This window comes from Euphorbia lathyris, chromosome 4 (assembly GCF_963576675.1).
Source record: "Euphorbia lathyris chromosome 4, ddEupLath1.1, whole genome shotgun sequence".
In the NCBI taxonomy this organism is placed as follows: Eukaryota; Viridiplantae; Streptophyta; class Magnoliopsida; order Malpighiales; family Euphorbiaceae; genus Euphorbia; species Euphorbia lathyris.
In genome coordinates, this window is record NC_088913.1 from 10,550,065 (window position 1) to 10,621,388 (window position 71,324).

The 71,324-nt window shown below is 33.8% G+C and overlaps 5 protein-coding genes and 2 long non-coding RNA genes across 11 annotated transcripts; 5 read left to right on the forward strand and 2 right to left on the reverse strand.

The window, feature by feature from the left end:
- The first annotated feature begins 3,981 nt into the window (after positions 1–3,981).
- LOC136227700 (MATH domain and coiled-coil domain-containing protein At3g58250-like) lies at positions 3,982–7,520 on the forward strand. 3 transcript variants are annotated; one of them, XR_010688187.1, is made up of 6 exons: positions 3,982–4,209; positions 4,318–4,380; positions 4,523–4,652; positions 4,974–5,435; positions 6,882–6,987; positions 7,068–7,520. XR_010688187.1 is itself a non-coding variant. In XM_066016437.1 (5 exons), exons 1-5 carry the CDS (start codon positions 4,101–4,103, stop codon positions 6,922–6,924), a joined length of 807 nt encoding a protein of 268 aa, XP_065872509.1. In that variant the 5' UTR covers positions 3,982–4,100; the 3' UTR covers positions 6,925–7,520. The 3 variants fall into 3 exon arrangements, 2 of the variants coding, with proteins under 2 accessions (XP_065872509.1, XP_065872510.1); XM_066016437.1 differs by having other exon boundaries at positions 6,882–7,520; XM_066016438.1 differs by lacking the exons at positions 6,882–6,987; positions 7,068–7,520 and adding an exon at positions 5,614–5,640.
- Positions 7,521–16,818: 9,298 nt separating this feature from the next.
- Positions 16,819–18,745, forward strand: LOC136227576 (uncharacterized). Its single transcript, XM_066016273.1, has 6 exons — positions 16,819–16,940; positions 17,086–17,148; positions 17,291–17,420; positions 17,625–18,086; positions 18,158–18,324; positions 18,429–18,745. The coding sequence occupies exons 1-6, from the start codon at positions 16,838–16,840 to the stop codon at positions 18,599–18,601; spliced, it is 1,098 nt and encodes a 365-aa protein (XP_065872345.1). The 5' UTR covers positions 16,819–16,837; the 3' UTR covers positions 18,602–18,745.
- A 4,174-nt stretch (positions 18,746–22,919) lies between these two features.
- LOC136227892 (uncharacterized) lies at positions 22,920–25,261 on the forward strand. Of its 2 annotated transcripts, none has more exons than XM_066016679.1 (5): positions 22,920–23,147; positions 23,256–23,318; positions 23,461–23,590; positions 23,912–24,373; positions 24,831–25,261. In XM_066016679.1, exons 1-4 carry the CDS (start codon positions 23,039–23,041, stop codon positions 24,006–24,008), a joined length of 399 nt encoding a protein of 132 aa, XP_065872751.1. In that variant the 5' UTR covers positions 22,920–23,038; the 3' UTR covers positions 24,009–24,373; positions 24,831–25,261. The 2 variants fall into 2 exon arrangements, with proteins under 2 accessions (XP_065872751.1, XP_065872752.1); XM_066016680.1 differs by lacking the exon at positions 24,831–25,261 and adding an exon at positions 24,552–24,622.
- A 9,300-nt stretch (positions 25,262–34,561) lies between these two features.
- Positions 34,562–36,488, forward strand: LOC136227628 (uncharacterized). Its single transcript, XM_066016343.1, has 6 exons — positions 34,562–34,683; positions 34,829–34,891; positions 35,034–35,163; positions 35,368–35,829; positions 35,901–36,067; positions 36,172–36,488. Exons 1-6 carry the CDS (start codon positions 34,581–34,583, stop codon positions 36,342–36,344), a joined length of 1,098 nt encoding a protein of 365 aa, XP_065872415.1. The 5' UTR covers positions 34,562–34,580; the 3' UTR covers positions 36,345–36,488.
- Positions 36,489–42,415: 5,927 nt separating this feature from the next.
- On the reverse strand, positions 42,416–43,027 carry LOC136225541 (uncharacterized). Its single transcript, XR_010687149.1, has 3 exons — positions 42,853–43,027; positions 42,714–42,771; positions 42,416–42,534 (listed from the first exon to the last, which is right to left on the reverse strand). It is a non-coding gene; the product is annotated as an uncharacterized lncRNA (long non-coding RNA).
- Positions 43,028–43,152: 125 nt separating this feature from the next.
- LOC136227940 (uncharacterized) lies at positions 43,153–45,865 on the reverse strand. The gene is made up of 4 exons (XR_010688331.1): positions 45,553–45,865; positions 45,393–45,446; positions 45,011–45,104; positions 43,153–43,716 (listed from the first exon to the last, which is right to left on the reverse strand). It is a non-coding gene; the product is annotated as an uncharacterized lncRNA (long non-coding RNA).
- Positions 45,866–62,543: 16,678 nt separating this feature from the next.
- LOC136226967 (ubiquitin C-terminal hydrolase 12-like) lies at positions 62,544–65,662 on the forward strand. 2 transcript variants are annotated; one of them, XM_066015678.1, is made up of 5 exons: positions 62,544–62,678; positions 62,778–62,907; positions 62,993–63,162; positions 63,852–64,137; positions 64,231–64,585. In XM_066015678.1, the coding sequence occupies exons 1-5, from the start codon at positions 62,612–62,614 to the stop codon at positions 64,256–64,258; spliced, it is 681 nt and encodes a 226-aa protein (XP_065871750.1). In that variant the 5' UTR covers positions 62,544–62,611; the 3' UTR covers positions 64,259–64,585. The 2 variants fall into 2 exon arrangements, with proteins under 2 accessions (XP_065871750.1, XP_065871751.1); XM_066015679.1 differs by lacking the exons at positions 62,544–62,678; positions 62,778–62,907; positions 62,993–63,162 and adding exons at positions 65,036–65,245; positions 65,359–65,662 and having other exon boundaries at positions 64,063–64,137; positions 64,231–64,360; positions 64,460–64,608.
- Positions 65,663–71,324: the final 5,662 nt, after the last annotated feature.

Here is a 71,324-nt window from a genome sequence, read left to right on the forward strand (position 1 = left end):
AGAATAGCTCTCAATCTGCTGAAATCTTCCAACTTCAAAGCTTTAGTAAAAATATCAGCAACTTGATCTTTGGATGGTACATGCTTGAGTTGAATTTCTTTGCTTCTATCATGAAAGATCGGATTTTTAGCCAACGCAATAGCTGACTTATTATCAACAAAAACATCAGTTGCTCCATCTAGAGCAAACTTCAAAATTTTTAACATGTCCCTTTTTACTCTGCAATGTCTAAGTATACAGAGATTAGAAAGCATTGTTCCTTGCATAGATCAAATGATAAGAAAGTAGATGACATGTAACATATTACTTCACCATTACAAAAAGAAAATTGCAACAGCACTTCATGGAAATAAGTTTTCATGAACAATTTCAGCATTGTTTATTCTTATAACTCAACATACAGCTAACAGATAAACATAAGATACTGTTACCAAATCACTAAATCGATCCTCCAAGTCTAACATGGCAATTTCTAAGAATCAGGCCCTATGACCTCAAATTTAATTCTACGAATCAAAACATTAGGAAATAAAAACATAGATCCAAACAAAAAAAAGAAATAAATAACGAATTCAGAAGCTTGAGCAACCAATGGTGTCTGAACATTATAGCAATAGCTCTTTGATAGCACTCAGCACCATTAACTAATTACGTAAAACCTATAACTGGGACCAAGTTCTGTATCTGGCTAATTTCAGACACGAAATAGATTAATTACAAAAGAATAGGACGAACGATGGCGAAATCCAGGATCTCATACAACGAAATCAAGAATATATCAAATACAATCAAATCAAATATTGTCGCAAAATAATCATAAACAATTCTCATGTTAATTCATCGAGATAAAAATCGGAAGCGTACCTGAACCGAACGATAGTGGCTAGGATCGTCTACGATTGAAGGGAGACGTGCTCAGACGGCTAGGGTTTCGTCTACGATTGATGGGGGGCGTGCTCAGACGGCTAGGGTTTCGTGCTGATAACGTATTGTAAATGTGTGTGTCTTATTACTTATGGGTGTAACATATATATATAGATATAACAGGGGTATAATGGTCATCCATTACATTATTTATAACAGAATATAACTTTTAGATTAATAAATATGTAAAAAGTAAAAAATCATTTATAAAATTTAAACAATATTTTATTTTAGTTAAAATTGTAGAAAATAAAATTTAATTCCTAGTAGTTTGCTATCAATGGATTAATAATATGAAACTAGTTTTAAGATTTTTAGACAATAGCTAATTTAGCATATATATATATATAAAATAATACAATTTCAATCCAACATTTATCGAGTGACATAATTAAAGGTTTTACTAATTGGAATTGTTTAAAGTTAAATACTCTTATACTTTAAAACCTTCATATTTACCTCTCAACTAGCTTAGGGTTACATATTGATGGTTCTAAGTTAACATGTCATAGTAAGCTAATGTTTTGGACGAACTGAAGTGCATATTATTTTACGCAATATAAGAGCCCAAATATATTACCTTAAACAAATTAAGAGAGTCAATACTGAGTGTTTGTTAGAAGAGATATATAAGATGAGATAAGGATAAAATACGAGATAACTTATCTCATGTTTGTTTGGGAGATAGGAGGGTGAGACATGAGAGGGATTAGCCTATATCCCACTAAAGTTATACCTAGAGGGGGTGATATAAGATATGTGGATAACTTATTTAGGTGAAAAAATCTAATTTGTCCCTCAAATTTTATTATTTATTCTATTTGCCGTGTTTTGAAAATTTAGTAGAAAATCTAATAGACTATTGTAAATATTTCTGCTAATTTTAATTTTTGAACTTTTGAAAACTTAAGTTTGTTTATATATTATTGTAGTATCAATATGGAATAAAATTAATTAAATTTAGTCTACAATCTTAAATATATTTTTTATTCTATTTTTTTGTATTTTAAAAATTTAATACAGTGTTCCAAATATTTCTCAAGTTTGGATTATAGATTAAATTTAATTAATTTCATGCCACATTTATGATATAATGTTATAAGGATCTATTTAAATTTGAATAGCATTAATATAGTAAAATGAATATATCTCTATCTTTACGTAGATAATAAGTCTTCCTATCTTTTTTTAATGGGTTAGGGTGCAAAAATACACCTAACGTTTTGGGTCGGGAGAAATTTTACCCTTAACGTCTAAAATGGTGCAATTTTACCCATAATGTTGGAAGCCAAGAGCAATTTTACCCCCTAACGTTGATAAATTGGGTCAATTTGAAAAATAATTTATCAAACTGTCTTCTCGGTCATGAATCTTGTCATCTACACTTTACACATGTGTTATTTTATTAGTAACAAATCACAAACATATGTTGGGATGTGAAAAAAAATAAGAAAAAATATTAAAAATATACTGTCATTTGTACGAATTAGACAAAAAAAAATCAAAAAATTCACCGAATTTATAAATATTAATCTCCAATTTTATTATTACATTACAAAAAACATTATATCCTTATAAATATGTGTTTGAAATTGATTCAATTTATCAACGTTAGGGGTAAAATTGCTCTTGACTATAAACATTAGGGACCATTTTAAACTTTAGGGGTAAATTGCTCCTGGCCCAAAATATTAACGGTATTTTTGCACCTTAACCCTTTTTTTTATCTTTATCCGATTTTTTTTTTAGGCTTAAAGCATTATTTGGCCCATGACCTATCCAAAATTGTGTCATTTGGCCCCTGGCCTATTATTTGGTCACATTTGGCCTTTGACCTATCCCATTTGATGAAATTTCACCCAATTTGTATGAATACTTAACGGAATCGTTATCTCATCGATAAGTATCGATATTTTGACACTTAAACTTGAAACGTGATATTTCTTAAAGTTTTTTTCTCACATTATGTGGAAATAATTAATTAGATTAAAAAAAGAAAAAAAACAAAAAACAAATCCTAAACTAAAATCTATTAAGTTCAAGTGTCAAAATATCGTTACTTATCAATGAGATAATGATTCGGTTAAGTTCGAATCCAAATTGGGTGAAATTTCACCAATTTGGTATAGATCAGGGGCCAAATGTGACCAAATAATAGGTCAAGGGCCAAATGATAAAATTTTGGATAGACCAGGGACAAAATAGTGCTTTAAACCGTTTTTTTATTCTTATCCGTGTCACAACACTTATCCTTATCATTATGCTCATAGAATACCAAACTCTCCAAAGTTAATTTGAAAAAGTTTATGGAACCATTAAGTTACTTTAAGTAAGATTAAAAGTAACCGGCAACTACGTGTCAAATATTACCATTAACTCCATCAATTTTAAAAATATAGAGACAATAATCAAATTAAACTAAATAAAATTTTAAATGAAAAAATTATCATTTACTTGCATGAAAAAAAAATTATCATTTACTCTATTTTATAATAATAAAATATTACGTATAAAATCTTGATATGAGTTTTGATATAAGGTCTAATACACAAATAATCTTCTGAACTTGTCCAAATGTTACAACTGTTTCCTCCAACTTTCAATTGTAATAACTTACCTCTTAAACGTATCTAATTGTAAAACATAACCCCAAATTGGGGATTTTTTTACCCCGTACTTGAAGTAATCGTAAAAACCTTTCCCCAGATTCGTATCACGCCAAAGATCTGATTATCACACTCCATGAGCGTTGTAGCTTTTGTATTTCACGTGTTTTTTCAATTGCAGTCCATGTCAGCAATTTGGGGTAATGTTTTACAATTGAACAAATTTGAGGGGTTATGTTTTATAATTGAACAAGTTTGAGGGGTAAGTTGTTACAATTGAAAGTTCGAGGGGGTAGTTGCAACATTTGGACAAGTTCAAAGGGTTATTTATGTATTAGGCCTTGATATAATTATGCAACTTCTAATAGCAATTTTGCACTTGGTTCATATAAATATCCAAGCGGTTAGAAGATAGGAAAAGCTAAAAACATGTTTCAACCAAACTAAAACACTTCAACAGGATAGAACTCCCACTACAAAAGAGTTAGGATATGACTAGGAAATCCCACGCTTCAGCCAAGCTAGGGCTCGTAATCAGTAAGGTAATTAAGAGCAAAATAAGAAGCAATTATGTTTTGTTTTTGCTTTAATAATAGTGTTGATTCTGCCCAAAAAACAAAAGAGCAAGCAGCTATCAAACATCCAATTCCACAACTTCCTGCTCAACATAAACAAACTGGTATCAATTTCCTCCTTTCTCTTTTACTTTCGCAATCAATAAGTTAATTAAATAGAAAATTAAGAAACAACAATTAATGATTTTGTTTTTGCTTTAATGATCAACCAGATTCCGCCAAAAAAACAAAAGAGCAACAGATTCGATACCTTCCTGCTGTAGATGAACAAACTGGTATGAATTTCTTCACTTTCCTTTCTCTTTTAGAGACGGATATTTCCATTCCAAACAAAACTTAGTAAATCCGTTACGGATTAATACCTACTGACTCTCTCTCTTTTGTTATTTAATTTTCATTTATGGGTTTAATTCACAGAAGTAATACGGGAATTAAGGGATCTACCACCTGTTCATTACCTGTTTAAGATCCAAAACTTCTCCCACCTTTTGAATGCAAAGCGACAGAGCTTCCAATCAAGTGATTTTGTAGTCGCTGGATACACATGGTAAGTTGTTGTTTTTTTCCCTTAATTTTAATTGTGTGCCATTGGTAATTCATTTTATGTTATTATGCTGATACAAACACTTGTTTTTCTATGTTGCACGAGAACTTTGATCTCATAGAATTTCAGTATCTATAATTCTGTCGAGTTGATTAATTTGGAAACTCGTTTTTTTTAAAATTTTAATATAAGATATATGTTTGGATCTATCATCTTGAGTTTTTAGTGTTCAATTAGACAGGAACGCAACAAACTTACACAAATTATTACCCCTTGCAATTGGTAATTCTTTATGCTGCTACATTCACTTGCTTTTTGGTGCAGGAGATTAAGATTATCTCATTATCCTAAAGGGAACAAGAACTTGATGAATGAGAAGCAGTATCTCTCTCTATATTTACGTCTCTTGGAATCAAGTTCACTTCCTAAAGATAAGGAAATCGATGTGTTCTTTCAGCTGTTTGTTTATAATCAAGTTCAGGATAACTATTTGACAGTTCAAGGTAGGGTAAGGCGATTTCGAGGGATAAAATCAGAATGTGGTTTTGATGAATTACTTCCGCTAGATATTTTCAAGGATGAATCAAATGGATACCTGATTAAAGATAGATGTGTGTTTGGAGCTGAGATTTTTGTTCTTGATTTTAGAAACATTAGAAGAGGGGAATCTGTATCTGTTGTGAAAGAACTTGGTGACAACTCTTTCACTTGGAATATTCAGAATTTTGAAAAGATGAAAGAAGTACACTACAAATCGGAGGTTTTTGCTATTGGTGGCCATAAATGGTATGTCATTATATATACATGTTTTATCTTATAAATTCAATTTAGTTAGGCTCAGTAGCGTCGTTTTGTTTCCATTTTTCGTGTTTAAGTACTAAACCGGGGATAGAAAGTGTTTGATAAAATTCCAAAAGAGCTACTTTTTGTAGAAAAACAACAACTAATATTTACTACCTATCAGAAACAGCAAACAACTAATAGCAACGACAAACAATAAATAGGAACAACTGAGGTGGACAAAAACCCTCTACACCTCATTGGCATTTTAAGCAACGCTGAGGTGGAAAAAAAACCGTGTTAAGCAAATTGAGGTGGTAAAAATATCGTTTTAAGCAAATTTAGTTGGTTTTTTTTTTAAATTTTTGAAGGGGCGTTTGATATTCTATTTGGATAGAAATAAGGATAAATGTTGGTATAGAGATAAATATATGAAAGTCGAAAATTATTATTTAATGTTTGGAACCTGGAATATGGATAGGAATAAAATAATACATTTTACCATTTTAACCTTATTTAGGGTCCGAGGGTGAGCCTTGGCGTAACGGTAAACGTTGTTGTCGTGTGACCAAGAGGTCACGGGTTCGAGTCTTACGAGCGGCCTCTTGCCAAAATAAATTGACAGGGGAAGGCTTGCCCCCAGTACACCCTTGTGGTGGGACCCCTCCCCGAACCCTCGCTCAGCGGGGACGCATAATGCAAAATAATTGCCGTAAACCTAACATTAGAATTATTATCTCCCAATTTCATTCATAAATCTAACATGTATTCAAAATCACCAATTTCATAATTAATTATCCATTTTTTCCTTTAACACTACACCAGCAAGTGATCAATATATAAATGGTAGGAACTAGTGATATTCATTGTAAATGAAGATCACATATGTGTAATTTGTCTTTTGTAGGATTCGTCCACCCATAAATAATATCATGTGACTTTATCAATTTTCAGGGAGATGGACAAGGATATTTAAGACATAAAATAATTAAACGTAAAAGTAGTTTAAAAAAGCAATAGGCAGCTGTAAAATACTGCTGATAGAAAAGGCAGCTGTTTTGTTGTCAAAAAGCAATAGGCAGTTACAACCAAACAGTATAATATCTGCTGTTTAAGGGTGAAAGGCAAACAGCAGCTAAAACGGAGGTAAACAAACACCCTCTTAAACTATAACATTAATTTGAGGTATAAGAGTATTTTTCCATCCTATTAAAATCGAAAGAGTTTATTCCACCTCCTTGTACCACCTTCCTCTTTTGTAATAAGATTTGAGGGATAAGACTCGTATCCCTCTCTTATCTCCTTAACCTATTTCTAAAACAAACATTAGATAATTCATCTCTCAGCTTTTTTATCTCTATCCCCATATCTAACAAATACTTTGTGAGTGCAAGCTGAGCGAATATGTATTAAATCATTTAATTACTAAAGTTTTGATCTCTTGTCATTTAGGAGCTTGAAGATTTATCCAAACGGGGATCCAGGTAAAAGCTGAAAGTTAAATTCGTTATGCGTGTCATGAATCAATTCCGTGAAGAACACTATGAACTTGATCCTGGTGGGTAGAATTGAAATTTGAGCTATTTAAAAATAAAAAAAGATCTCTCTATTTCATCAGCTCTTTCTGATATTTTGCAGCTATTGATGTCAACTTTTCTGCTTCGGCCAAAGCTTTGGGCTTCAATAACCTTATACCACTCAGCAAACTCAATGATACATCAAATGGATATATAGTTAATGGTGCTGTGACTATTCAAGTGCAAATTTCTTTCTTGGCAATGCTCAAGGAGTTGGCTTGAAATTAACTCAAGTTAGAAGAATTCTGATATTCTGGAGTTGAAAAATTAACAAAATCAAGATATCAGTTCGAATTTAAAACATTGTTGTCGTGTGACTGAAGGTCACGGGTTCGAGTCTTAGGAGCGGCTTCTTGCAAAAAAAAAAATTGGCAAGGGAATGCTTGCCCTCAGTACACCCTCGTGGTGGGACCCCTCCCCGGACCCTCGCTTAGCAGGAACGCACGGGCCGTCTTTTTTTTTTTTTTGGAGTTGGCATCAAATTTCTTTGGAAAGTTAGGAGCATTTTGATATTTTGGGGTGAAAAATTAACAAAATCAAGATTTCTTGGTTGTATGGAAAATGCTAATATATATGGATATGTTGCCATATGACAGTTGCTTTAGCATGTGAGAGATAATGTTGAACCTTTTTATCAACATAACCTTAATTTTGCTATTTAACCTTTTTATCAATATAACCTTAATTTTGATATTTAATTAGTTTCAATTCTTTATTTTTTTGGGAAAGAAATAGTATGCATTAACTCAGAATCGGATTATCCTTACAAAGAGCTTCAACCAACCAACTGGAAGCTGAAAAACTAGAATTCTGACTAGCATTAAAACGGGCGTGACGTGCAATGACATGAGCGACCCCATTCACTAGTCTAGGAGATAAAGACACTTGGAAATCATGTCGGTTACTAATTAGCCCTTTACAGTCTAATATAATGGAACAAAAGTATGACAAATTAGACGTGGATGAATAAACCGCTGTAGACGAATAAACCCCTGTAACTACCTCTTCTGCATCACATTCAAAGATAAAATTAAAACAATTTAGATTAATAACCCACTGGATTTCCTCACAATTTTATTTTATGAGTTGGTACTACTTAACTTTCTTCTCTAATCCTTATCATTTTTTTTTTGGCTTCTTGCAATATAATTATTATCAGGAAATGTACTACTTAAAATCACTGTTACTATTCAATCTTAGGAAAACAGTTTCCACTGAGCTTCCATAGTAATTCTTTCAATGTCAGAATATCTTAATTGTTATGGGTTTAATTTATTATCGGTGCAAATTGCTGCAAATCACTTCTAACACTAAAATTGAACTTAACATTCATGTCATGAAACAAGATGAGGAAAATATTTTCTATTAATTGATGCAAAAAGAAAAAATGTTAAAATAAAAAAGATCCACTTTTTTTTATAGAATTTAGACTAAAAAATAAATAACATGTTTACACTATTTACAATAGATTAAGAATAAACAATTATATATTTATAGGTTCAAATTTTCTTCTATAGTTTGTGTCGTTAATAGGATAACAATAAAACTATCATAAAAAAAACTAAATAATTTATCTATAGTATTTACATTATATTTTTGTTAATGTGAATGATAAAAATAATTTTCTAATTATTTAATTAGAATTAGTATATACTCATTCGGTTTCATATTTTATGTCTTTTTAGAGATTTTGTTTTGTTTCATATTACATCTCATATTATATGATTAATGCATATTAAGTTACCTTCCGTGTGCTATAAAAAGTAAGTTTATGAAAATTAATTAAAATAATGGACTTAACATATAATAAATAAATAGTGAAATCAATAAATAAGGGACAACAAAAAATTTCTTCTAATAGGTTAAAAAAAAAAAATTCTTCTAATATTCCTAATTTTTGTACAACTCTCCAAAAAGACGTGTAATATGAAACGAATTGAGTAATATTTATAAAAACTATTACAGTTTCATTAGTAGAATAGAATATAAAAAATCATGTTATCCGTGCATTGCACGGACTAAAATCTAGTATGTATATAGGAGGGTTAAAAGTGAAGATACAAAATTAGCAAAACTGATTCACAATCACATTCGCATACACCATAATCTTACCAATTTAACATTATCAACTTCACCATCACCTCTCAACCCAATCTCTGACAAATAAGAAATAATCTATTAATTTAGCTAATATATATATCTAAAGACTCTAATACCCCTGTCTATATTACACTATTATAGACAATGGTATAACCTCTGTCTATATTACACTAATATAGACAATGGTATATATATTCTAATAGCCTCCCCTCAAGTTGAGATACTCTGAATTTCAACTTGCACAACCATAATCTGCATAAGTGTACATCTGCATCTTATCCAAAGCTGTGGCCATCAGAGGTCCTGTCAAAGGCTTTGTCAGTAAATCAGCAATTTGTTGAGAAGAACTCACATAAGGAGTACTAATAAACCATGACTCCATATGTTGTCTGACTATATGACAATCTATTTCAACATGTTTCATTTGCTCATGAAATACTGGATTAGCTGCTATGTGAATGGCCGATTGGTTATCACAATATAAGGGAATAGGCAACTGTGGTTGATACCTGAATTCAGATAATAAGTATGACAACCATTTAAGTTCGCAAGATGTTGTGGACATAGCCCTGTACTCTGCTTCAGCAGAGCTTTTGCTGACTGTTCCTTGCTTTTTGGACTTCCAAGACACCAAATTTTTCCCTATAAAAACACAGTATCCTGTTACTGACTTACGTGTGATTTTGCACCTTCCCCAATCTGAGTCACAGTATGCCTCCATGTTTCGCAAATCAGCAGCCACACCATAGAACAAACCAACATTAATTGAATTCTTCAAATATTTCACCACATGTATTGCTTTCTCCATATGTATTACTGTTGGATTGCTCATATACTGACTCAATTGTTGTGTAGCAAAGGAAATATCAGGCCTTGTGAATCCAAGGTAAAGCAACCTGCCAACCATTCTTCTGTATCTCTCTGGTTCAGTGTATAGTGGAGAACCTTCATCATCAAGTTTAACACCTGATGCAAAAGGACTGGTTACACTATGAGCTTCTGTCAATCCAGCATCCTTTATCAAATCCCTGATATACTTTGATTGAGAGATAAGCAAACCTTTATCTGATCTTGCTAGTTCTATACCCAAAAAAATACTTAGCTTCTCCCATATCTTTTATAGTGAATGACTCATCCAAAGCTCTTTTAGTTTCTGCAATCAATTCCATTGATGTACTAGTTATAAGTACATCATCAACATATACGATTAATTCAAGGAAGTGACCATCTGTTGTTCTTTTAGTAAATAGACAATAATCATGTATGGATTTCACATATCCCAATTGAATCAACTTGTTTTTGAAAGCTTTATTCCATTGCCTTCCTGCCTGCTTAAGTCCATATAAGGACTTTTTCAGTTTGCAAACCATGCCCTGACTATCATATCCTGCTGGTGCTTCCATGTATAATTCCTCCTCAATTGATCCATGCAAGTAAGCATTATTAATGTCTATCTGCTGGATTGGCCAATTGTTGGCCGTAGCAACTGCAAGAAAAACTCTCACTGTGGTTACTTTAGTAACAGGAGAGTAACTATCATGATAATCCACTCCATATGTTTGGTTATAACCACGAGCCACAAGTCTGGCTTTATATCTAGAAACAGTTCCATCAGGAGCATATTTTACTTTGAAAATCCATCTGGAAGTGATAATTGTCTTTCCTGAAGGTAGATGCACTAGCTTCCAAGTTTTGTTCCTTTCTAAGGCTTCAATTTCTTCAGACATAGCTTTCTCCCATTTAGGATTCCCTTTAGCTTCATTATAATTCTTTGGCTCATATTCTTTATTTAATTCTGCCATATAAGCTGTATGCTCTTGACTGTACAAAAGGGAACTGCTTCCTTTATGAGAAATCTGATTAATCACGAAATCTCTCATCCATCCTGGTTTGGTATGCTGTCGATGAGGCCTGTTTCCTACAATTGAAGGTAACAAGGGTGCAGGAGCATCAACTGTTGTCTCTACAAGCAAAGTTGAAGTTGAATTACCAATAAGAGATGTGTCTGTCACATGATTATCTGCAGTAAGGACTTCAACTTCTTCATCATCTGATGGAATTGACCTGAAAATGTTATTAAAATCCTCATTGTCATTATGAGAATTAGCAACTTCCTGTAAATTGTGTTGGTTAGTTGCATAAGGAAAAACATTTTCAAGAAATTTGACATCTCTTGAGGTACACAATTGCTGTGTAATTGTATTGTACATTTTCCACCCCTTTTGACCAGCTGAATAACCTAGATATATACTCAGATTCGATCTGTCGTCAAACTTACCCCTCTTAGGGTTGACATTTAAAACATACCCTGCACATCCAAAAATTCTCAAATCTGTGTAATTTGGTACCTTATTATATAGCACTTCATACGGGGTCTTCCATTTCAACACTTTTGTAGGAGACACATTTAACAGCACTGTGGCATGAAGCATTGCTTCCCCCTAGAACCTGATAGGCAGTGAACTTTCCTTCAATAATGCCCTTGCAACATTTGTTAAACTCATGTGTCTGCGCTCCACAACTCCATTTTGCTGCGGAGTGTAAACGCAAGTTTTCTGATGTTCTATTCCATATTTCTGAAGAATTGATTGAGTGTTAGTTCCAATAAATTCTGTCCCATTATCCGTTCTTATACATTTCACCTCCATTTGAAATTGTGTTTTGACCAAGATTAAGAAATTTTCTAACAAGCTGTCTACTTGATCCTTATGTTTGAATAGAATAGTCCAGGTTACTCTGCTAAAGTCATCAACAATTGTCAACATGTATCGATCTCCACTCAAAGAAGTCTTCTTGTAAGGACCCCAACAATCTAAATGTAGCAAATAAAAAACTTTTATTGATTTAATAGAGCTATTACAAAAAGGTTGTCTAACTTGTTTAGCTCTTAAACAAACATCACACTGACTAAATTGCTGAGAGTTAGGAAACTGAAAAACATGTGACAATTTATCTGAAGCCATATGTCCAAGTCTTCTATGCCACAAGAACACATCAAAACAATCTTAAAATTGGGAACATATAGAACATTATGCAATTGCAAATTCTTCTGAAATAACACCTCTCCCCTGAAACTGACTAAATGTACTTCTCCTATTGGTAGGAAAATCCTTTTTGTGTTTGTCAATTTGGTAACATTAGTCATTATGCCTAAATTTGAGGTCATATATGTAGTAGCACCTGAATCTATTATCCATTCAGCATATATTTTAGAATTTTGAACTGAATTATTACCTGCACAAGCACCAGCAAAACCAGCGAATGTAGAAAATTCCTGGTCTGATTGTTTTCCTTTGATGGCTCTATGAACCTCCCTTTGCATTACCTCCAATTTTTGCAACATTTCTTGCATCGAATCTTTCCTGCATGCCTCACTATCATCAAAATCACAGTTAGATAAAGGAGTTTTCGAGTTCAGAAGATGGTTCTTGTGTCATATTTGCTTGGTGTTTGGCTGGTCCGGTTATCCTCTTTCCTTTGAACCAATCTGGATATCCTTTAATCCTGAAACAATCTTGACGCTCATGTCCTTCTTTTCTGTAATAAATACAAACCTTATCCGATTTGTTCTTAGCCTGATAGCTGTTTTTTCCACTATTATAACCAATGTTATATCCTTGTTTTCTACCACCAGCAGACATATTAACAAACTCCACAATATTGTTATTTATGCTTCCACTTCTTTGTTTCTCAATTCGTGAAAGAATTGAAAATGCCTTATTAACAGGAGGTAATGGTTCCATGATCAAGATTTGATCTCTAACATGATCAAACTCAGCATTTAATCCAGACAAAAATTGCATCAATTGTTCATCCTCAATTTGTGTTTGAGCAAGTTTCCTTGACTCTCCACAAGTGCAATTTTCAATTGGCTTCAATATTGCATATTCATCCCACATCATTTTCATCTTATTAAAAAAATCTACTAAAGACATACCTCCTTGAGTCGAACTGCAAATCTCCTTGCGAAGTTGAAAAATAAGAGGACCATTACTTTCTCCATACCTTTGCTCTATCTCCTTCCACAATCCTTGAGCAGATTTTGCATGAATGAAGACTGCAGCCAATTCTTTAGTGAGTGAATGCAAGATCCAGGAGAAGACCAGATCATCTGTTTCTTTCCACTTCAAATGTGCATCTGAGGTTCGATCTGCTGGTTCATCGTTCTTCATGATGAAATTTGTCTTGCGTTTTCCACTAATGGCAAGCAACAATGCTCTCTTCCACAGATTATATTTCTTTCCATCAAGAATTATATTAACGATCATCAAACCAGGATTGTCACTGCTCTGGTTGTTTGATGAATTACCAGATGTACTCATCGTTGATTCTGAATTAGGAATATTACGATTTGAATCGTGATTGAAATCTTGATCTGAGTTGCGATCGGAATTGCTTGATTCAGAATCGCTTGATTCTGATTCAACTTCTTCAAAACTTGAATTCACTATAGTGTTGTTTCTTTCTTCTCATTCTCCGATCATCTCAATTTCTAGTCGCCGGAATTTGGAATCCACCACCCAGCTCTGATACCATATTAACCTAATTGAAATTGAAAAGAGATGAAGAGAAAGATATTTTTGTATATATGAAATCGAGAGGATTACAGTATTTATAGACAAACCATTACAATTAATACTGAAGTTTACTTTCTATGTCTAAAGACTCTAATACCCCTGTCTATATTACACTATTATAGACAATGGTATAACCTCTGTCTATATTACACTAATATAGACAATGGTATATATATTCTAACACTAGTTAATCATAAAAAAAACTAGGCTTAATAGGCTTTAATAAAAAATAACACGTGGCATTGGTGTGGTCAACACTCAAGCGCATTTTCTACCCGGGTCAATATTTTGACCGAACATAGAGGTGTAAGGGGCTGTATGTGATGTTTTTGGAGAGTTGAGGGGGTTGAGAGGTTGTCCCCTAAGTTGAGGGGGCCAGGTGAAAAAAAGTTACAAGTTTAGGGGGTTGGGTTCCTATTAAGCCAAAAAACTAACTACAACATAATTCATTTTCCACAAGATTGTAGAGACTTACCTATCCGTGGATCATTTAGGGAAGGCAAAAAGAGAACCTTTAAACCCCCTAATAAAGACAATGATAAAAATTGTAACAAATCTTCCATGCACAGAGACAATAATGTCCTGCCATTTGTGCATATATTTATACATTTTTAGGCATTCAAGAATCACATTACATGCCACAACATTGGAAAATATTTGTACATTTTTAGGCATTCTAGAGTGAAAATTTGGAAACATGAGTTTCAATTCTTCTATATGCCTCTTAGTGCCTCAGAAACATACAACTTCTCAAGCCTGCGCTGCCTGCAAATATAATAAGGGTGGCACTTCCCAAGCCTGCGTTGCCTGCAAATTTCAAAGACGAAAGTGTTCTTCCAACTGTCCATTAGCTCCTTATTTTCCTCATGACCAACCTAAAATGTTCCAAAACGCTCATGAATTATTCATAAATAGCCAAAACTGAAGCTTCCTAAATAGCCAATACTAAGAAAGAACTAAATCTTTCTGCATAGACAAACCTATAAATAATTTATTATAATTGTAGAAAAGCATATAGTAAATTATTTCGATTTATTCTCAAATACCACTAAAAGAACACTTGCACTTTTTAATTAGAACTGACTCTTTAAACATAGAGAAGATGCCCGGAAACTTCAATCTTGTATACCTTCACATCTAAAGAATGAAGTTACTGGAATTAAGAGTTTCGCCTTTATCAAATAAGGGTGGAAATTTCTGAAAAAATCCCATTCCCATTTAATTTGTGAGGAAAGCTTCTGAAACTGCTGCTCGTGGTACTATTTGGAGGCTTTCTTTGGGTTACGCGGGTGCTTCAACTGCTTATGCTTCCTTCACCGTTGGGAAGCACAACTTATCAAAATAAAAAAGAAGAGACATAACATAGAGAAAAACCCAACGATATCAAGTGCAGCAGATTCTCCTTCAAGAAATCGATAGTCACCTTAATGGCTTTCATTCTCTCCTCCACTTGAAAATTCCTAAATTCTTGCTCTCTAATCCTACACTCCCGATGGTGTAAGCCGCAGTGTCTAGGATTTTATAGTCCTAAGAAGTTGTGTTAGTGATTTCGATGGGCTGGAAACTGAGATAGGGAGAAGACAGGGATATGTTTACTATTTTTAAAGCGAGACAGAAGTAAACCTGCCAGTTGTCATCTTAGGTATCATTTCCTGATATCAATTTATGCATCCGATTACCGGCGATTCCGGAATGAGAAAGCCACATTAATGGGATTTTGTAGTCTGGTGTTATGGTGTAAGCTGCGGTGTCTAAGATTTTATAGTCCTAAGAAGTTGTGTTAGTGACCTCGATGGGCTGGAAACTGCGATAGGGAGAACACAGGGATATGGTTACTATTTTTTTGGATTTTGAATTTCAAGCTAGCGAGAAGATAGGGAGGAGGGATCGCAGGATAAGGAGAAGATAAATAGTTTTGGATTTTGAATTTGAAATAGAAAGTATTTAAAATTTGTGTAATTTATAAAATTTAAAATTCTATTAAATTGACACATAACCCTCCTAATTTTGTAGTGTGCCACATCAGATTAGGGAGCTTAATATGGTGACATGTGTTAGTTTGTTTCCACACTTTATGTATATAATAATAACTAGTTTTTGGCCCGTGCGATGCCATGCACAGATTCATCTTAACATATAAATATTAAGAAAATATAATCTAATAATTACAATTAATGATATAAAGGTGCTATATAAATTAAATATTATTATTTTATTTTCACATTTACTTTAAATAATCTTTTTATAGATAAATATAATAGTATAATTAAAATTAATATATTATATATTATATTATATTTTTTATCAGTAAAAAAAGAGGAAGTGGCACCTCAGCTTCGTTACTGTTTTATATTATATATAGAATATATAGATTACAATTAATGATATAAAAGGTGCTATATAAATTAAATATTATTATTTTATTTAACGTTTTTCTCGATGAACTCTTTAGTCCCTGCCGTTAGACTCTCATGAAGATTCTGTTAGTCAATTTGGATTTGAGTTCTTCTTTTCCTTTATTTTCCTTTCCTTTAAACTCTAATGCATATGAAATCAACTTTGAGTTTTCTTCTTCTTGATTTTTTTCTTAATCGTTCAAATTCGTAAGCATTGGGTCTCTTCTTTTTCTTGTTCTCCATACAAATAGCTTCTTCTTCTAAATTGGATTTTCTCTTCTGAAGTTTGAAGGTAAATAGTAAAGGGTAATTTAGTCATTTCTAAAGTCATAAACGGTAAAAAATCTAACAAACAGACGGAAGGACTAAACAGTTCGTTGAGAAAAAGGTTAGGGACCTTACCATTTGTTTTTTATAATACAGAGACTAAACAGTATGTTTTGTCAAAATATAGGGACTAATAAATTAATTACCCTATATTATATATAGATAGATAATAGATTATACAACTTTTAATAGCAATTTTGCACTTTGTTCATATAAATATCCTCAAAGATAGGAAAAGCTAAAAACATGTTTCAACCAAATTAAAACACTCAAAGAGATAGGACTCCCACTGCAAAAGAGTTAGAATATGACTCGGAATCCCACGCTTCAGCCAAGCTAGAATATATATATATATATATATATATATATATATATATATATAGAATTAAACCATCAAGTTCATTCTAGGGCTCGTAATCAGTAAGGTAATTATGTTTTGTTTTTGCTTTAATAGTCTTGATTCTGCCCAAAAAACAAAAGAACATCCAAGACATCAACCAATTCCACAACTTCCTGCTAAAGATAAACAAACTGGTATCAATTTCCTACTTTCTCTTTTACTTTCGCAATCAATAAGTTTTTTTTTTTTTTTTTTTGAAGAAACAATCAATAAGTTAATTAAACAGAAAATTAAGAAAAAACAATTAATGATTTTGTTTTTGCTTTAATGATCAACTAGATTCCGCCAAAAAAACAAAAGAGCAACCAATTCGATACCTTCCTGCTGTAGATGAACAAACTGGTATGAATTTCTTCCTTTTTCTTTTACAGACGGATATTTCCATTCCAAACAAAACTTAGTAAATCCCTTATGGATTCTAAACAATACTTCCTGACTCTCTCTCTTTTGTTATTTAATTTTCATTTATGCGTTTAATTCACAGAAGTAATACGGGAATTAAGGGATCTACCACCTGTTCATTACCTGTTTGAGATCCAAAACTTCTCTCATCTTTTAAATGCAAAGCGACAGAGCTTCCAATCAAGTGATTTTGTAGTCGCTGGATACACATGGTAAGTAAGTTGTTGTTTTTTCCCCTTAATTTTGATATTTCCCCCCTTAATTGTGTGCTATTGGTAATTCATCTGATACAAACACTTGTTTTTCTTTGTTGCACGAGAACTTTGATTTCAAAGAATTTCAGTATCTATAATTCTCTCTTAAAAAATTACAAACAACATTCATTATGCTGCTATAAACACTTGCTTTTGTCGCAGGAGATTAAGATTATCTCATTATCCTCAAGGGAACAAGAACTTGGTGAATGAGAAGCAGTATCTCTCTCTATATTTACGTCTCTCGGAATCAAATTCACTTCCTAAAGATATGGAAATCGATGTGTTCTTTCAGCTGTTTGTTTATAATCAAGTTCAGGATAACTATTTGACTGTTAAAGGTAGGGTAAGGCGTTTTCGCGGGATAAAATCAGAATGGGGTTTTGATGAATTACTTCCGCTAGATGTTTTCAAGGATGAATCAAATGGATACCTGATTAAAGATAGATGTGTGTTTGGAGCTGAGATTTTTGTTCTTGATTCTAAAAACATTAGAAGAGGGGAATCTGTATCTGTTGTGAAAGAACTTGGTGACAACACTTTCACTTGGAATATTCAGAATTTTGAAAAGTTGAAAGTAGAAAGATATAGATCTGAGGTTTTTGCTATTGGTGGCTACAAATGGTACGTGATAGGTTTTTGATTCAAAAACTAATTTACTTACTGAAATTTGTGACTCTTTCAATGTGGTTTAGGAGCTTGGAGATTTATCCGAATGGGGAATCAAAACAGAAAGGAAAAAACTTATCAGCATTTTTATATTTGGAGGATTCGGAAGCTCTTGATCCTGGAGAAAAGCTGAATGTTGAATATCTCCTGCGGATCAGGGATCAATTCCAAGAAAAACACCATGAATTGTTTGGTGAGTGGAATTGAAATCCAATATGAAAAAGAAAGTCCTTTCTATTTTATGTATAGAATTGAAGCATTTTATTATTAACTCAACTGTCTTCTGATGTTTTGCAGGTTGTAATAACCACTTTTCTGCTTCGACCCCAGCTAGGGGCTCCTCCGGGTTTATGCCTCTCACAAAACTCAATGATAAATCAAGGGGATATATAGTTAATGGTGTTGTGATTCTTCAAGTGCAAATTTCTTTGTTGACAATGCTCAAGATGTTGACTTCAACTCTAAATTAATAGCATTTTGAACTTTTGGAGAAACTAACAAAAACTTGATATCAGTTGGAATTTAATCACTTTTGTCCCATAGATGTTACTGTTGGATCAAATAAATAAACTTTCAGAGGTACAGAGGAAGAGTATAATTGCTGGAAGAAATTCTTAGTAAACCACATTAACTCACTATAAATACAGATACAGACACAGGTACAGAAATGACTCTTGGACACTCTATAAATACAGATACAGAAATGACTCTTGGATAATCCACTGAATCAAATTAAAGACTATTAATTAATTATAAGTTCATTATTTCAACACACCCCCTTAAACTTATACTTTATCCCTTAGTAACACCAAGAATAGCTCTCAATCTGCTGAAATCTTCCAACTTCAAAGCTTTAGTAAAAATATCAGCAACTTGATCTTTGGATGGTACATGCTTGAGTTGAATTTCTTTGCTTCTATCATGAAAGATCGGATTTTTAGCCAACGCAATAGCTGACTTATTATCAACAAAAACATCAGTTGCTCCATCTAGAGCAAACTTCAAAATTTTTAACATGTCCCTTTTTACTCTGCAATGTCTAAGTATACAGAGATTAGAAAGCATTGTTCCTTGCATAGATCAAATGATAAGAAAGTAGATGACATGTAACATATTACTTCACCATTACAAAAAGAAAATTGCAACAGCACTTCATGGAAATAAGTTTTCATGAACAATTTCAGCATTGTTTATTCTTATAACTCAACATACAGCTAACAGATAAACATAAGATACTGTTACCAAATCACTAAATCGATCCTCCAAGTCTAACATGGCAATTTCTAAGAATCAGGCCCTATGACCTCAAATTTAATTCTACGAATCAAAACATTAGGAAATAAAAACATAGATCCAAACAAAAAAAAGAAATAAATAACGAATTCAGAAGCTTGAGCAACCAATGGTGTCTGAACATTATAGCAATAGCTCTTTGATAGCACTCAGCACCATTAACTAATTACGTAAAACCTATAACTGGGACCAAGTTCTGTATCTGGCTAATTTCAGACACGAAATAGATTAATTACAAAAGAATAGGACGAACGATGGCGAAATCCAGGATCTCATACAACGAAATCAAGAATATATCAAATACAATCAAATCAAATATTGTCGCAAAATAATCATAAACAATTCTCATGTTAATTCATCGAGATAAAAATCGGAAGCGTACCTGAACCGAACGATAGTGGCTAGGATCGTCTACGATTGAAGGGAGACGTGCTCAGACGGCTAGGGTTTCGTCTACGATTGATGGGGGGCGTGCTCAGACGGCTAGGGTTTCGTGCTGATAACGTATTGTAAATGTGTGTGTCTTATTACTTATGGGTGTAACATATATATAGATATAACAGGGGTATAATGGTCATCCATTACATTATTTATAACAGAATATAACTTTTAGATTAATAAATATGTAAAAAGTAAAAAATCATTTATAAAATTTAAACAATATTTTATTTTAGTTAAAATTGTAGAAAATAAAATTTAATTCCTAGTAGTTTGCTATCAATGGATTAATAATATGAAACTAGTTTTAAGATTTTTAGACAATAGCTAATTTAGTATATATATATATAAAATAATACAATTTCAATCCAACATTTATCGAGTGACATAATTAAAGGTTTTACTAATTGGAATTGTTTAAAGTTAAATACTCTTATACTTTAAAACCTTCATATTTACCTCTCAACTAGCTTAGGGTTACATATTGATGGTTCTAAGTTAACATGTCATAGTAAGCTAATGTTTTGGACGAACTGAAGTGCATATTATTTTACGCAATATAAGAGCCCAAATATATTACCTTAAACAAATTAAGAGAGTCAATACTGAGTGTTTGTTAGAAGAGATATATAAGATGAGATAAGGATAAAATACGAGATAACTTATCTCATGTTTGTTTGGGAGATAGGATGGTGAGACATGAGAGGGATTAGCCTATATCCCACTAAAGTTATACCTAGAGGGGGTGATATAAGATATGTGGATAACTTATTTAGGTGAAAAAATCTAATTTGTCCCTCAAATTTTATTATTTATTCTATTTGCCGTGTTTTGAAAATTTAGTAGAAAATCTAATAGACTATTGTAAATATTTCTGCTAATTTTAATTTTTGAACTTTTGAAAACTTAAGTTTGTTTATATATTATTGTAGTATCAATATGGAATAAAATTAATTAAATTTAGTCTACAATCTTAAATATATTTTTTATTCTATTTTTTTGTATTTTAAAAATTTAATACAATGTTCCAAATATTTCTCAAGTTTGGATTATAGATTAAATTTAATTAATTTCATGCCACATTTATGATATAATGTTATAAGGATCTATTTAAATTTGAATAGCATTAATATAGTAAAATGAATATATCTCTATCTTTACGTAGATAATAAGTCTTCCTATCTTTTTTTAATGGGTTAGGGTGCAAAAATACACCTAACGTTTTGGGTCGGGAGAAATTTTACCCTTAACGTCTAAAATGGTGCAATTTTACCCATAATGTTGGAAGCCAAGAGCAATTTTACCCCCTAACGTTGATAAATTGGGTCAATTTGAAAAATAATTTATCAAACTGTCTTCTCGGTCATGAATCTTGTCATCTACACTTTACACATGTGTTATTTTATTAGTAACAAATCACAAACATATGTTGGGATGTGAAAAAAAATAAGAAAAAATATTAAAAATATACTGTCATTTGTACGGATTAGACAAAAAAAAATCAAAAAATTCACCGAATTTATAAATATTAATCTCCAATTTTATTATTACATTACAAAAAACATTATATCCTTATAAATATGTGTTTGAAATTGATTCAATTTATCAACGTTAGGGGTAAAATTGCTCTTGACTATAAACATTAGGGACCATTTTAAACTTTAGGGGTAAATTGCTCCTGGCCCAAAATATTAACGGTATTTTTGCACCTTAACCCTTTTTTTTATCTTTATCCGATTTTTTTTTTAGGCTTAAAGCATTATTTGGCCCATGACCTATCCAAAATTGTGTCATTTGGCCCCTGGCCTATTATTTGGTCACATTTGGCCTTTGACCTATCCCATTTGATGAAATTTCACCCAATTTGTATGAATACTTAACGGAATCGTTATCTCATCGATAAGTATCGATATTTTGACACTTAAACTTGAAACGTGATATTTCTTAAAGTTTTTTTCTCACATTATGTGGAAATAATTAATTAGATTAAAAAAAGAAAAAAAACAAAAAACAAATCCTAAACTAAAATCTATTAAGTTCAAGTGTCAAAATATCGTTACTTATCAATGAGATAATGATTCGGTTAAGTTCGAATCCAAATTGGGTGAAATTTCACCAATTTGGTATAGATCAGGGGCCAAATGTGACCAAATAATAGGCCAAGGGCCAAATGATAAAATTTTGGATAGACCAGGGACAAAATAGTGCTTTAAACCGTTTTTTTATTCTTATCCGTGTCACAACATTTATCCTTATCATTATGCTCATAGAATACCAAACTCTCCAAAGTTAATTTGAAAAAGTTTATGGAACCATTAAGTTACTTTAAGTAAGATTAAAAGTAACCGGCAACTACGTGTCAAATATTACCATTAACTCCATCAATTTTGAAAATATAGAGACAATAATCAAATTAAACTAAATAAAATTTTAAATGAAAAAATTATCATTTACTTGCATGAAAAAAAAATTATCATTTACTCTATTTTATAATAATAAAATATTACGTATAAAATCTTGATATGAGTTTTGATATAAGGTCTAATACACAAATAATCTTCTGAACTTGTCCAAATGTTACAACTGTTTCCTCCAACTTTCAATTGTAATAACTTACCTCTTAAACGTATCTAATTGTAAAACATAACCCCAAATTGGGGATTTTTTTACCCCGTACTTGAAGTAATCGTAAAAACCTTTCCCCAGATTCGTATCACGCCAAAGATCTGATTATCACACTCCATGAGCGTTGTAGCTTTTGTATTTCACGTGTTTTTTCAATTGCAGTCCATGTCAGCAATTTGGGGTAATGTTTTACAGTTGAACAAATTTGAGGGGTTATGTTTTATAATTGAACAAGTTTGAGGGGTAAGTTGTTACAATTGAAAGTTCGAGGGGGTAGTTGCAACATTTGGACAAGTTCAAAGGGTTATTTATGTATTAGGCCTTGATATAATTATGCAACTTCTAATAGCAATTTTGCACTTGGTTCATATAAATATCCAAGCGGTTAGAAGATAGGAAAAGCTAAAAACATGTTTCAACCAAACTAAAACACTTCAACAGGATAGAACTCCCACTACAAAAGAGTTAGGATATGACTAGGAAATCCCACGCTTCAGCCAAGCTAGGGCTCGTAATCAGTAAGGTAATTAAGAGCAAAATAAGAAGCAATTATGTTTTGTTTTTGCTTTAATAATAGTGTTGATTCTGCCCAAAAAACAAAAGAGCAAGCAGCTATCAAACATCCAATTCCACAACTTCCTGCTCAACATAAACAAACTGGTATCAATTTCCTCCTTTCTCTTTTACTTTCGCAATCAATAAGTTAATTAAATAGAAAATTAAGAAACAACAATTAATGATTTTGTTTTTGCTTTAATGATCAACCAGATTCCGCCAAAAAAACAAAAGAGCAACAGATTCGATACCTTCCTGCTGTAGATGAACAAACTGGTATGAATTTCTTCACTTTCCTTTCTCTTTTAGAGACGGATATTTCCATTCCAAACAAAACTTAGTAAATCCGTTACGGATTAATACCTACTGACTCTCTCTCTTTTGTTATTTAATTTTCATTTATGGGTTTAATTCACAGAAGTAATACGGGAATTAAGGGATCTACCACCTGTTCATTACCTGTTTAAGATCCAAAACTTCTCCCACCTTTTGAATGCAAAGCGACAGAGCTTCCAATCAAGTGATTTTGTAGTCGCTGGATACACATGGTAAGTTGTTGTTTTTTTCCCTTAATTTTAATTGTGTGCCATTGGTAATTCATTTTATGTTATTATGCTGATACAAACACTTGTTTTTCTATGTTGCACGAGAACTTTGATCTCATAGAATTTCAGTATCTATAATTCTGTCGAGTTGATTAATTTGGAAACTCGTTTTTTTTAAAATTTTAATATAAGATATATGTTTGGATCTATCATCTTGAGTTTTTAGTGTTCAATTAGACAGGAACGCAACAAACTTACACAAATTATTACCCCTTGCAATTGGTAATTCTTTATGCTGCTACATTCACTTGCTTTTTGGTGCAGGAGATTAAGATTATCTCATTATCCTAAAGGGAACAAGAACTTGATGAATGAGAAGCAGTATCTCTCTCTATATTTACGTCTCTCGGAATCAAGTTGACTTCCTAAAGATAAGGAAATCGATGTGTTCTTTCAGCTGTTTGTTTATAATCAAGTTCAGGATAACTATTTGACAGTTCAAGGTAGGGTAAGGCGATTTCGAGGGATAAAATCAGAATGTGGTTTTGATGAATTACTTCCGCTAGATATTTTCAAGGATGAATCAAATGGATACCTGATTAAAGATAGATGTGTGTTTGGAGCTGAGATTTTTGTTCTTGATTCTAAAAACATTAGAAGAGGGGAATCTGTATCTGTTGTGAAAGAACTTGGTGACAACTCTTTCACTTGGAATATTCAGAATTTTGAAAAGATGAAAGAAGTACACTACAAATCGGAGGTTTTTGCTATTGGTGGCCATAAATGGTATGTCATTATATATACATGTTTTATCTTATAAATTCAATTTAGTTAGGCTCAGTAGCGTGGTTTTGTTTCCATTTTTCGTGGTTAAGTACTAAACCGGGGATAGAAAGTGTTTGGTAAAATTCCAAAAGAGCTACTTTTTGTAGAAAAACAACAACTAATATTTACTACCTATCAGAAACAGCAAACAACTAATAGCAACGACAAACAATAAATAGGAACAACTGAGGTGGACAAAAACCCTCTACACCTCGTTGGCATTTTAAGCAACGCTGAGGTGGAAAAAAAACCGTGTTAAGCAAATTGAGGTGGAAAAAAAAACCGTGTTATGCGTGTCATGAATCAATTCCGTGAAGAACACTATGAACTTGATCCTGGTGGGTAGAATTGAAATTTGAGCTATTTAAAAATAAAAAAAGATCTCTCTATTTCATCAGCTCTTTCTGATATTTTGCAGCTATTGATGTCAACTTTTCTGCTTCGGCCAAAGCTTTGGGCTTCAATAACCTTATACCACTCAGCAAACTCAATGATACATCAAATGGATATATAGTTAATGGTGCTGTGACTATTCAAGTGCAAATTTCTTTCTTGGCAATGCTCAAGGAGTTGGCTTGAAATTAACTCAAGTTAGAAGAATTTTGATAATCTGGAGTTGAAAAATTAACAAAATCAAGACATCAGTTCGAATTTAAAACGTTGTTGTCGTGTGACTGAAGGTCACGGGTTCGAGTCTTAGGAGCGGCTTCTTGCCAAAAAAAAATTGGCAAGGGAAGGCTTGCCCTCAGTACACCCTCGTGGTGGGACCCCTCCCCGGACCCTCGCTTAGCAGGGACGCACGGGCCGTCTTTTTTTTTTTTTTTGGAGTTGGCATCAAATTTCTTTGGAAAGTTAGGAGCATTTTGATATTTTGGGGTGAAAAATTAACAAAATCAAGATTTCTTGGTTGTATGGAAAATGCTAATATATATGGATATGTTGCCATATGACAGTTGCTTTAGCATGTGAGAGATAATGTTGAACCTTTTTATCAACATAACCTTAATTTTGCTATTTAACCTTTTTATCAATATAACCTTAATTTTGATATTTAATTAGTTTCAATTCTTTATTTTTTTGGGAAAGAAATAGTATGCATTAACTCAGAATCGGATTATCCTTACGAAGAGCTTCAACCAACCAACTGGAAGCTGAAAAACTAGAATTCTGACTAGCATTAAAACGGGCGTGACGTGCAATGACATGAGCGACCCCATTCACTAGTCTAGGAGATAAAGACACTTGGAAATCATGTCGGTTACTAATTAGCCCTTTACAGTCTAATATAATGGAACAAAAGTCTGACAAATTAGACGTGGATGAATAAACCGCTGTAGACGAATAAACCCCTGTAACTACCTCTTCTGCATCACATTCAAAGATAAAATTAAAACAATTTAGATTAATAACCCATTGGATTTCCTCACAATTTTATTTTATGAGTTGGTACTACTTAACTTTCTTCTCTAATCCTTATCATTTTTTTTTTGGCTTCTTGCAATATAATTATTATCAGGAAATGTACTACTTAAAATCACTGTTACTATTCAATCTTAGGAAAACAGTTTCCACTGAGCTTCCATAGTAATTCTTTCAATGTCAGAATATCTTAATTGTTATGGGTTTAATTTATTATCGGTGCAAATTGCTGCAAATCACTTCTAACACTAAAATTGAACTTAACATTCATGTCATGAAACAAGATGAGGAAAATATTTTCTATTAATTGATGCAAAAAGAAAAAATGTTAAAATAAAAAAGATCCACTTTTTTTTATAGAATTTAGACTAAAAAATAAATAACATGTTTACACTATTTACAATAGATTAAGAATAAACAATTATATATTTATAGGTTCAAATTTTCTTCTATAGTTTGTGTCGTTAATAGGATAACAATAAAACTATCATAAAAAAAACTAAATAATTTATCTATAGTATTTACATTATATTTTTGTTAATGTGAATGATAAAAATAATTTTCTAATTATTTAATTAGAATTAGTATATACTCATTCGGTTTCATATTTTATGTCTTTTTAGAGATTTTGTTTTGTTTCATATTACATCTCATATTATATGATTAATGCATATTAAGTTACCTTCCGTGTGCTATAAAAAGTAAGTTTATGAAAATTAATTAAAATAATGGACTTAACATATAATAAATAAATAGTGAAATCAATAAATAAGGGGCAACAAAAAATTTCTTCTAATAGGTTAAAAAAAAAAATTTCTTCTAATATTCCTAATTTTTGTACAACTCTCCAAAAAGACGTGTAATATAAAACGAATTGAGTAATATTTATAAAAACTATTACAGTTTCATTAGTAGAATAGAATATAAAAAATCATGTTATCCGTGCATTGCACGGACTAAAATCTACTATGTATATAGGAGGGTTAAAAGTGAAGATACAAAATTAGCAAAACTGATTCACAATCACATTCGCATACACCATAATCTTACCAATTTAACATTATCAACTTCACCATCACCTCTCAACCCAATCTCTGACAAATAAGAAATAATCTATTAATTTAGCTAATATATATATCTAAAGACTCTAATACCCCTGTCTATATTACACTATTATAGACAATGGTATAACCTCTGTCTATATTACACTAATATAGACAATGGTATATATATTCTAACAGCCTCCCCTCAAGTTGAGATACTCTGAATTTCAACTTGCACAACCATAATCTGCATAAGTGTACATGTGCATCTTATGCAAAGCTGTGGCCATCAGAGGTCCTGTCAAAGGCTTTGTCAGTAAATCAGCAATTTGTTGAGAAGAACTCACATAAGGAGTACTAATAAACCATGACTCCATATGTTGTCTGACTATATGACAATCTATTTCAACATGTTTCATTTGCTCATGAAATACTGGATTAGCTGCTATGTGAATGGCCGATTGGTTATCACAATATAAGGGAATAGGCAACTGTGGTTGATACCTGAATTCAGATAATAAGTATGACAACCATTTAAGTTCGCAAGATGTTGTGGACATAGCCCTGTACTCTGCTTCAGCAGAGCTTTTGCTGACTGTTCCTTGCTTTTTGGACTTCCAAGACACCAAATTTTTCCCTATAAAAACACAGTATCCTGTTACTGACTTACGTGTGATTTTGCACCTTCCCCAATCTGAGTCACAGTATGCCTCCATGTTTCGCAAATCAGCAGCCACACCATAGAACAAACCAACATTAATTGAATTCTTCAAATATTTCACCACATGTATTGCTTTCTCCATATGTATTACTGTTGGATTGCTCATATACTGACTCAATTGTTGTGTAGCAAAGGAAATATCAGGCCTTGTGAATCCAAGGTAAAGCAACCTGCCAACCATTCTTCTGTATCTCTCTGGTTCAGTGTATAGTGGAGAACCTTCATCATCAAGTTTAACACCTGATGCAAAAGGACTGGTTACACTATGAGCTTCTGTCAATCCAGCATCCTTTATCAAATCCCTGATATACTTTGATTGAGAGATAAGCAAACCTTTATCTGATCTTGCTAGTTCTATACCCAAAAAAATACTTAGCTTCTCTCATATCTTTTATAGTGAATGACTCATCCAAAGCTCTTTTAGTTTCTGCAATCAATTCCATTGATGTACTAGTTATAAGTACATCATCAACATATACGATTAATTCAAGGAAGTGACCATCTGTTGTTCTTTTAGTAAATAGACAATAATCATGTATGGATTTCACATATCCCAATTGAATCAACTTGTTTTTGAAAGCTTTATTCCATTGCCTTCCTGCCTGCTTAAGTCCATATAAGGACTTTTCCAGTTTGCAAACCATGCCCTGACTATCATATCCTGCTGGTGCTTCCATGTATAATTCCTCCTCAATTGATCCATGCAAGTAAGCATTATTAATGTCTATCTGCTGGATTGGCCAATTGTTGGCCGTAGCAACTGCAAGAAAAACTCTCACTGTGGTTACTTTAGTAACAGGAGAGTAACTATCATGATAATCCACTCCATATGTTTGGTTATAACCACGAGCCACAACTCTGGCTTTATACCTAGAAACAGTTCCATCAGGAGCATATTTTACTTTGAAAATCCATCTGAAAGTGATAGTTGTCTTTCCTGAAGGTAGATGCACTAGCTTCCAAGTTTTGTTCCTTTCTAAGGCTTCAATTTCTTCAGACATAGCTTTCTCCCATTTAGGATTCCCTTTAGCTTCATTATAATTCTTTGGCTCATATTCTTTATTTAATTCTGCCATATAAGCTGTATGCTCTTGACTGTACAAAAGGGAACTGCTTCCTTTATGAGAAATCTGATTAATCACGAAATCTCTCATCCATCCTGGTTTGGTATGCTGTCGATGAGGCCTGTTTCCTACAATTGAAGGTAACAAGGGTGCAGGAGCATCAACTGTTGTCTCTACAAGCAAAGTTGAAGTTGAATTACCAATAAGAGATGTGTCTGTCACATGATTATCTGCAGTAAGGACTTCAACTTCTTCATCATCTGATGGAATTGACCTGAAAATGTTATTAAAATCCTCATTGTCATTATGAGAATTAGCAACTTCCTGTAAATTGTGTTGGTTAGTTGCATAAGGAAAAACATTTTCAAGAAATTTGACATCTCTTGAGGTACACAATTGCTGTGTAATTGTATTGTACATTTTCCACCCCTTTTGACCAGCTGAATAACCCAGATATATACTCAGATTCGATCTGTCGTCAAACTTACCCCTCTTAGGGTTGACATTTAAAACATACCCTGCACATCCAAAAATTCTCAAATCTGTGTAATTTGGTACCTTATTATATAGCACTTCATACGGGGTCTTCCATTTCAACACTTTTGTAGGAGACACATTTAACAGCACTGTGGCATGAAGCATTGCTTCCCCCTAGAACCTGATAGGCAGTGAACTTTCCTTCAATAATGCCCTTGCAACATTTGTCAAACTCCTGTGTCTGCGCTCCACAACTCCATTTTGCTGCGGAGTGTAAACGCAAGTTTTCTGATGTTCTATTCCATATTTCTGAAGAATTGATTGAGTGTTAGTTCCAATAAATTCTGTCCCATTATCCGTTCTTATACATTTCACCTCCATTTGAAATTGTGTTTTGACCAAGATTAAGAAATTTTCTAACAAGCTGTCTACTTGATCCTTATGTTTGAATAGAATAGTCCAGGTTACTCTGCTAAAGTCATCAACAATTGTCAACATGTATCGATCTCCACTCAAAGAAGTCTTCTTGTAAGGACCCCAACAATCTAAATGTAGCAAATCAAAAACTTTTATTGATTTAATAGAGCTATTACAAAAAGGTTGTCTGACTTGTTTAGCTCTTAAACAAACATCACACTGACTAAATTGCTGAGAGTTAGGAAACTGAAAAACATGTGACAATTTATCTGAAGCCATATGTCCAAGTCTTCTATGCCACAAGAACACATCAGAACAATCTTAAAATTGGGAACATATAGAACATTATGCAATTGCAAATTCTTCTGAAATAACACCTCTCCCCTGAAACTGACTAAATGTACTTCTCCTATTGGTAGGAAAATCCTTTTTGTGTTTGTCAACTTGGTAACATTAGTCATTATGCCTAAATTTGAGGTCATATGTGTAGTAGCACCTGAATCTATTATCCATTCAGCATATATTTTAGAATTTCGAACTGAATTATTACCTGCACAAGCACCAGCAAAACCAGCGAATGTAGAAAATTCCTGGTCTGATTGTTTTCCTTTGATGGCTCTATGAACCTCCCTTTGCATTACCTCCAATTTTTGCAACATTTCTTGCATCGAATCTTTCCTGCATGCCTCACTATCATCAAAATCACAGTTAGATAAAGGAGTTTTCGAGTTCAGAAGATGGTTCTTGTGTCATATTTGCTTGGTGTTTGGCTGGTCCGATTATCCTCTTTCCTTTGAACCAATCTGGATATCCTTTAATCCTGAAACAATCTTGACGCTCATGTCCTTCTTTTCTACAATAAATACAAACCTTATCCGATTTGTTCTTAGCCTGATAGCTGTTTTTTCCACTATTATAACCAATGTTATATCCTTGTTTTCTACCACCAGCAGACATATTAACAAACTCCACAATATTGTTATTTATGCTTCCACTTCTTTGTTTCTCAATTCGTGAAAGAATTGAAAATGCCTTATTAACAGGAGGTAATGGTTCCATGATCAAGATTTGATCTCTAACATGATCAAACTCAGCATTTAATCCAGACAAAAATTGCATCAATTGTTCATCCTCAATTTGTGTTTGAGCAAGTTTCCTTGACTCTCCACAAGTGCAATTGTCAATTGGCTTCAATATTGCATATTCATCCCACATCATTTTCATCTTATTAAAAAAATCTACTAAAGACATACCTCCTTGAGTCGAACTGCAAATCTCCTTGCGAAGTTGAAAAATAAGAGGACCATTACTTTCTCCATACCTTTGCTCTATCTCCTTCCACAATCCTTGAGCAGATTTTGCATGAATGAAGACTGCAGCCAATTCTTTAGTGAGTGAATTCAAGATCCAGGAGAAGACCAGATCATCTGTTTCTTTCCACTTCAAATGTGCATCTGAGGTTCGATCTGCTGGTTCATCGTTCTTCATGATGAAATTTGTCTTGCGTTTTCCACTAATGGCAAGCAACAATGCTCTCTTCCACAGATTATAATTCTTTCCATCAAGAATTATATTAACGATCATCAAACCAGGATTGTCACTGCTCTGGTTGTTTGATGAATTACCAGATGTACTCATCGTTGATTCTGAATTAGGAATATTACGATTTGAATCGTGATTGAAATCTTGATCTGAGTTGCGATCGGAATTGCTTGATTCAGAATCACGATCAGAATTTCTTGATTCAGAATCGCTTGATTCTGATTCAACTTCTTCAAAACTTGAATTCACTATACTGTTGTTTCTTTCTTCTCATTCTCTGATCATCTCAATTTCTAGTCGCCGGAATTTGGAATCCACCACCCAGCTCTGATACCATATTAACCTAAGGGAAATTGAAAAGAGATGAAGAGAAAGATATTTTTGTATATATGAAATCGAGAGGATTACAGTATTTATAGACAAACAATTACAATTAATACTGAAGTTTACTTTCTATGTCTAAAGACTCTAATACCCCTGTCTATATTACACTATTATAGACAATGGTATAACCTCTGTCTATATTACACTAATATAGACAATGGTATATATATTCTAACACTAGTTAATCATAAAAAAAACTAGGCTTAATAGGCTTTAATAAAAAATAACACGTGGCATTAGTGTGGTCAACACTCAAGCGCATTTTCTACCCGGGTCAATATTTTGACCGAACATAGAGGTGTAAGGGGCTGTATGTGATGTTTTTGGAGAGTTGAGGGCCAGGTGAAAAAAAGTTACAAGTTTAGGGGGTTGGGTGCCTATTAAGCCAAAAAACTAACTACAACATAATTCATTTTCCACAAGATTGTAGAGACTTACCTATCCGTGGATCATTTAGGGAAGGCAAAAAGAGAACCTTTAAACCCCCTAATAAAGACAATGATAAAAATTGTAACAAATCTTCCATGCACAGAGACAATAATGTCCTGCCATTTGTGCATATATTTATACATTTTTAGGCATTCAAGAATCACATTACATGCCACAACATTGGAAAATATTTGTACATTTTTAGGCATTCTAGAGTGAAAATTTGGAAACATGAGTTTCAATTCTTCTATATGCCTCTTAGTGCCTCAGAAACATACAACTTCTCAAGCCTGCGCTGCCTGCAAATATAATAAGGGTGGCACTTCCCAAGCCTGCGTTGCCTGCAAATTTCAAAGACGAAAGTGTTCTTCCAACTGTCCATTAGCTCCTTATTTTCCTCATGACCAACCTAAAATGTTCCAAAACGCTCATGAATTATTCATAAATAGCCAAAACTGAAGCTTCCTAAATAGCCAATACTAAGAAAGAACTAAATCTTTCTGCATAGACAAACCTATAAATAATTTATTATAATTGTAGAAAAGCATATAGTAAATTATTTCGATTTATTCTCAAATACCACTAAAAGAACACTTGCACTTTTTAATTAGAACTGACTCTTTAAACATAGAGAAGATGCCCGGAAACTTCAATCTTGTATACCTTCACATCTAAAGAATGAAGTTACTGGAATTAAGAGTTTCGCCTTTATCAAATAAGGATGGAAATTTCTGAAAAAATCCCATTCCCATTTAATTTGTGAGGAAAGCTTCTGAAGCTGCTGCTCGTGGTACTATTTGGAGGCTTTCTTTGGGTTACCCGGGTGCTTCAACTGCTTATGCTTCCTTCACCGTTGGGAAGCACAACTTATCAAAATAAAAAAGAAGAGACATAACATAGAGAAAAACCCAACGATATCAAGTGCAGCAGATTCTCCTTCAAGAAATCGATAGTCACCTTAATGGCTTTCATTCTCTCCTCCACTTGAAAATTCCTAAATTCTTGCTCTCTAATCCTACACTCCCGATGGTGTAAGCCGCAGTGTCTAGGATTTTATAGTCCTAAGAAGTTGTGTTAGTGATTTCGATGGGCTGGAAACTGAGATAGGGAGAAGACAGGGATATGTTTACTATTTTTAAAGCGAGACAGAAGTAAACCTGCCAGTTGTCATCTTAGGTATCATTTCCTGATATCAATTTATGCATCCGATTACCGGCGATTCCGGAATGAGAAAGCCACATTAATGGGATTTTGTAGTCTGGTGTTATGGTGTAAGCTGCGGTGTCTAAGATTTTATAGTCCTAAGAAGTTGTGTTAGTGACCTCGATGGGCTGGAAACTGCGATAGGGAGAACACAGGGATATGGTTACTATTTTTTTGGATTTTGAATTTCAAGCTAGCGAGAAGATAGGGAGGAGGGATCGCAGGATAAGGAGAAGATAAATAGTTTTGGATTTTGAATTTGAAATAGAAAGTATTTAAAATTTGTGTAATTTATAAAATTTAAAATTCTATTAAATTGACACATAACCCTCCTAATTTTGTAGTGTGCCACATCAGATTAGGGAGCTTAATATGGTGACATGTGTTAGTTTGTTTCCACACTTTATGTATATAATAATAACTAGTTTTTGGCCCGTGCGATGCCATGCACAGATTCATCTTAACATATAAATATTAAGAAAATATAATCTAATAATTACAATTAATGATATAAAGGTGCTATATAAATTAAATATTATTATTTTATTTTCACATTTACTTTAAATAATCTTTTTATAGATAAATATAATAGTATAATTAAAATTAATATATTATATATTATATTATATTTTTTATCAGTAAAAAAAGAGGAAGTGGCACCTCAGCTTCGTTACTGTTTTATATTATATATAGAATATATAGATTACAATTAATGATATAAAAGGTGCTATATAAATTAAATATTATTATTTTATTTAACGTTTTTCTCGATGAACTCTTTAGTCCCTGCCGTTAGACTCTCATGAAGATTCTGTTAGTCAATTTGGATTTGAGTTCTTCTTTTCCTTTATTTTCCTTTCCTTTAAACTCTAATGCATATGAAATCAACTTTGAGTTTTCTTCTTCTTGATTTTTTTCTTAATCGTTCAAATTCGTAAGCATTGGGTCTCTTCTTTTTCTTGTTCTCCATACAAATAGCTTCTTCTTCTAAATTGGATTTTCTCTTCTGAAGTTTGAAGGTAAATAGTAAAGGGTAATTTAGTCATTTCTAAAGTCATAAACGGTAAAAAATCTAACAAACAGACGGAAGGACTAAACAGTTCGTTGAGAAAAATGTTAGGGACCTTACCATTTGTTTTTTATAATACAGAGACTAAACAGTATGTTTTGTCAAAATATAGGGACTAATAAATTAATTACCCTATATTATATATAGATAGATAATAGATTATACAACTTTTAATAGCAATTTTGCACTTTGTTCATATAAATATCCTCAAAGATAGGAAAAGCTAAAAACATGTTTCAACCAAATTAAAACACTCAAAGAGATAGGACTCCCACTGCAAAAGAGTTAGAATATGACTCGGAATCCCACGCTTCAGCCAAGCTAGAATATATATATATATATATATATATAGAATTAAACCATCAAGTTCATTCTAGGGCTCGTAATCAGTAAGGTAATTATGTTTTGTTTTTGCTTTAATAGTCTTGATTCTGCCCAAAAAACAAAAGAACATCCAAGACATCAACCAATTCCACAACTTCCTGCTAAAGATAAACAAACTGGTATCAATTTCCTACTTTCTCTTTTACTTTCGCAATCAATAAGTTTTTTTTTTTTTTTTTTTGAAGAAACAATCAATAAGTTAATTAAACAGAAAATTAAGAAAAAACAATTAATGATTTTGTTTTTGCTTTAATGATCAACTAGATTCCGCCAAAAAAACAAAAGAGCAACCAATTCGATACCTTCCTGCTGTAGATGAACAAACTGGTATGAATTTCTTCCTTTTTCTTTTACAGACGGATATTTCCATTCCAAACAAAACTTAGTAAATCCCTTATGGATTCTAAACAATACTTCCTGACTCTCTCTCTTTTGTTATTTAATTTTCATTTATGCGTTTAATTCACAGAAGTAATACGGGAATTAAGGGATCTACCACCTGTTCATTACCTGTTTGAGATCCAAAACTTCTCTCATCTTTTAAATGCAAAGCGACAGAGCTTCCAATCAAGTGATTTTGTAGTCGCTGGATACACATGGTAAGTAAGTTGTTGTTTTTTCCCCTTAATTTTGATATTTCCCCCCTTAATTGTGTGCTATTGGTAATTCATCTGATACAAACACTTGTTTTTCTTTGTTGCACGAGAACTTTGATTTCAAAGAATTTCAGTATCTATAATTCTCTCTTAAAAAATTACAAACAACATTCATTATGCTGCTATAAACACTTGCTTTTGTCGCAGGAGATTAAGATTATCTCATTATCCTCAAGGGAACAAGAACTTGGTGAATGAGAAGCAGTATCTCTCTCTATATTTACGTCTCTCGGAATCAAATTCACTTCCTAAAGATATGGAAATCGATGTGTTCTTTCAGCTGTTTGTTTATAATCAAGTTCAGGATAACTATTTGACTGTTAAAGGTAGGGTAAGGCGTTTTCGCGGGATAAAATCAGAATGGGGTTTTGATGAATTACTTCCGCTAGATGTTTTCAAGGATGAATCAAATGGATACCTGATTAAAGATAGATGTGTGTTTGGAGCTGAGATTTTTGTTCTTGATTCTAAAAACATTAGAAGAGGGGAATCTGTATCTGTTGTGAAAGAACTTGGTGACAACACTTTCACTTGGAATATTCAGAATTTTGAAAAGTTGAAAGTAGAAAGATATAGATCTGAGGTTTTTGCTATTGGTGGCTACAAATGGTACGTGATAGGTTTTTGATTCAAAAACTAATTTACTTACTGAAATTTGTGACTCTTTCAATGTGGTTTAGGAGCTTGGAGATTTATCCGAATGGGGAATCAAAACAGAAAGGAAAAAACTTATCAGCATTTTTATATTTGGAGGATTCGGAAGCTCTTGATCCTGGAGAAAAGCTGAATGTTGAATATCTCCTGCGGATCAGGGATCAATTCCAAGAAAAACACCATGAATTGTTTGGTGAGTGGAATTGAAATCCAATATGAAAAAGAAAGTCCTTTCTATTTTATGTATAGAATTGAAGCATTTTATTATTAACTCAACTGTCTTCTGATGTTTTGCAGGTTGTAATAACCACTTTTCTGCTTCGACCCCAGCTAGGGGCTCCTCCGGGTTTATGCCTCTCACAAAACTCAATGATAAATCAAGGGGATATATAGTTAATGGTGTTGTGATTCTTCAAGTGCAAATTTCTTTGTTGACAATGCTCAAGATGTTGACTTCAACTCTAAATTAATAGCATTTTGAACTTTTGGAGAAACTAACAAAAACTTGATATCAGTTGGAATTTAATCACTTTTGTCCCATAGATGTTACTGTTGGATCAAATAAATAAACTTTCAGAGGTACAGAGGAAGAGTATAATTGCTGGAAGAAATTCTCTTCTGATTCTCTTGCCTTACTACTTTGTATTGATAGGTATTTATAGATTACCAACATGACTCTTAGTAAACCACATTAACTCACTATAAATACAGATACAGACACATGTACAGAAATGACTCTTGGACACTCTATAAATACAAATACAGAAATGACTCTTGGACAATCCACTGAATCAAATTAAAGACTATTAATTAATTATAAGTTCATTATTTCAACACACCCCCTTAAACTTATAATTTATCCCTTAGTAACACCAAGAATAGCTCTCAATCTGCTGAAATCTTCCAACTTCAAAGCTTTAGTAAAAATATCAGCAACTTGATCTTTGGATGGTACATGCTTGAGTTGAATTTCTTTGCTTCTATCATGAAAGATCGGATTTTTAGCCAACGCAATAGCTGACTTATTATCAACAAAAACATCAGTTGCTCCATCTAGAGCAAACTTCAAAATTTTTAACATCCGTCTCAACCATATTGCATGACAAACACAAGAAGCTGCTGCAACATACTCTGCTTCACATGTTGAAAGTGTAACAATTGCTTGTTTTTTAGAACTCCAAGCAAAAACAGCAGTTCCCATAAAAAACACAAAACCAGTTGTGCTTTTTCTATCATCAACATCTCCTCCCCAATCACTATCACTGAATCCATACAATCTGAAATTGTTCTGGGAAGAGTAAAATAAACCATAATCCAGTGTACCTTTGATGTATCGAAGTATTCGTTTTGCTGCCTCCATATGAGTTAAAGTTGGAACCTCCATGTAACGACTAATGAGTCCAACTCCATATAAGATATCTGGCCTTGTACATGTCAAAAATCTCAGCCTTCCAACCAACCTTCTAAACAAAGTTGGATTCACCTTTTCTTCATCATCATGCTTTGACAACTTATTTCGACAATCCACTGGCGTAGAAGCTGAATTGCATTTATCCATCTTGAATTCTTTTAAAATAGCTTCTGCATATGACTTTTGAGACAAAAAGACACCTTCATCACTTTGCTTAACTTCAATGCCCAAATAATATGACATCAGCCCCAAATCCGTCATCTCATAATTATTTGTCATCAACTTCTTAAATTCTTCAATCATCTTTTGATCAGATCCTGTGAAAATTAAATCATCAACATACAAGCATACATACATTATTTTTCCATCCTCATTCTCCTTGATATACAAAGCATGCTCATATGGACATCTTGTGAAGCCATTCTTCTGGAAATAGTCATCGATGCAAGAATACCAAGCTCTTAGAGCTTGCTTAAGGCCATACAAAGCCTTTTTTAACTTCAACACCTTCTCTTCTTGCCCTTTCACAGTATAACCCAATGGTTGATTGACATAAACTTCTTCTTCAAGAGTTCCATTTAAGAATGCTGATTTGACATCCATTTGGTGAATTTTCCATCCTTGTTGAGCTGCCAAAGAAATAACTAATCGAATTGTCTCAATTCGAGCCACCGGAGCAAAAACTTCTTCATAATCAATTCCGGCCTTTTGAGAAAAACCTTTTGCAACAAGGGGAGCTTTATACTTCTCCACTTTTCCTTTGGCATTTTTCTTTATTTTGAAAATCCACTTCACTGCTACAGCTTTTTTTCCCTTTGGCAGTGTTGCCAATTCCCAAGTGTCATTCTTCTTTATGAAATTTATTTCTTCATCCATTGCTTGTCTCCATTTCTTTTCCTGAACAGCTTCTTCAAATTGTACAGGTTCTGTATCAACAAACAAACAGAATAAAGTAGCGTTATCTACTTCTTCAGTTTCTGCATAAATCTCACTCAAGCTTCTCATTCGAGGTTGCCTCTCTGATGAACTTTCTGGGGATGAGTCTGTCATATTTGTCTGAGATGTGGAAGGTGAGTTTGGTGGTGTGATAATTACATCTTCATTTTGACCTGAAAAATCATCATCATATACAGGAAGAAAATCATAATTTTCATCTTCTGGAATCTTCGAATTCCAAAAGCTTTCTTCTTGAAATTCTGCATCTCTGCTTATCACAACTTTTCCATTCCGAGGATTATAAAATTTATAACCTTTGGAATTTTTTGCATAGCCAATAAACACCATCTTCTTACTTTTATCATCCAATTTGCTTCTCAATTCGTCAGCAACATGAACATAACCAAGACAACCAAATACCTTTACATGAGAAATATTTGGTTTCTTTCCACACCATGCTTCATTAGGGGTCTTTCGTAAAAGCTTCTTTGAAGGACTTCTATTATTTAAATAGACTGCACATGTTACTGCTTCTGCCCAAAATTCTTTTGGCATACCTTTGCATTTCATCATGCTTCTTGTCATGTTAAGAATGGTTCTATTTTTCCGTTCCACGACACCATTTTGTTGAGGAGATCTTGGAACAGTAAGCAATCGACGAACACCATTATAATCACAGAACTGATTGAATTTCTCAGATGTGAATTCTCCTCCTCGATCAGTTCGCAATGATCGGATCTTCAAGCCGCTTTCATTCTCCACTAGTGCTTTAAATTTTTTAAACACTTCAAATGCTTCAGATTTTGCCTTCAAAAAATAAACCCATGTTTTCCGAGTATAATCATCAATAAATAATAAGAAATACCGGCTTCCTCCATGTGAACTCGGATTAATGGGACCACAAATATCTGCATGAACCAATTCAAGTGGCTTTGATGTGCTTGACAAAGACTCCTTTGGAAAACTCCTTCTGGATTGCTTCCCGTACATACATCCTTCACAAATCTGATTGGGGTGATTTATGGAAGGTAATCCATGCACCATTTGTTGCTTGCACATTTTCTCCAGTCCACCAAAATTCAAATGACCCATTCTGAGATGCCACAGCCATGCAGAATCTGATGAGGCTTTCAAACACATAGGACGATCACTGCTGATTTTTAATTTGAACATCTTGTTTGCAGACATAGGAACTTTTGCAATCATTTTTTTCTTTCCATCTTTCATAACCAGCCCATTCATGTTCATCTCCACTTCATAACCTTTCTCCAAAAGTTGTCCAATACTCAAAATATTGGATTTCAAAGCTGGAACATAATAAACATGAGAAATAAATTGATGATCTCCATTCTTCAGTTTGATAAGAATGTCACCACTTCCCACAACTGGAACTTTTGTTTTGTCACCGAAAGAAATACTTCCTTTCTTAGATTCATCAAGCTTATAAAAAAGTTCTTTATTTCCCGTCATATGATTGCTTGCTCCTGAGTCTAGATACCAAGACTCTTTGCTTCATCTTCGCTACATGTCAGTAACAAAGTTGATTCTTCATCTTCCTCCTCGGCAAAATTGGCCTGTTCGTCTTTAAAAGGTTCAGATTTACACTCAGCAGCATAATGCCCAAATTCTTGACAATTGTAACATTGCACACGAGATTTATCACGACCATGCCAATTATTTCCACGGCCTTGGAAATTGTTGCCTCTACCACGTCCTCTTGCATTCCATTGCTGATTATTTGTGGCTTCATTATTGTGGAAATTTCTGCCACCTCTACCTCTTCCATTATATCCACGATTCCAGCCACGGCCTCTACCTCTTGATCTTCCTCTTCCTCTTCCTCTTCCATATCCACCTTCAAATTGCTTCTTTTCTTCTTTATCATTCAAATCTAGTTTCGCCTGCAACACTTGAGCCACAGGTTCTTCTCTATTTTTTAATCTCTCCTCATGGGCTTGCACTACAAGAAATCAGTGAGTTAGCAACCGAAATTTTGGTCGCTAATTCGGTTGCTAAAGACGTTTAGCGACCGAAAAGTGTCATTTAGCGACCGAATTAGTTCGGTCGCTAAGTAGCGTGTTGGTAAATATACCAACCTGGTTTTTCCTGAATGGGTCGCAAGTATTGCAACTACGTTTCGTAGTCGCAACCTTTAGCGATCGAATTTTGCAACTACGTGTAGTTGCTAACTGCCGGACAAAAGATATGTATTGGGGCTGTTTACCGACGAATTCGACGAAAAAGTCATCGGTAATGGCATGATATATTTGCTCTTTAATGCAGCAGCCAAATTTTTATATATTTTTATAATTATAATTACTTTACAATAAAATTAAACATTTAACTAATAATTCAAGAAACTAGAAATATACATTTATAAATAATATTTGAAGGTTAAGGCAAAATACATAAATATCATAATGTAATACATTAACCTAAATAAGTTAAAGTCAAAATATATAAATATTGAAGCTATTAAGAGACAAGCCTTAAGTGTTGTTCTTAATAATTACAATACTAGCACCTAAATTAGATGGACCAACAAAACTTGAAGATGACAATGATCTTGAATTTTTAGGATATCAGTCATGATAATACTCGGAAGCAGCTGAACCAGTCCAAAAATTTCTTTGGCCCTATTAAGCAATCTAGCCTGGTAGAATGCTCTTCATTAATCAATGGACTCGACAATTTCCTCAATACTGTGTTCAATTTCAACTTGGGTAAGTTTCCTACAATAAACAGAACCAAAATCGAAATCAGAAGCATGTTGCATCTCAAATAAAACGTTGGTATCAAGCATTTAGTTTGAAAATTAAATAGCACAAATGCAAGAGGCAATGAGGCAGAAATTTGTTAATTTATTGTTTGCTACAAAACAGAACAAGCAGTTGCACTTCCATTGCTAGAGTTGAATATACAATCAACCTATATGCATCCAATCACAGCAAAGATAATTGAATAGAACACGAGGGTTGTCAAGTTATGACACAACATGATTTACAAAAACAACCCCCCTTGTAAATAGGGAGTTCAAATCTAAAGAAACACAATACGAACAACAAGCGCTAAATGCATAGCATAGTTAACAAGAGCTAGAGCAAGAAAGAAGCAATTGAATTGACAAAACAAAACATGAAAGTTAAAGAAAGCAGACCACCTTAAGGAAATAGCTAACATCAAATATAAGCCAGCAACAATCAGCTAAGTTAATCAAGGCAGAATAGAGAACCAACTAATCGATTCCTGAACTACAAAACTAGCTAACCAATTCCTGAACAACTACACAAGCTAAATACACAAGCTAACAACAACAAAATGGATAAAGTTGGCATGCACTCAGAATAGAAAATAAAGAGCAAAGGAAAGACTAGTTTTGAAATTCACAGCGCTTTGAGGACAACATGGCGTAAAGTCAATTACAATACATGCTTAAAGATAGTAAATTTGCAGAGGAAACCCTTTACCTTGAACAGAGGAATTAACAAACTCCTACAATTTTAGTACTGAATCTGATCGAAACCCAAAACTGAACAGAATCAGGTCAACAAACTCCAAAGACCCACTTACGAGTGAGTTCTCCCTGAATCTGCAGACAAGAAATTATATGAAAAAAGATCAAAAGAAAACAAAAAAATCAGAAATAAGAGGAGCAGTTATAACAGTCATAACTCATAAGTGGATTAAACTAATTGAGCAGCAAAACTGACTGATAATAGTTAAACCAATATAACCGATAAAAACTGAATTGTAAGAAAACAACACACTGAACCAATGACAGTTGAGCCAAAAATTGAAAAATAATAACTCGTAAGCAAGGTCAAAGGCTAATAGGGCAATTTAAAGTAAGTTCACGGAGTCAATATATAACTTTAAGCAAGGTCAAAGGTAATAGGCCAATTTAAGAAAGTTCAAGGAGACAATAATAGATCACTTTAACCAAGTTCATGCTAATGAGACATCCCCAAAATATATTTATTTATTTTAGAAAAGAAGCTAATTTGAAGGAATAATGAATCATATTATAATAGAATGATGAGTAAAGTTGTAAAATGGATGATCTGATTGATGAACACGTGACCAAAGTTGGTGAATATAGACAATTTATTGAAGAGATTCATATCTTTGCCTTATTCTTATTATTATTCTTATTATTATTATTATTATTATTATGAATGATGGAACATATATATTATGATTAGTAATATGCATATAAAAGAGTATGGAGAGGGAAGAAAGAACATACAAACTTGTCTTGCTACTAAAAGCAATAAAAGAAAGCAACACTCCATTAGTATAGTTTGCCATGACCACTGCATAGAAAAAAGAATATTAATTGTCATATTATAATGTTAATTAATTAATTATTACTCATGAAGAAATTGAAGATTGTATATAGATAGTCATTTCAGCAACCTCTCCCATTGGGCAGTGGACACCATAAATTGGGAAGTAATTATGAAATGGTAATGATGGAAAAAAGAATAGATACCTCATGGATGGTAGAGGTCAAAACAGGAACCAAACCCATTTGTTGAGTAAATCCAAGCCTGAAACATCCATCCATTCTTTATTAATTAATTAATTACCAATCGGTCACTAAAAAGGGAAAAGAAAGTAAGAAGATAGACCTGAAGAATCCCAAGGAAGCTTGAAATAAACCAGCAAAAAAAGTAGAAGAAAAAGCAAGCTGAAGAAATAAGACAGGATCCTTGGCTGGGTAAACTTGTTGTCTCAGCATGGATCCTATTATAAGAGAAGCAATTGAAACAGGTCCAAGAATAGCATAAACAAGAGGAACAAAGCTTGAATCTGCACACACACACACATACACGTTTATTTATTTATATGTTGTTCAAAATCAAAATCAAATCCATGCCAAAAAAGTAAAAGAATGAATGAATATACTTACATAAACTGACTATATAGGAGGTAGACTAGCAAGCTTAGCATAACTAATACCATGTGGAATGGCTAAGCTAGCAATGGTAAGACCGGAAAGGATGTCGGATTTGAGGAAGCTGAATGTATAATTAGGAGCCCATCGAAGAATAGGAAACACACACTGAAGTTCAATAATTCATTTCCTCCGGGATGTCTGGCCTTTGAATTGACGAAGAGGGTAGTCAGGGAAGAATGTTTCCTTGTGTTTACTAGTGAACTTGCCAATGCTTGATTTTTGGGGTGGTGTTACTACTCTGTGAACATCCATGCCTATTATTTCTCTATCCCTTATCTCATAATCAACAGACTGCATTTTTTTAAATACTGAAACAAAGCAACTCAAGAAGGTGGTCCCTCAAATAAACAGGCAAAGAATGATACTCAACTAGCTGGTACTTCACTTTCTTCCACAATCTGTTCCCTTTCCCTACCTTTGAATTTGAACTGCTCCCTAATTCATGCTCATGCTGCTTTGTTGTTTCAGTTTCAGACCTTATCATAGACTCATGGATGCTTTCCATTGTCCACTAAAACCATAATGTGTATTATACCTGAAAAAATACAACTCAAAATCGTAGTTACAGCAGAAAACAAGAAACAAGTTCACCACTAGGTCCACTTCACACTTGAATTTATTTTCACCACTCAAAATTGGACATTTTCAAAAATTTGAATCTACTTTTATATATTTTCATCACTACAGGCATTTGTTTTAACTTCTAAGCAAATAAATTGGGAGAAATCAGTATTCCCCAATATCAACATGAAGGGCATGTTAACATGCCTATAATTATCATGGGTATGCTATATAATTATATGATGCCATGTAATTTACCCAATTCTTGGGATGCGAGATTGAGTTACATTGTTTAAAGTTCTAATGGCTTTGTGCATAGTAGAGTTGTGCAAGAACTTTGGGTTTACAATAAATTGTCATTTTTTTATAATTGGCAATCCGATAAAAAGCATAAAGCCCACTTTGGCCCTTTAAACAATACTCCCATTTTGGACAGAAATAATATAAAATTAACAATGCTCAAAGTACCCACTAATCCTTGTGCTATTCTCAATCATTGGATTCACCAGTTTATGCCCTATACATATAACTGCCCTGACTCGGTTTAAAACAACCAATAATACCAAAAGAAAGGCTAATAATTAATAAGGAATTCCTCAATCATCTGGCTCTTTTCCATTCATTTTTCCATCCCTGTATGATATGCATTTCTCCCTTCATATCAGAAACTAATAGATACATTTTAAACTAGAATGTAATTAATCGATTAAGTGGATTTTAGGCAACAAACATACAAAAGCAATTATATATACGTATGAATTAGCAAAATGCTTTTACAAAGTCATGCATTCTCAGGGGGGACTATGCTAACTGGCTTTACTTTGCTGACAAGGGAAGGTAAGAAAAATTGGATTCTTATTCCTATACAGACTCATGCGATAGAAAGATTCCGTGTTGAGTTACTTACATCTTCTATTCTAGTGGATAGTTTTTTATTGGATGTGGGCAAGGTCATAAAGGATCTATTTCCTTTACCCCGAGATTACCAAACATACACCCTATTTCAAAGCATTGCCTAAGCCTAGAGAAATCATATACTGGAAAACTTCAGGCAGAAATGAAATTGCTCAACAAGCATAACTAGCATGGCATCTTAAATCAGCAATGCATCTTCACACAAGATTCCACATATTAAGATACAATTAATACTTGGCACACTAGTGAATAAAGCAATGGAGCAGTAAGCAATCATCAGTATAATAAAGATTTGTAGAACTTTTGCATCCATATCAACCAAATACAGATAAAACTGGCAATCTGAAGTTTACCTGTGCTCATCTTCTGTCCAAGCAATTCAGGTTCTTGATCTAACTTTGAATTTCAACCTCCTCGAACTTCAGCCTTTTAGTTTCACGTACAAACCTGTAAATGAATACAAAGCTACAAATTTACCAAACAAACATGTAACATTAACTCTGTTTAGTCAATACAAAGCTCAACAATGCTTATATAACAATGGTGATATGTTTTTTAACCACCATAAAGAACAAAATCAGAATTAACCACCAGCAAATGTTCATGTGAAGCTTAAATAGCCACATATGCATCCCAATTTGTATATATCATAAAAGTAGGTTTTTATGTAAGAGATACCCTTGCTATAGAGAAAAAAGAAAGCAAAGGCAGTTGTGAAGTATAACATTAACATACCATAATTTTTTTTGCTATTTCCACTTTTTGCTCTCCTTATGCACAAAGGTGAGACTGAAAAACGAATTGAAAAAAGAGAGTTAATCAGAGAAGTAGTAGGATTTAATTGGAGAAACATATTTACCAAGAAACTCCAGCAATAACAAAAAAAATTTTCTACCTGCTCCAAGATGCTCGATTAGAGAGTCAACTTCAGAAGGAGGTCATATAGAAAGGATATAGATCAGGTCGGAGGTAAATCAGATGGAATAGGTCGGAGAGAAGAGATGAGATGCGGTTTAGGTCACAGGCCGGAGAGCAGAGAAGAGAGGGAATGGGGCTTAGGTTAGAAATCGGAGAGCAGAGAAGAGAGGAAATGGGGCTTAGGTTAGAAATCGGAGAGCAAAGAAGATAGGGAATGAGGCTTAGGTCGGAGGTCGGACAGCAAAGAAGAGAGGAGTGGGGCGTAGGTCGAGATCGAGGTCGAGAGCAGAGAAGAGACATTAGGTCGAGGGAATTAGGTTTTTATTTTTTCTTGTTTCTTTTTATATTTCTTTTTTTCTTTTTTCTTTTTTTTTTCCTTTTCAATTTGTTTTTTCTTTTCTTTTTAATTTGTTTTTTCTTTTTTATTCTGCAACAAGACAAAGTGGTGGCTAACGAAATATGCTGGTTGGTAACATAGGCGCGAATCAGTCCACTAATTTTTGCAACAGGGTAGAATTATTAGCGACCGAATCAGTCACTATTTAGCGACCGAATTTAATCTGGTTGCTAAATTCGGTTGCTAACTAGCTGTTTTCTTGTAGTGTTGTAACGAACCCAAGAGTTGATCTACAGACATAGTCTCTAGATCTTTTGATTCTTCAATGGCAGTCACCACGTAATCAAATTTCTGAGTCAAAGAATGAAGGATTTTTTCTATCACAAGAACATCCTCCATTTTTTCTCCATATCTCTTCAACTGATTGACAATTACCAAAGTTCTATTAAAGAACTCATCAATTTTCTCTGACTCTTTTATCTTGAGTTTCTCATACTCACTTCTCAAGGTTTGCAAATGCACCTTGACTACTTTATCTTTCCCCTTAAAGGAATTTTCGAGAATCTCCCATGCCTCCTTGGCTGTTGTTGTAGTCGAAATTTTCACGAACATATTCTCATCCAGACACATGTGGATTAGAGAGAGTGCTTGTTGGTCTTTCTTCCTTTTCGCTTTTTGAGCATTCGTCAATTCCTCCTCATTCTCTGGCTGCTCATATCCAGTTTCTACCATTTCCCATACATCTTGGGAACCCAACAAAGCCTTCATTCTAATGCACCAATTATCATAATTTTCCTTTGATAATTGTGGATATTTGTATGGGATCATTACATTCAACATTGTAGAGAATTTTTGCTGGCTCTGATACCAATTTGTTGGATCAAATAAATAAACTTTCAGAGGTACAAAGGAAGAGTATAATTGCTGGAAGAAATTCTCTTCTGATTCTCTTGCCTTACTACTTTGTATTGATAGGTATTTATAGATTACAAACATGACTCTTAGTAAACCACATTAACTCACTATAAATACAGATACAGACACAGGTACAGAAATGACTCTTGGACACTCTATAAATACAGATACAGAAATGACTCTTGGATAATCCACTGAATCAAATTAAAGACTATTAATTAATTATAAGTTCATTATTTCAACAGTTACCACTTGCAAGTATTATGTTTTATGGCTTCCAATGCCAAATGCTACTCCGCAAATGGTTCTCTTCTCATTGCTAATATATAATACTCTCTCCATTCCATTATATAAATCATTCTAGGGTATTTCACATAAATTAAGAAATATATTGGTTAACTAAAAAAATTATGTGTCATGCCACTATTGGAGAATAAGCATTGGAATATGAAAAAAAAACACATATACCAATTCAAAAAAAAAATATTGAGACCAAAAAACTAAACTAAAAATTCTTGAAATCCTAGGATGACTTATATTTAGGGAAAAACTAATTTGCTAGAATGACCTATATAATGGAATCGATGGAGTATATGGGTATGTTGATATATGAGAATAGCTTTATCTATAGAAATAATTAGATTTAAATTATGTCATATGCTGTTAGGAAGTGTTTCAAAGTAGAAGACTTAGGCGAGCTGAAATTATAGTACTAAGTATAATTATCTATAGAAATAGGTCACATCGGCTTCAATAGCTACCATTTAGTATTTAAGATGCTAAAGAAAGCTTTATAAGTATATGATGATCAGGAAGAGATTCTTGTAAGTGGTTATGTCCTGCTGATTTAGAATACGTGTTCATTTTAAACGGAGGAAATGTTGGCTAGAAAAGTTCCAAGCAGTACACAGTTGTAGATACTACCACAAAATCTAAGTACTTTGCTACATAGGATGCATAGTAATAGTTTTTGGATGTAGAAATTCGTTACAAAGTTGGAGCTAATTACAACTATCTAGGGTAAATTACATACGTGGTGTACAACCTTTACCAAGTTTCACACTTTGCTGTACAACTTTTATTTTTGCACACAAAAGTGTACGAACTTACGGTGACTTCCCACTAAAGTATATAGCAGGTAAAAATGACCGGTCAACCTAGTCAAATTGCCACATAACCAATTTTTAACTTAATTTTTTAATAAAAAGTAGGACCCACCATCTTCTTCAACCTTATGTTTTCATCTTTAGTTTCTCTCTTCTCCATTTTCTTTTTATAAGCATCACTTCTCTCTCTAAATTCTCCATCTCTCTAACTCTCCTCTCTCTCTCTCTCTCTAATTCTGTATTTCTCTCTAACTCAAGATTCATATGTTGATTCATGTAGTCAAATTTTTTATCCACATAATAAAGAATATAAAGTTTATTAGAAAGGCTGAATTACATAGTTGAAGCTATGATGTTTTCTGGTGTTGCCTGTGAGGATTGTTGCTGCTCGATGTGGAGAGGAGGGAGGAGCTAGTTGTCTCTTCGATGTTGTGTGTTTCCGTGCAAAGCACATCGTTCCATTTATGTTGTTAAGTTTTTTATGCTTTACCCTTTTGATGATAAGTTTTATTATAGCGTTCGAATTTCATCACCCACCCTCAAAATTAGTAAGTATAGATTGAAAAGGCCAGAATTAGAGAAAAAGAGAGAGAATTTAGAGAGAGATGGAAGATTTAGAGAGAGAAGTGATGTTTATAAACTAATGGTACAACCAGACAAAATAGACTAACGGTACAACATATAAAAGAGAGATTATTTAGACAAAATGCTATTAAGTACACATAAAAACATAATTAGCTAGAGAGCTTCTCAATAATCCCCTTCAAGCTGAAGGTCGAGTGGAAGGAGAAGCTCCAAGCTTGTGAACATGGCGCTGATGATTCTTGACCGGAAGCACCTTTGTGAAGATATCTTCCAGCCTTGACTTGATCACGAACATAGTGACAATCAATTTCAATATGTTTTTTGCATTCATGGAGCACTAGGTACGCAACAATGGAGAGAGCAGCTTGATTGTCACTATGAATAATTATAGAGGGCAAGTCTGTGAGACCAAGATCTTGCAGAAGAGCTGACAGCTACCTCACATGTGATAATGGCCATTGCCCTGTAGTCTGCTTCAGCAGATGATCGAGCAACTATAGATTGTTTTTTGGCCTTCCATAAAATGGGGGAATGACCTAGAAAAATGCAAAAACCAGTAGTAGACCTGCTTATGAGAGAGCAACTGGCCCAATCACTATCACAATAGACGCTCAGTTTTGCAGCAGAAGAAGAAGCAAGCAAAAATTCTGTGAGAGGAAGTTCCAACCAAGTATCTAAGAATGCGTTTAGCAGCTTGCAATTGTACAGAAGTAGGTTGGTGTAGAAATTGAGTGAGCAACTGGACAGGGAAAGCTATGTCAGTCCTAGTAATAGTAAGGTAAATCAATTTACCAATAAGGCATTGATAGACAGCTGGATCATGTAAAGGTTCACCCTTATCCTGTAGAAGCTTGAAATGAGGATCCATTGGAAGTTGTAGAGCCTTGGAATGTGTCATTCCAAATTCTTGAAGGAGGTCTTGAGTATACTTTTTTTTGTGAAACAAAGAAACCTTAAGGTGTTTTGTTAGGGACCAACACAGTTCGGGTCTGGAAATCGGAGTCGGGAAAGATCTGGTGGATCGAAATCAAAACTGCTGTGGAAGCACGCTCCAAGAGTAATTTCTGAAAAACAAAGTGACTTTTTATTCCATTTTAAACTAAATCTATTTATTTCTAAACTTTTGGCTTTCATTTGAGGTTATTCCGACCTATTTTCAATTTATTTCGATTTTTTTAGCTTATTTTTCAGAAAAGGGAAAGCATTTTGGCTCCAATACTCATCACTTTTCGGGTCTTTTTCGCATATTTTTTAATTCCCTTGCCCCCTAATAGAATTTTATCAATAAAAGTCCTACTTTTTTAATTATCAAGAAAACTCTACTTTTCAAGTAAAATGGGTTTAAACTGAATTTTAATTTGAAAAGTATTTATTTTATATTTATTTAATATTTTCTTTTGCTTTTTAGCCTCTTTTTGGGATTTTATTATGCAAAATGGCTCATTTACAAAGAAAAATATTATATTTTCCCTAAGGTTCCAGAATCTAAATGAATATTATGTTTGTTGGAATATTTTTTGGGATTATTTTGTATTTATTATAATTATTTTAGCTTTTATTGAGCTATTATTAAGAAAAATAGATTTCCTTTTGATAAAAATATCATTTTATTCTCAAGGGTTACAGGGGTATTCTAATAAATATTCCATAAATTGGAATATATTTTGAAAATATTTAAATATTTATACTTTTATTTCTAGCTTTTACTAAGTTTTTTATTACTAAAAAAGGAAATTTATTAAAAAAAAATCTCATTTACTTCTAAAAAATTCTAGGAACATTAGAATAAATTGGAAGAATATTTTAGAAATATTTGGATAATTACTATAATTTCCTAAATTTTTCTAGCTTTATTTAGTTTTTATTTTGACAAAAATAGAATTTTATTGAAAAAAGTCGTATTTTCATTCTCAATAATTTTAAGAATATTTAAAAGCAGTATTTTTCGATTCAGAATTCAATTTGAGAATATCTAGGTAATTATTATAAATTTTCAGATGTCAATTAGTTTTATTAGCTTTTAGTTCATAAAAAATAGAATTTTATCAATAAAAGTCCTACTTTCATTCTCGGGGTTCCAAGAATATCAAATCCAATCTTGTTTTCATTGGAATATATTTCGAGAATATTTAGGTAATTATTATATTTTTCTAAATTTTTACCAGAATAAACGGTATTTTTATCGGTAATTATCTTGTTTACTATAACATTCGTGGAACGAAGTAACAAATGTACACGGCTCCCCAATATTTATTGAAATATGTGGATGATTATTGCAAATATTTTGAATTGTATTTCATTAAGATATGCAACATTATTGATAAAAAAAAGTCATATTTGCATTCTTAATAATTCCAATAATATTTAATCAGTATTCTTCAATTCGGAATTCAATTTGAGAACATCTACATAATTATCGTATTATTTCTGAGTTTTCATTAGCTTTTCATTTTAATTAACATGGAATTTTATCGATAAAAGTCATATTTCCATCTTCGGGGATTCCAAGAATTAATATCAAGTATGATATTCCTTCCATGGGAATATACTCCTAGGATACTTAGGTAATCATCCTAATCTTCTAAAATTTTCACTAGAATTAATTGTATTGCATTGGTAATTATAGCATTCTCGGAACAAAATAACAAACATACAAGGTTCTGGAATATTCCTTGTCATTTAAATATTGAATATATTTCATTCATCATACTTTTTTCGTCGACGTTGTTCGCTGATATATTGTCCTATTATGATTGTGTAATTATTTGAACAAACCCGATAATCAGAAAATCCTGATCTCTCAAAATAAACAATAGTTATCCATCTATTGTGTTAGTATCGTAGTAATTATTTAGGGCTAAAAGTGAAGTAGGATTCATAAAATGAACTGATTAAGTGATATTTAAAATATTTTGAATCACGGTAAAGTAGATAGAAAGTCCACAGACTCTTTCTCTAAAAAGTATGGTAGTCGCATTCTAGCGTATGCTATACCAATTGATGTCTTCCTTTTTGTAATATGTCTATTTCTCGTGATCTGAAACAATAACAACCGTCAGAAAAGGGATCAGAGGTCCGGCGAACCCTCTCTGATGCTTAAGTCAGAAGAATACTTGAGGAAGTATTAAGTAACCTGAAAACAATTAAGTGAGAGAGTATGTATATGTGATTACATACCTTTGGCTCTAAATCTCAAGCTATTTATAGGCAATAAAGTGTGCTAGACACGTGACAATGTTTGATTGGTCTGCGAACCTTATCTTTCTGTTCCGTGTTAGATATGAGTTGGGGGAGCGTGTCTTTGGGATCCAGAGTGATTACTGGTCCACGTGTCCCTTGAGGCAGCTCCCAACCGTATTCTTTCATGGGTTTGGGTCCAAATCTTAGATTCAGGCCCAAATCGAAGCCCAAGTGTTCGACCCACTCAACTAATACCGTATCACCAATTATTTCTTGATATATAGTGAAAAAAACTGAATGGCCACTCTCATTGCTCTTCAGGAACGAACATTCATCCCGTTTATAACTGAAGCCCAAATAACACGGTCGCAAGAACCTTTTCTAAACTACAAAATAGGACTACAACTCAAACCTTTAGCCTCTCATTTGGAATATGCTTATTTGGATCCTCTTGATAAACTTCATGTGATAATTTATTCCACTCCCACACCTCTGATAAAAAAAGCAGATGTTAACTATTCTTTCGGAACTACAAAAGGTCGTGTATGGAAGATTTTTTATGGTTTAGTATATCATTTGCCTATTGAATTTGTTAAAAAAAATTGATTGATCTCTGAACTTTCCAAATGTTCTGATAGCTCTTTGAACTTGCATAAAATGTTTAGTTAGTGTCCAGAATTTATGTAAAATATAATCAATTAATCACTCGGTTGTAAAAAAATAAGTTAAATGAGGAAAATATGTTGCACGCATCTTAAAAAAATAAAACGACCAAGGTCAGGGTATGCGATTCTAATATTAGGGAATAAAAAGTTTTATAGCTGAGCAAGTAAGAACTTCTTTTTAAATATGTTTTAATCTATTTTGTGAATTATGTAATAACATTCTATGGCACGTTCAACATATCCTCCACATTTAACTTACTTTTTATATCTGGGTGATTAATTGATTACATTTTATGCAAGTTTAGGGAATAATTGAATATTTTATGTAAGTTCAAGAAGCTATCGACACACTTTAAAAATTTTAAAGGGTCAATCAACTTTTTTCGATAAGTTTACAGGGAAAATGATGTATTAAGCCATTTCTTATATTAAGGGTATCAACATAGGGGATATGTGAGCACAAAATTTTCATGGAAGGGGGTCATCATCCCACTTGTTGAATGTATAGTTTGATATAGGGAAGATTATGGAGATAGAGAGAGATAAGTAATAACACAATTAATGGTTTGAATCACCTTAGTGATTATGGCTCAGAGGCCTTGTATTTATAGTGAGCCAATAGTAGTTTGTATAGGAATACAATACACAAGTATAATCGTATTAGAACTCTACCTAGCTAGGGTTATAGACAAATTGAAACTCTAACTAGATAAGAATCTATTTACAGAGATAATAGGAACATTATCTCTAACACCCCCCCTCAAGCCGATGGCGGGCACGAACAAAGAGGCGAGAGCGTAGCATCATGAAGCGAGCCGGAGCTAGCGGCTTGGTGAGTATGTCTGCAACCTGATCATCGGTGGGAATAAATCTGACACCGAGAAAACCTCTGTGAACTTGTTCACGAACAAAATGATAATCTAGCTCAATGTGCTTCGTACGGGCATGGAACACTGGATTTGAGGTGAGATAAATTGCTCCAACATTATCACACCATAGCTGAACCGGGGTGGGTAAGGGAAATCCGAGATCCGAGAGAAGAGATTTGAACCATAGGAGTTCTGCTGTGGCATTTGCCACTACCTTGTATTCACTTTCTGTTGAGGATCTGGCTATTGTGGGTTGCTTGCGGGTCTACCACGATACAATGCTGGATCCAAGGTAAACACAGAAGGCACCCGTGGATCATCGATCATCAGGACACCCTCCCCAATCACTATCTGAGTAACAATGGATGTGCTGTATTGGTTTGATGGACATGACTATGCCAAAGTCTGATGTGCCCTGAATATAGCATAAGACCTCTTAACTCCTTTCCAGTGCTCATCAGTCGGACAGTGCAGAAACTGACATAATTTGTTAACTGCAAATGCAATGTCAGGACGAGTGAATGTTAAGTATTGAAGTGCTCCCACAATGCTTCGATATTCATCTCTAGAGGTTAAGCTGGTGCCTAGCTCCTTTGAAAGTGTTGGCATGGTGGCCATGGGCGTTAGTGTGGGCTTGGAGTCAATCATCTTCACTCTGTCTAGGATGTCAGCCACATACTTGGCCTGACACATGTGAATGCCATCCTTCTCATATCTGATCTCAATTCCGAGAAAGTATTCTGCCTTGCCAAGATTGCAAATGGGAAACTCATGTTCGATGGCTGCAATAGTGTTGGTGATGTGTACAGGGTGGTTACCTGTTATGAGTATATCATCAAAATAGCACAGAATGTAAGTCTTTTCCGTATCGGTGCGTCTGATGAATAGAGAGTTGTCAGCCAGTGACATTTTGTACCCAAGGGAGAGGAGGAATGTTCGAAGGCGTGTGAACCATTCTCGCGGTGCTTGCTTTAATCCATAAAGACTCTTTTTGAGAAGACAGACATGATCTGGTCGGTCACTGTCCCGAAAACCCTGCGGTTGTTCCATATATATTGTCTCTGATAAGTTTCCATGAAGAAATGCATTAGAGACATCCAGCTGATTGATGAACCAGTTGTTTACTGCTGCAATGGAAAAGACAGACCTAATGGTTGTAGCTTTGATTACTGGACTGAATGTTTCTTTGTAGTCAATCCCAGCTTTTTGAGTGAATCCCCGTGCTACCAAACGGGCTTTGTGACGATCAATTGTTCCATCAGACTTCTTCTTTGTATGAAAGAGCCACCTGGAGGTGATGACATGCTGATCATGTGGTCTCGGTACAAGTTGCCATGTGCCATTGTCCAGAAGAGCTTGAATCTCTTCAGACATTGCTGTACGCCATTCGAGTTGTTTGTTGGCTTTACTGAAGCATGTGGGATCCACTGTGCCATTTGGATGTGTAGCTAAAAGTCCCTCAAACCTTCCTCTTGATTGAAGAGACGACTGTCGAAGTTGCATATAATGTTGTCGTGGACCAATCAGCGGTGCATTGCGAGGTCTGGGCCTTTCAGTTGGAATAGGAGCAGGTGTTGCAGTTTCAGGAGGAGGAGAATCTGTTTGTGGCATGATGTTCTCTTCATGAGGTACTGCATTCTGTATTTCCGGTGTGGTGATGTTCATAGCATCAACTAGTGTGCTAGGATCATTCTGAGGAACATGTGTTGATGCAGCAGTGACCACTGGTGACAAACATTTACGTGGAGCTAAAGGAGCAGTGTTTGTGGCTTCAGAGTCAGGGGGAGTAATTGGGGTACCATGATGAGGTCCAGAGTGGACAGGTGTGATGGGTTGGGAGCATGGAACTAAGTTAGAAGTAGATAATATAGGATTGGGATTAGAGAAATTACCTGGATACGGGCCGAGTAAAGATGGTAGTTGACACGATGTGCTTACCCCCGAGTTGCTAGATGAAGGTGATGATGCAGTGACTGCTGATGCAGGAAATACTTCTTCATTGTGCTGCACAAATTTGCAGATGTATATGCATCTGGTGGCATACTCAAGACAAATATCCCTAGAATGATTTTCTGATGGACCAAGGTAGACACATAGCTTGGAGCGAAAATCAAATTTCTGCTGGTTGTATGGACGAAGAAGAGGATAGATACCACTGCCAAAAATGCGTAAGGACTTATAGGCAGGCTGTTTCTTGTAGAACAAGAAATAGGGTGAATTGTTGTTCAGGATTTTGGTGGGTAAGTAGTTGATTAGCCTCATGTTGTGTATCATGGCATAGTTCCAGAATTTTAGAGGTAAAGATGCATTGGCTAGCAAAGTAAGGCAGGTGTCAACGACATGTCTAATTTTTCTCTCAGCTATACCGTTTTGTGCATGAGTGTGAGGGCATGCAATTTTGTGTATAATGCCATGTCGTTTGAAAAAAGGTTGTAGTTTTTGAAACTCTCCCCCAAGATCAGAGTAAATATTCTTGACCCTTGCACTATACTGATTAGAGATCATGGCATAAAAATCACAGAAGGTTGAAAAAACATCACTCTTATTCTTTAAATAGAAAACCCATCCAAATCTAGTGAATTCATCAATGATTATTAAAAAGTAACGGTGGCCAAGACAAGAAACAACTAGAGCTGGCCCCCAAACATCCAAATGTAAGTTCTCAAAAATAAATATGATAGAGCGACTAATAAAGGGTAAAGGGCTTCTAGCAAGCTTGCCTAATGGACAAAAAGAACAATTGCTAACTGGTTTTGAAGAGGATAGATTGTTTTCTTTGAGAACTGAGCTGACTGTCTGATTCTGACAATGTCCAAGACGTGCATGCCACCTTTCAAAAGACACCTTCTCTCCAACTAGGGCCTCCTTCAGGGTGGGTGTAAGCACATAAAGCCCATCTTTACTCGGGCCCCGTAACAGGATTTCCCCAGTTGTTTGGTCCTTCATAAGAAAATGGTTAGGCCAAAATTCAAAGAAACATGAGTTGTCACGGGTAAATTTTTGAACAGATAATAAAGATTTGGTAAGCTTGGGAACAAGTAGGGCATCATTAATTTTCAAATTATTGATATTTGAATTTCCAAAGTGAGAAATTTGCAAACCTTGACCATTGCCAAACTGAACTGTATCATATCCTGGATATGGCTGCATTTGATGAAGTTGAGTCGGATTTGCCGTCATGTGATTGGTTGCTCCTGTGTCTGGATACCACGGCTGATTAGGACCCATGAATGGATTTGGTGGTTGTTGCCATGCCATGTGCGCTTGTGGTCCAGGATTGTAGTGTGCTCTTGAATTGTTCTTTGGTCTTTTGCAATTGTCAGCCCAGTGGCTTGGATCACCACAATTGTAGCACTTGCCACTTCTTCTCTTCTTTGGATTCTGCTTCTTTGATTGATTTGTTTCCATGGTGGATACATTGGCCTCCCGATGTGCTGATACACCATCGTGCTGAAGCAGAGTTGTCTTTCTGGTTGATTGAATCATGCCCTCAACTGTCTTCAAGCTGTGCAAAATCTCTTGATAGTTGATGTTTGTACCGCGCTGAGTTACAAGATTCTGGACAGTGGAGCGATACTCTTCTCCTAAACCCTTGTAAAGAACTGACGGTAGTAGATGTCGAGGGTAAGGATTCCCTGAGGCAGCCAGATCATCAAGGATGGACTTCACTTTTTGCATATACGCAGTGACAGACACTCCCCCTTGCTCAAGCTCATGCAGTTCGACTCCCATCTAAAACTGCTTGCTGCCTGTAATAAGCCCGTAGGCATCCTCTAAGGCTAGCCAAATATCATGTGAGTATTTGAGATATGCAATCTCAGAAAACACCTCTTCGGTGATGGAATTTAGGAGCAAAGTCCTAACCACATTTTCTACATCATCCCATTGAATAAAAGATGGATTTATGATTAAATCCGCAGCTGATGTCACAAAACCTGTTCTAGGAATAAATTTGGGTGGAGGTGGTGTTGAACTAAGAATGTGAGAAAGAAGATGATAGGTTTGAAGGGTAGATTCCATGGACATTCTCCATGCTTTGTAGTTGTTCGGGGTTAATTTGATGTTAATGTTGATATTTGTGGGTGGTTGTCTTGGTTGTTCAACATGAGTGGAGATAGGTTCTGGATGGACAGGATTGTTTGTAGTATGAGGGATGGAGGAGGAAATAAAATTGTGTCTAACATTGTTTGACGGTGCATCAACAGTATTGTGAAACGAATTTGAGAAGAAATATGGTGAGGGATCATGGGATAATTGAGTATTGTAACAAAACGGTGAAGTATGAGATTCAGAAATAACCTGATGTTTGTTACTAGCTTCAGCTGCCTGATACGTTGCTAGGGCAGCAAGAACTGATGGAGAAAATAGAGTTGGAGGTGTCGCGGATTGTTGCAATTGAATAGATGGCTGCTGAACCGAAACTTGTTGATTCCGAGGAGGGGAAACAGCCGCCTGATATGCCGCAATGGCGGCTAGTACCGCGGCGTCGGCGGCGGACGTTGTCGGTATCGTGGTTTGCACAAACCGCTGATCGCACGCTGCTGTTGCGGATGGAATGGGTGCGGGTTATGCAAGTACAGCAGACGGAAGGGGCGCCTGGGCAGCGGCAGCCGAGGCGAAGGGCGCAGGAGCCGCGGAAGAAGGTGCGGGAGGCGCCTGTGCTGCAAATGGAAGTTGCACCGGGGCAACCAACGCGGAGGAAGTTGGCGCAGGATGCGCCTGGGCATTGGCCGCCCTTGCGCTGGCCGCCTGGTAGGCTTCGAGAGCCGCGCGAACCTCCGGCGGGAAGGTATCGCCGACTATGTGTTGTGGAGGTGCGGCTGCCGCGGCTGTTGGTGCGGCAAGGAATTCAGATTCGCCGGTGATAAATGGCGAGGTGAACCGCCATCCCGACGATGTGAACGATCCACCGTAGGCGTCGTTCGTGTTTTGGGCAGCCGCAGAGTTAGAGGCGCCGGTGGATGTGATCTGCACGGCGGCGGCGGCTGTTGCGGCGGCAGCGGATTTGAACTGTGAATAGGTGGGTGATTGAGGATGATCAGAGGATTCGGAGGATGAAGAAGTTGATACTACTGATACCATGTTGAATGTATAGTTTGATATAGGGAAGATTATGGAGATAGAGAGAGATAAGTAATAACACAATTAATGGTTTGAATCACCTTAGTGATTATGGCTCAGAGGCCTTGTATTTATAGTGAGCCAATAGTAGTTTATATAGGAATACAATACACAAGTATAATCGTATTAGAACTCTACCTAGCTAGGGTTATAGACAAATTGAAACTCTAACTAGATAAGAATCTATTTTCAGAGATAATAGGAACATTATCTCTAACACCACTATGCAATCACAGAGGCTTAAAGTATCGGGGCTACCAAATCTTCATTTGAAGAAGGTGGTTAAGGTTGAGGTTATTAAAGTATTAGATGCATATATCCCATTTTAGGGTAATTAATATTGGCAAGGGAAGGCTTGCCCCCAATACACCCTTGTGGTGGGACCCCTCCCCGGACCCTCGCTCAGCGGGGACGCGTAATGCGACCGGGCCGCCCTTTTATTGTCAAAATGTAATAAAAGTTTAATTTATCTCAATATAATCACTTAAGTTTGTTTTTATCTTAATAAAGTTACTTTAAAAGTTTTCTAATCATTTTTCCTTTGGAATTGATTTCGTGATATCTAATCATACGTTTCAACGCCATGTGATAACAAAAAATTAACCACCAATTAACCCAAATAAATAAAGATCGTCAATTAAAATTTTAAGAAGGCTTAATACATCACCAACTCCTTGAACGTTTCCATAATAGTAGATTAGCTCCCTAAATTTTACAAGTGTCTCACCAGCTCCCTAAATTTGCTTATTTCGTATCATCAGCTCCCTAAACTTGTCCATAAAAATTTGTTAACTCCCTGAACTTTACAAGTGTCTCACTAGCTCCCTAAACTTGCTTATTCTGTAACAGCTAAATACAAAAACTGATATAACCCTAATAACTACACCCACGTTCAAAACCATATCCTCTTGATAACTCCAAGGTAACCACCATCCATGTAACTTCCTCCTCAATTCCTATAAATAGTCTTTCAATTAATGAGGAGGGGGTTGGTTTTTTCAGAGAGAGAAAAGAACATTATATTTTGCGGTATCTAACTTAAGCATCGGAGCGTTTGTGGGAAGACCGCTTCCCACACTGTTTTAGACGTTAGGGGTAAAATTACTCCTGACCCAAAATATTAGGGGTATTTTGGCACCTTAATCCGAGTTAGTATTATGATTTTTGTATTTAGTTGTTACGGAATAAACAAGTTTAGGGAGCTGGTGAGACATTTGCAAAGTTCGGGGAGCTAATAAATTTTCATGGACAAGTTTAGGGAGCTGGTGATACGAAATAAGCAAGTTTAGGGAGCTGGTGAGACACTTGCAAAGTTGAAGGAGCCAATCTACTATTATAGATAAGTTCAGGGAGCTGGTGATGTATTAGGCCTTTTAAGAACAAACAACTCATATGGCATATCAATTGTCTATTAAAATGTGTAGTTACATTTTGTTTATATGTCAGTTGGCGCTAATGTGACATTGAGATGTCATGTCAGCAATTTCAGTAGAAAAAAAAACTAAAAAAGTTTAAAGTGACTTTATTGGGATAAAAACAAACTTAAAGGATAATATTGATACAAATTAAACTTTTATGATATTTTGATGATAGGTAAACACTATGGTTACTTTGTTTTTAACAAGATAACTACAGTAAAACCTCTATATAGGAATACACTTAGGACCGAACTATTTGTATAACAATTGGGAGGTTATTGCTAAATAGATTTTGGTCATAGAAGTTATTACCAAATTGGGATCGAATTTCTTTTATAACAAAATAGAAGTTATTTCTATATAAAGGTTTTATTGTATTATTTTATTTTTTTTAACCATTAGATAATGACTTTGTTTTTTTTTTCTCACCCTCGTCTAATGATGAAAAAAAAAACAAAGCAATGGTTATTTGGTTAATATCGTCTAAATTTTAGTATACTAATCAGCCATTTCAGACAGTATTTGAACCGGTCTAATCCAAGTTATACCAAATAAGGGTGATCTCACATGGTCGAAAATGAATTGATTCCAATTAAACAATTAAAATAATTTGACTATTATTTTCGGTTAAATTAATATAGGCATTACATCTAAATGGATCCCCAAACTAAAATTTCAAAATCAATTAGAACTTTAAACTATTAAAATCATCAATTAGCCTAAACTAAGTAAAAATCATCAATTAAGTCTTTATTATATCCTAAAATAAAAAATTGTGACTATTTTATATAGACTATAATAATCTTTATGTTGGTTCAAAACGAGTTTGGAGAAGATGGTCTGAAATTGCTCAACCGAATGAATTTTGATTAGGCCTCAATTAATGATTTTTGTTTAGAATATGGATTTAATGGATGAGTTTTGCTTAATTCAGGAATCCGATAAATGATTTTGATATAAACCTTGGTTTTGGAAGCCAAATGAATATTATGCCTTTACCTAATATGTATTACATAATTAATTTTAAGGGATAATATACTTTTAATATTATCGCTTAAAATATACTTTTAATCTCAATAGTCAACATCAATTGCAAAAATATAATTTTAATCTCAACAGTCAAGATCAATTTTAAATTTGTATAATTTTACTTTGGGTTAAGGTGCAAAAATACCCCTAATGTTATGGACCAGGAGCAATTTTACCCTTAACGTCTAAAATGGTGCAATTTTACCCCTAACGTTGGAAGCCAAGAGCAATTTTACCCCTAACGTTAATAAATTTGGATCAATTTGAGAAATAATTCATCAAACTGTCTTCTCGGTTATGAATCTTTTTATCTACACTTCATACGTTTGTCATTTTATCAGTAACAAATCACAAACATTTGTTGGGATGTGAAAAAAATAAAAAAATATACTGTCTTTTTGTAAGGATTAGACAAAAAAAATGCAAAAAATCTACCGAATTTATAAATATTAATTTCAAATTCTATTATTAAATTATGAAAAACATGAAATTCTTTTTTTAGAACGAATTATTATGCAATTGGTGCAGAATAATGAACAAAAATATCTGTATTTTATAATAGTGTCTGAAATTGAACAAAAAGACAGTATATTTTTTTATTTTTTTCACATCCCAACAAATGTTTGTGATTTGTTACTGATAAATGACACACGTATGAAGTGTAGATAACAAGATTCATAACCGAGAAGACAGTTTGATGAATTATTTCTCAAATTGATCCAAATTTATTAACGTTAGGGGTAAAATTGCTCTTGGCTTCCAACGTTAGGGGTAAAATTGCACCATTTTAGATGTTAGGGGTAAAATTACTCCTGGTCCAAAACGTTAGGGGTATTTTTGCACCTTATCTCTTTTACTTTTGATATTGGCAAATTGAATCGATTTGCAAATCTTCTCAATCATAAATTTTATCATATGTGTTGTATACATATTTAATTTTATCACTTATGGATCACAAACATACGTATACACGTTAAAAAAAAATAAAAAATTGTACTATTATATATAAATTAGATAAAAAAAATATTTTATCAATTTAAGAATATTAATCTTTAATTTTATTATAAAATAAAAAATAGTATCAATTATTAATATGCAACTAATGCAGAACACGAAAGTAAAACATTTATATTTTTAATGATGACTGAAATTAAACTTGTCGAAAATAAAACTACTTGTTTTACGGTGTTAAAGATAAAATTGTATCAGTTTAATTTTTTTTTTTTATCAAATTCAATTACCATTGACCGCAACACTAGACATATTTTTATATGTTATGTTTAATTTTAAATTACCACTTAAGAGTTGTATTTCTTATTAGGTATAATACTCATTTGACTCATTAAGATTTTAAAATTAATTAGAACCTTAAATTATCAAAATCATTAATTAAAACTTTCAATTAATAAAAAATCATTAATTGAGTCTCATTCTAAATAAAAATCATCGATTGAGGTCTAATCGAAAATCATTCGGTTGAACAGTTTCAGACATTTTTTCCCTAAACTCATTTTGAACAAACATAAAGATTATTATAGTCTATATTAAATAGTCACAGTTTCTGATTTTAGGATAGAATGAAAATTCAAATTTTTACTTAGTTTAGAAACTTAATTAATGATTTTAATAGTTTAAGGTCCTAATTGATTTTGAAACTTTAGTTTGGGGACCCGAATGGATGTAATGCGTTTTTATTATTTAGTTTCCCTCCCAATTTTCCCTCGCGCCGAAACAAGACCTCCGTAAAAAAGAATTCCTAATGCATAAGAAAAAGAATTAGAGCTCGTAGTGAACAAGGTAAAGAGGAAGAAATGGAAGGAGTGAAAGCAGTAATTGATGAACCCAATCGAGGCATTCCTTCCGAAGATACACAAATTGGTATGAGAAAAAGTTATTCTCTGTTTTAATTCTCTTTTGTTTGTTAATTACTCATCTTTCTGATTCATGGTTGTCGCTTAATTTTTCTTTAATCGACAGAAGTAATCCGGGAATTAAGGGATCTTCCACCACTTCACTACCTATTTAAGATAAAAAACTTCTCCCAGCTTTATAATGGAAAGATTGACAACTATGATTCAAGTGATTTTGAAGTTGGTGGATACCAATGGTACGTTTTTTTCCCTTCACTGTGTGCGATTTTGGTGTTGATGTGCTGTTCAAGTTTGTGCTACAAACACTTAGTTTTTGTGCAGGAGACTGTCTCTTTATCCCAAGGGGAACAAGAAAGTAAATGAGAAGGATCACATCTCGCTCTATTTAGTTCTCTCTGAATCAAATTCATTTCCTTTATATCGGGAAGTTAATGTGTACTTGAAGCTGTTTATTTATAATCAAATTCAGGATAAGTATTTGACTGTTCAAGGTACAATTTACTATTTACTAGCTTTATGATGTTCTAGGTATTGTTGACATGAATTTCGAACTTTTCAAAGTGTGCTTCTTTGGGATGTGCATAGTATATATACCTTATTAGTCTTGTTTATGTTTTGTCTCCTGAATTCTTTTGAATGCTCTGATCATTGGGAAAAAGTTTGAACCTTAGTGTGAAGGAAACCACTTAAACTAGCGCAACTCTGTTTAATGAACTGAATTTATTGAATGAATGAGTTGATTATTTGGGCAAATACAAGGGGAGACAAACCTGTTTGAACCTTAGTGTGAAGGAAATAACTTAAACTAGCCAACTCTGTTTACTGAGCTGAATTCCGTGAATTCTTTGATCATTTGGTCAGATATAAGGGGAGAAAAAAAGGGTTTGAACCTTGATGTGAAATCACTTAGTCTACCGTATCTAGTGCTTATGTTTGTCATGTTGTCTTCTGAGTTCTTTGAACTCTTTGAGCATTTGGACAGATGCAAGAGGGAGGAGAAAATTTTGAACTTTAATGTGAAATTGCTTGTTTATGTTTGTGTACTCATCCATTTTATGAATCCTTTGAAAATGTGGGCTGATGCAAAGAGGAGGGAAAGCAGTGTGGGTCTTATTTTGAAACTAACTAGTCTACCACAATTTTTGTTTATGTTTGTCCAATGCTTTTATCATTTGGGCAGATGCCAAAGGGAGCGTAAGGCGTTTTCGTGGGATGAAAAAGGAATGGGGTTTTGACCAACTAGTTCCTCTCAGTGTTTTCAATGATGCATCAAATGGATACCTGATTAATGATTGTTGTGTATTTGGAGCTGAGGTTTTTGTTCTAGAGGGCTGCTGTAAAGTTGAATGTGCATCTGCTGTGAAGGAGCTCGATAACAACAGGTACGCTTGGAAGTTTGAAAACTTCGCAGAGCTGGAAGAAGAAACCTATTTCTCCAAGGTGTTTGTTATTGGTGGATATAGATGGTATGTATGATGTACGTTATGTTTCTAGCAAGCTTCAACAATCAGTTTCATCAATAGATGAACAACAATTTGGTATATCTTAATGTCATTTAGGACATTAGAGGTTTATCCGCGTATTTAAATTTGGAGGACACGGACGCTCTTGATCCTCGTCATAGTCTTTACGTTGAGTATCTTCTGCGTGTGAGGGATCAAATCAAGCGAAAACACCATGAACAATTTGGTGAAAAACCTTTTTTCAACTTTCTGAAAATCCAAAACCTCTCTATTTCAGAAACTCTGTAGTTTTACGCTAACTTAAATTCAATCTTATATTTTGCAGAAGGTAACATTTTTTCTTCTGATGATGATGGAAGTGGAACTTGGGGCTTCCCGGCGCTTATACCTCTGACTAAACTATATGATAAGAAACAGGGATATATAGTGAATGGTGCTATGATTCTTGAAGTTCAAATTTCTTTGATAACAGAGGTGAAGGAATTCTCTTAAAACTCTTTAAGTTGAGAGTATTTTGAGCTTTTGGAGTTGAGAAAGTTATGAATTTCATATAAATTGGAATTGTATGTTTTGCTGATTGCTCTTAGAGGCAAAGATGGAAATGGCTTTATGTTGGCTGTAGTTTTGATCTTGTATGTATACATATTTTACCTCCTATGTTTTTAGGCTTGTCAATAGACTATACACAGTTAGGGTCGGGGGAATCCTCAATACATGTTTTCATAGGGACAGGGATGCAGAGAAAAAGTATCCCCATTTTCAGGTTCCACCGTTACAGTTACGGTTATCCTTAGGATACCCATAGATATAGGCATTAATATAATAGAAAATACTTTTTAGGCTTAATACATCATTTGTATGGTATTGTATGGATTGATTTGATAGAAAAAGGTATATGTAGGTGGTGAATGTGCAGGCGAAGGCCCGGAGTTCAACAAAGCAGCAGTTCCCTTTCTCGAGGACGAGTTCAGAAATGGGATCAAATAACTTTATATTAAACGAAACTGTTAATGAAGAAAGGTATCCGAAAGGTTGGGTAATAGGAAAGAAGCGCAAAGTTGTTAATGTAGATGTGGATGAGAGAATTGGTGTTGAGGAAATGAATAGAAAGGTATCTTATCTCTGTTGAAACCTGAACTTTCCTATGCAATGCGTATGCGTACCCCTGTCGGTGCTTCATAGATGGTTACACATGGAATGAATGAAGTGTTGTATTTCTTGCAGGACGGTGAAATCGTTGATGGCCTGAATGACCTGCAATTCCAACTTGTGCAAGAACGTAGTAAACGAGCAGAGGTGGAACGGGAAAATGCTGTACTTCAAGATCGAGTGTCCATGTTGATGAACATGCTACAAGAAAATAAAAAACTGGATGATCAACCATAAATTATTTTCCATCTTTTTTTCATAGGATTGTTTGATAAGTAAGTTTCTATCCTCTGCTTATCTGATCTTAGACTTTAACTTGTTCAATTCCATGGGTATTTATCAACACAAGGAAATGATTAGTATGTCACTACTGAAAAAAATGAAGCCATTTTCAAGCTTGGATTATTTAGTTCTCTTTTTTAATGGCGTAGTTAGGACTTTCTAAGTTAATCACCTTAGATTTTGTTTTTTTTTTCTTTTTTTTTTTTTGTAACAAGGAAAGTGGAAAAAAAAAAAGCAAAGAAAAACAGAAAATTAAACAGAAATTTGACGAGGGAGGGAGACTCCTGCAATGTTGTCTCTCAGGATATGGGCAATATCCCTGGGAGGATCCATTAGGACGGTGAGGCCAGGAGGATACAGATGAGCTGACTGATAAGAACCAAACACCTCTAGAACTCTACTTTTTACATATAAATGTTTTTTGAATCACTCATATTATAGAGAGGACAATATGGTTGTAGATTGTCTTGCTAAATTTGGAATGACTGCTTCAACTGATAACTAGTGGCACTCTTATCCGACGTTTTGCACTTATTTTGTTTTTACTGACTCTAATAACACTGAGTATTTTCGGCTTGGATAGCGTTCCCTTCTACCGTTCTTTTGGTTATTGTTTATATTTTACCTTTCTCTTTAATAAATTTGGTTGTCGTGCTTTAAGGGCTTTTTGCTAGTGTCATTCCAGTTGGAATTAGTTATTAACTTCCTTTAGCCATCTTCTTGCCTTCACTTAGTTAAAGTACAAATTAATTATTAAAAGATTCAATTTTATATATATATATATGGATTATTTTTCAATAAGTATTAACTATTTATGGGTATTTTTGAAAAATGTATAAATCTAATAGAGTGATTTATAATACCAAATTAGAAAATATAATACTATAAATATAATATGAAAACATGTGCATTATATATTCTTTCAATATAAAAAATTAATTACATTCTAAAAATTAATTAGAAATGTATTACTTTGAACTTTTGATTTAACTTAATTAGTTTTTTTATTGTAACTAAAACATCGAAATCCTATATTAATAGTGCTACACATGGTTATCAAAACCGGACCGGTTAAAGAACCGGAAAGGACAAAGGGTCAAGGGTTAGAGGTTCACTCGGGGTTTAACCGAGGTTCAACCGGTATTAAAAAAATTATGTAAAAAATAATATTTTATCCATATTTTAACTTATAAGAAATTATATAAATAAAATTAAAAATATTCAATTTGTAAATCCAATCATGAATTAAAAATATAATAAAAATTCAATTTATAAAAAGACTAAAAAATATAAATTACATATTTTTTAAAACTAAATAATTAGTATTATTATTAACATAACATATAAGTATAATAAAATATTTATTATACAATTTTTTAGAGTTTTAAATTTTATTTTATGAAATATTTAAATATTAATAAAATATTATGAGTATTGAAATGATAAAATAATGTTTGTATAATATTTATAGAAATATAAAAAATTTGATAAAGAAAAAGAAATATAAAAAATAATAATAAATAAATAATATTTTAAATATTTACTTTTTATAATGATTATATATATATATTTTAAATATTTATATATATCTATAAATAATATTTTAAATATTTACTTTTTATTTACTTTTTATAATAATAAAATATTATATATATATATATATATATCTATATTTTTAAGATTAAACACAAGTTAATAAATGGTCTAGTGGTTTCCGGTCGAACCGGGTTGAACCGGCCGGTCCGGTTCGGTTCTCAAAACCATGGTGCTACATATAAGCATTAAATGTATAGAATATTTTCATCAATTTTTAATGTATGTTTGGTGTTTCAATACATATTATTTAATTGTTGCCTTTACCAATTGGAGAATTAATATATTTTCACCAATTTACAATGTATATTTAGTATTTTAATGTATATCAAATAGGGCTAAAAATAATTAAGCATTGGAAATTAGTGAGAATATTCCTTATATTTAATGCTTATATGCAGCCCTAAGAGCTGGATATATCAAACCATTAAACATTTTACCTCATAAGCATAAAGTACTTACTAATTCCAAAAATGACATGAAGATAAAGTATAATATTAATAACTCAATTCAAATAAACCTTAAAAAGTTTAACAATGCTAATTAGAATCATTAAACCATAATCATCATCCAAACAGTCATTAAAACATTAACATCATTAACAAATGTAAACAAAATCAACTTCAATTTAGTTTATAAAAGCAAGTAACTTATGAACCATAAAAACCTCTAAAATCTTCAATATTTACTTGGGGATATCAACTCAATAATCGCATTTTTAGAACATCTTGGCAACCTCATCAATCCTCGTTCAAACGCTCCCATCACAGAAGTTGTTACATGATCTTTGAATTCCACCACCATCTTTGCCAATACTCTTGCATTCTTGAGTAGAAATTTTACAAAGGTTATACAACCTTCCCCGGACAACCAATGATCATAATAGTCTTCAGATGCAATAATAAATAATCAAAATCTGTCGTGTTGGAATTCCAATAGTTTTCTCCAAAATCAGTCTGCTTGAGGAAATTATAATATTTCTAGAGATAAAACAAAAAAATATTGTTATGACAAGGTACTTATTTTATCGAAAACTCGTGAAATTAAAATGTTAAAACATTTTCTATTGTGTTCCTTTTGCTTTATAAACATAAAACTGAGAAAACTCATGAAATATCAACCATTTAATTCACAATAATTCTTGAATTATATTTGACAACTAGAATTAAAAGGTTTAAAAAATTACCTCATCATAGTGCGGCACATTAATGACTAATTTCTCAAGCACATGTGAACTACGAAGTACACGTGCAATTCCAACTTTGGGGTTCGTGGTATTAGGATAATTCAAAGTTAAGCATTTGATGTTTAACACCGGTAAAAACAGATCTCCCATGGAAACAAATTTTGAGAGAATCTGCAAATATAAGGTGGAAAAGAAAATTCACTAAAAAATATTACATTTCTATTAAAGTAAGGATGAAATGTTTTTTTATTCTTTATAATTAAGTTACCTTGATAAAGGATCTCCCAAGTGTAAGCTCTTTGATATGTTGAAGCTGTTGAAGAAGGTCCTTAATCCAACTTTTATGACTTTCTTGATCTGAAATATCATCCTCTTTACACTCCCCCAGACCCTAAAACTCGGGACAGTAAAAATCAATAGTAGCACAAAGTAAAGATGACAGCTTCAGTAATTTAACAGTTCTAACTCGTCCCAAATCGTTAAGAATAATCAGATTTTCAAGACTTGGACATGAAATTTCCACACCAGATAAGTGTCCTAAAGCCAATCTTTTCAAAGATTCGGAAGCAATAACCAGCCATGAAATCCCATCACAGTTAAGATCAAATGATTCGAGTAACAAACTACGAGATACAACATTTTCAATCGCTTGAGTAACCAGCTTTGAATAACATAGAGACACAACATTAAAATTCAAAGATAATTCCTCGAGGTTTGGACATGAAATTTCAAAAGCTGAAATAAAACGGACTCTATCAACAAATCCCATAGCAGCATTACGATGACAGAGAAATCTTTTCAAAGATTTGGAAACAATAATCAGCTTATCAAATTGAGAAAGACTGTCAATCAATTCTAACGATTTGAGCAACGGACTGCCAGAAAGAATATGTTCCATCGCTTGATCAGGCAACTTACAATCATACATAGCCAATTCCGTGAGGCATTTCCAATTTACCCTTTGATAACTTGTGGAAAAATCCTTGATCGGAGCACTTCCCTGTGAGGAGCCATTGGGATCGGCCCGGGACACTCCGATGCCAAAGTCAGTAATATTTCTGAGAATAAACTGTAAGCACAAAAGTAGAGAATCAGTAAGTGTACCTTTGATCCTAGGAAGCTGTGGTATTTATATAGGTTTCTGTAACCTTCATCATTAATGGGGAAGCAGGTAGAGAGTCATGTCATTACTCATCTTTAATTGCTATTAATTCTCCATTAATCCCAGCATTTAGCATTGAAACCCTCAGAGTTGAGGTATTCGAACAGTCAAGTCTTTATGCCCCTTTAATGGCTATTAATTGCCATTTAATTGTATTTATTCCCATTTATGGATGGTAATAAAGGTACCTTTTGGTATTCTTAGATCCGTCAAGGCTTATGTACGCTCTCCTTGAGAGCTATGGCGGGTCTCCACTACTCGCTCTCATCGGGCGTATCTCGTTATGGCGTATCTCGCCATGGTCCACGTGGTCTGGCATAATGCTAGAAACTCCTTCATTTTCTTCATTATTTACATATTCACCCCTGCATTGATCCTGCAATAATTGTCATTAATTCCACATTAATCATGCACAAATATCTCTTTTAGAAGGAATAACGGTTTGCCATTATTTATATTAATTTTCCCTTATTCCTTATTCAAGAATAATTTGGGTTGTTATCAGAAGCCCCCCTAAAGGTGTAAAAAGCTCTTTAGGGCTGTCTAAATGGTGTTTTATTTTTCTATCTTGGAGGAAAGTGGACCCGCCCTTGATGGGGGATCATATATGGAAATGATGCGCTTTTAGGGGCTTCCTTATGCGGGAACTTATGAACAAGATCCGCCCTATGTGGGATCACATATGGATATGATGCACTTTTAGAGGCTTTTGCTTCCTTATGGATAGGTGGCCAACCGTATCCATTGTTAGCCTCTAGGGGCTTCTTGAAAGTTATATTTCTTTTAGAAAGGGAATAATCCGCCCTTTATGGGACCATTTGTTCCTACCGCATAGGATTATGATTCCCCTTAGATTTCTTTTCTTCAGTTTTGCTATATTGAGGAGAATGACCCGCCCTTAGGATCAGTAAGAATGATCAGCCATTTAGGGACTTTTGTGTATTTTGTGGGGGCATTTTGGCACTCTAGGCATTTGCCTTTGTAGCCTTTACTCATTTTCCAAAGTGTTTTTACTTTGCATTTGTGAAGGTGAGACTTCATTGCTTTGATGAAGATGAGGCTTCATTATCTTTAATGAAGACGAGGCTTCATTGTTTGGAGATGAAGATGAGGCTTCATTATTTGGAGATGAAGTCGAGGCTTCATTATTTGGATAAAGACGAGGCTTCATTACTTGGATGAAGACGAGGCTTCATTACTTGGATGAAGACGAGGCTTCATTACTTGGATGAAGACGAGGCTTCATTATTTGGAGATGAAGACGAGGCTTCATTACTTGGAAGAAGACGAGGCTTCATTACTTGGATGAAGACGAGGCTTCATTATTTGGAGATGAAGACGAGGCTTCATTACTTGGATGAAGACGAGGCTTCATTATTTGGAGATGAAGACGAGGCTTCATTACTTGGATGAAGACGAGGCTTCATTATTTGGAGATGAAGACGATGCTTCATTACTTGGATGAAGACGAGGCTTCATTATCTTGAATGAAGACGAGGCTTCATTATTTAGAGATGAAGACGAGGCTTTATTATTTGGATGAAGACGAGGCTTCATTATTTAGAGATGAAGACGATGCTTCATTATTTGGATGAAGACGAGGCTTCATTATCTTGGATGAAGACGAGGCTTCATTATCTTGATGAAGACGAGGCTTCATTGTTGGATGAACCGTTTTCTTTCCAGAACTATTTTTACTAATGCATTATATCTTTTAGCAAGTAACTTTTTAGAATCTGGTTTAGGATTTCTCCGATTGTTTAGGGTAGGTGGCCAGCCGTACCCCAATGTGTGAACCTTTGTGAAGGTTAGAAGCTT

Excerpts from the sequence above, each read along its gene's own strand:
- LOC136227700 (XM_066016437.1), top strand. The coding sequence starts at position 4,101 with ATGTTTTGTTTTTGCTTTAATAATAGTGTTGATTCTGCCCAAAAAACA. Across the intron at positions 4,381-4,522 it reads TGCTGTAGATGAACAAACTG|AAGTAATACGGGAATTAAGG; the intron begins GTATGAATTTCT and ends TTTAATTCACAG. Across the intron at positions 4,653-4,973 it reads GTAGTCGCTGGATACACATG|GAGATTAAGATTATCTCATT; the intron begins GTAAGTTGTTGT and ends TTTTTGGTGCAG.
- LOC136227576 (XM_066016273.1), top strand. The coding sequence starts at position 16,838 with ATGTTTTGTTTTTGCTTTAATAGTCTTGATTCTGCCCAAAAAACAAAA. Across the intron at positions 16,941-17,085 it reads TGCTAAAGATAAACAAACTG|ATTCCGCCAAAAAAACAAAA; the intron begins GTATCAATTTCC and ends ATGATCAACTAG. Across the intron at positions 18,325-18,428 it reads AAAACACCATGAATTGTTTG|GTTGTAATAACCACTTTTCT; the intron begins GTGAGTGGAATT and ends GATGTTTTGCAG.
- LOC136227892 (XM_066016679.1), top strand. The coding sequence starts at position 23,039 with ATGTTTTGTTTTTGCTTTAATAATAGTGTTGATTCTGCCCAAAAAACA. Across the intron at positions 23,148-23,255 it reads TGCTCAACATAAACAAACTG|ATTCCGCCAAAAAAACAAAA; the intron begins GTATCAATTTCC and ends ATGATCAACCAG. Across the intron at positions 23,591-23,911 it reads GTAGTCGCTGGATACACATG|GAGATTAAGATTATCTCATT; the intron begins GTAAGTTGTTGT and ends TTTTTGGTGCAG.
- LOC136227628 (XM_066016343.1), top strand. The coding sequence starts at position 34,581 with ATGTTTTGTTTTTGCTTTAATAGTCTTGATTCTGCCCAAAAAACAAAA. Across the intron at positions 34,892-35,033 it reads TGCTGTAGATGAACAAACTG|AAGTAATACGGGAATTAAGG; the intron begins GTATGAATTTCT and ends TTTAATTCACAG. Across the intron at positions 35,830-35,900 it reads GCTATTGGTGGCTACAAATG|GAGCTTGGAGATTTATCCGA; the intron begins GTACGTGATAGG and ends AATGTGGTTTAG.
- LOC136226967 (XM_066015678.1), top strand. The coding sequence starts at position 62,612 with ATGGAAGGAGTGAAAGCAGTAATTGATGAACCCAATCGAGGCATTCCT. Across the intron at positions 62,679-62,777 it reads TTCCGAAGATACACAAATTG|AAGTAATCCGGGAATTAAGG; the intron begins GTATGAGAAAAA and ends TTTAATCGACAG. Across the intron at positions 63,163-63,851 it reads TAAGTATTTGACTGTTCAAG|ATGCCAAAGGGAGCGTAAGG; the intron begins GTACAATTTACT and ends TCATTTGGGCAG.